Below are 71,472 nucleotides of genomic sequence, written 5' to 3'. Positions count from 1 at the left end.
TGATCTATTTGTGATCCTTTTGCTTGTATAATTTAAAAGTGCCGTAATGTTCTAGTTGATCTATCTTGTATAATTTCTTGTCTTCAAATAAAGGATTTCATGAGTTCAAATCTCGTCTACACTAATCAATTGATATTTGGACTTCATGATAAAGAAAAATAATCGTACAAAAAACACCATAGATGCCATGGATCTAATTCTATCATTGCAAGGTGAAAGAACACTAGGTTTCTTTGAAAAATGAATAAATTACTTGAAGGGGTGACTTAATTTATGGCATTTGCTTACTTCGCCTGCATCTCAAGTTATTAGACTAGGACAAGATTCAAACTTAGTGTGCGTTTGGATACCGCTTATTTTGCTGAAAACTGAAAACAATATAAAAATAATTTCCGGTTATTGTTCACATGAATAGTGCACCAGGCACTAGTAAAAAAAAAAAGAAGTCAAAAACACAGACTCTCAGAACGCAGACGCCAATTCAAACGCACCCTTACACTTGATGAGTCTATAAAATTTGGAAGGGAAAAGTATTGCAATGTTCACACCTTTTTATTTTTTATTTTTTAAATACGACAGTATTTTAAATCTGTGGCATTTTTTTATTATAATTTTATTTTATTATCAAATCAAAATATCAATTAATTTTTAGTCTAGATAGAAATAAAATCCTATATCTCTTATTTAGTAAATATTTCATGGACCTGAGATAATGAACAAACGAAGGAAACCTTTCTTATGGAATATGGGCCGTAAAGTGGAGGAAAATTAGCTAATGAGCTGGGCTGAGCCCTTGCCTCCAATTCTTTTTTCAAAGGTTGGTCCAGGATAGGCACATTGTTCAGGCTTGGGCTAAAACTAGCCAATGTCGATTCATGGTACTATTGCAAGTTACAAACCCAGTCTAGCCTAGCTGTTGTAGGCTTTGGTACTGTTTCCTCGTCAAGTTTATTGACAATTGACAAATAATTGTCCAAATAACATAATATTATTGGGTTGTTCAAACTAGTTTTTACTATGACTTTTGTCCTCCAAAGTTGACAAATTTTACTTTCATTCATATGTATTTAATTATGCTAATTTAATTGTGCATGTTAAAATACTTAATATTTTTTTTTAAAATTATGCCAATTTAACTGTTATAATTTTTACTGTATTGTTGATATGCAGTTGTTAGGTTTGTGACACGTATAGAAAATGTGCAACAGTTGTTAGGCTTTTAAAAAAGAAAAAGAAAAAAAATCAAGTAGACAGATTTTATTAACCAAAAAAAAAAAAAAATAGAGTGAACAATTAGAAAGAGAATTGGAGAGTACTCTTCAAATCAAGGAAGAAGAGAGGATCCTCCATCTCTATTGAGGGTCCTCTAATATTTCAATGATCTGGAGTAGATTAAGACTGTGTTAAGTTTAAGGGGACTATATTCAGTTGTTGCCGTCTCAAAATTTCAATAAATTCCAATGCGTAATTAGAGGCTTGATGCAGGGCATTTCAAGTAGTTGCATTGTAATCCTCTTGTAACTAATAACTAATTTGTTAGTTAGTTAGATGATTGCTTAAGCTTTAGCCAATAAGATTTAGACATTTGTTATGATCCTAATATCCCACATGGATTAAGTGTAAGCTTAACCATATGTTTATAAGCTCTTAGGCACCCTTCTCTTGCAAGCTGGTTTTCAAAGGTGAGTTCTATCTATAGGTTTATAACAACATTTGTCAAACATCAAAGGCTATCAATGTCAAACAACTAGTATAAGTACCATATTGTTGTTACTTTGTGATCAGTTTTTAAAAACATTTACACAGATTAGCACTCCTTAATCAATTCTTAGCCTAAACAATAGCCCCTTAACATCCTTGCATCAAGGCCTATTGAGCTAGAATGAAGTTATTAGTTTGAGTATAAAAAAAAATGTAAATTGTAAAGTACATCCTTAAATTTTAGGGTTGCTTGGATTTTATATCCTGAAATTTATCTTAGTTAGCAAAAGCAATCCTTTCGTTAGTGGACTCACGTACATGACCCTTAAGTAATGTTAGGACATATGTGATTCATGTTAGGAACATATGTCAACATTTTATGTAATTGGCTAATCCTTTGACAAAATGCACTTTACTTGTATTTGGGTAGATCTAGGATATGTTTAATACTTCAAGAAACAAGATTTCAAGTTCAAGTGTTAAAGACATGTAAGTCTGTCCAAGATTCAAGTATTGAAGTGTAATATTTTAAATCTCAACAGCTAGTATCTATCGAGGTTTAAAAGTTATCTAAGCACGAAACTTGATAGTTGCTCGACAGATAGGGTATCTGTTGAGATTTATGAAAAACAGATTTTCAGTTCTGATTTTCATCCAATCCATGAATGTATGTTTGCGATTTCTTTTCTTACAACCCTAAACATATATAACGATTATTTTAAGGGCCGTCAAAGGCTGTGCGAGTATTAAACAAAGTTTTGTTCATGCAAATTGTGACCAGAGACAGCATTTGCCCTAATTCTTCTATCTCTTAAAGAAGCTGCTGTGTTTCTACACCGTAGGATTTTGTGATTAAACAACTTCATGATCTTTATCGTGTGATGAACAGAAGAACTTTGCAGCCAACATCCTTCTAAAGTTGGTGATTAAGTCGCGTATTGGGATCCGCGCATCTTTTGATTAGTCACGTACTGGGAGCCATGCAATACAATGCAAGATTGTCACTGCAGAACAAGTTCAATCGGGTATTGGGGTAAGGGTTCAACTGTAAGTTGGTATAAGGTACTAGGATTCCTTTACTTGTAACTGCTTGTTATGATAATTGTGAATTCTTGGGAGTGGTGACCTTAAAATCACCCAGTAGGGTTTTTGCCTCGGAGGTTTTCCCCATTCGTAAACAAATCACCGTGCCAACTTTTATTTTTTGCTGCATTATATTTTAGTTGGTGATTTGTTTGTATTGTCACGTACATTGTATGTTAATTTGATGAGTTAAGAAACTTGGATAATTAATCAATTAATTCATCACAAGGGGGTCAATACATTCTTGGCTATCAAGTAACACACTAGCGTCCAATGCATAATTTTTTTGCCATGTAGATGGGACTACTTTTGCTAACAAAGGTAAACTTTAGGGTGTAAAATCCAATTAACTCATACTTTGGGAGTGGACTTTGTAACTTTCCTTTTAAAATACCAAAAACTTGAAATTTAAAATTTTAAACATGAGACGATTACTGATATTTTTTGATAGTATTGAAATTTTGCATGTATGAAGAGTATAAGGAAAGTTAATTCTATGATGAATTTGTCAAAATAAAAAATTATTGAGTTGTGTAATTTTGCAACAAATTACGCCCAGTCTAACTTAAATCTCACTTCATAATTGCATATTATTTATTATATAATTCAACACTCATGTTTTGCATATAATTTTAAAATTGAAAAATACTTGAAATTAATTTTTTTAAAATGATGAAATAGTTATTGTTCTTCAATCATATTGATATTTGTAAGTACGAAGAGTGTAACAAAATAATGTAATTTAAAGTTTGATTTGTCGAAATATTCCTTAAAAAGAAGAAGAAAGAATAATTTAACATTAACATCATAAAAAAGAAGAAGAAGAGAAAGATCACACGTAACTTAAATTGATCATTTTTCCCATAAAGTGAGCCATTGAAAAGAAGAAGGAAAAATATCTTTATAATATGTAGGGCTTTCCGGTAAATTAGAGTACATACACAGAGGCAAAGCCTTAAATCAAAATAAGTTTATATTGCAAAATATATCCCTAAAATTTGGAGTTACTTAGATTTTACACCTTACAATTTACCCCCATTAGCAAAAGCAAACCCTCTGTTACACGTTAGATGCCAACGTGTCATTTGAAAGTTACATAGGCGAATCTACTAATGGAAGATCTGGTTTTGCTAATAGAGGCAAACTTTAAGATGTAAAATCTAATTTTTTTAAATTTCAAGATATAAAATCTAAATAACCCCAAAATTTAAGATTGTAATTTGCAATTTACTCTAAAAAAATCCCACATACTTTTTTTTTTTTAAATCTCAAACAAAAAGAATTAATTTTTTTTTCAGAAAAGTCTTTAAGCATGCCCAACACCCGTGAAAAAAGGCTTGTGTGTGTGTGTGTGTATAATGTAAAACTTGAATTTTAATTGGTGTGAAAGACCAAAAATATGGTCAGTTTGAAGTTTAAGCTATTAAAATTTATGAAATATCCATAACATTTTTACAACCAATTAATGGTAAATATTGTTATTTGTGGACAAAAAACTTTTTTTTTTTTTTTTCTGGACAAAAAGTTGAAGCTTCCACCTGTAATATCATGACAGAGCTTGTGAGATCTATACTATTAGTCTACGCTACAAAAACATGTCAACTTTGCAATCAAGCAGGAGGATAGGCCACTTTTGAAATATTTGGATTTTCAGGCAAGATCAACAAGTCACAAGACACTTCACAGGAAATTGACACTTCCAGCTCTAATATAACAGTCCTAGGACTAATTCGGTGAAACAAAGCATGTAAAGATAGGGTTGTCCGGTTGTCTAAACTAATTGTTAGAGAATGACAATAACTTAACTGTTGTTCTATCTGATAAGGTAGTTCAGGAAGAAAATTTTTAGGCTCTCAATGCATTACTTTTAAAATAGAAGTTTTGGCAATTTATTTACATTTGGTTCATGGTTTGCTTTTTGTTCATATTTGACGGGCCTGCACTCAAACTTGTTACTAGATCTTGCTGCTTTTAGCTCAGCAACTACTCTCTCAAGCCTGCTTATTCGAGCCTCAAGCTCCAATCCTGGCATCTCAGTTTTGCAACTACTACTGCTTTCCTTATCATTGTCTTTGACATGCACTGCAATGTTGGTTGGAATTGGATGTCCCACTTCTCTCACAGTTACATCTACCAGATTTTTCTCTGCTTCACCCATTGAACCTTCACTCTTGATGTCCTTTGCCTCTGGTTTCATCAGCAAGTCATTTTTAGGAGCTCCATCATCTGCTGTTGAGTGTTGACATTTTTTGAGATAAAGAGACTGGCAAAGGCTTATCATCAATAACCAGTCTTTTCTCCCTCAAAGTTCCCAGAGTTTAGTTTCCTTGACAGTGTCCACTTTAAAACGTTCTACTGAAAAACTAGGTGGAAAGAAGACATTGTAATTTTCCATATTTCCAAAATAAACTCGAAGAATTCTTTTTGAATCTCTAGGCCGGGTAACAAAATTCTTAATTTCATCTTTCGGGGAAGACATTGATTGCTTCCACCACTCAAAGTATCCCATGGTAACATCTGCCTCAAAAAGGTGTGGTGGTATGTACAATTTTGCATCTCCAATTGACCTACTGTAATGGCTCCAAGCAATACCCGGGCTCATATTGTATCGAGCAACATGACCCGGAAGATCTTGATCAATTCCAAATTGCAATGCAACTCGGTGTGGGAGGTACTGTTGAATGCAGTGCAGTCCAGGAAGCTCATTGACTCTTAAGCATCGAGCAAACGACGCCAACTCTTTGTCCAAAGCAGCATCAATTGTCACTCACTGTTCTTTTTCTCCATAAAACTTAGGAAACAACCAGTTATGATTGACTGCTATAGCATAAGGGCGCCATTGAAAACTTTCTCCTGCAGAGTCTATAGCCAACCTCACATTCTCAGTACTCACTTTTTTCAGTTTAGACCAACGGGCAAGCCTTGGATCACATTGTGTGATGGATAATAGGACTTGGCCGTAGTGCTGGGAATCTCTCCCAAGCCCAAAGCTGGACAAATTGAAAAGGTACAGAAAGATTAACCTCTTCAGTATCCAATTTTGTTGAGGCAACTAATTTCTCTTTCAGCAAACCCAAATCTGTATAAATACTGGAAAGGATTGTTGGAGCAAGCGCAATTCGAGTTCCTCTAGCCAAGAGTATTGCAATTGGAAAATTTAGCTTTTCAATGCGACACAGAGGCATAGGGAAGACAAACCTAGACAACCAATATGAAAGGAATGCTTCATGCTCAACTTTACTCCCACTCCCCATAATATGTTCCAATTAGGCATGCTGACCAGGGTTGAAGCAACTGTACGAAACTGTTTTGTGTGCTTCAAGCAAGATTTCATAGATTTCTTCCATCTCTTTGGTAAGAAGAGGGCTTAAAACAGAGTAGCCCCCTAAAGCCATCATATCTTCCAAAGTCACAGTGGCTTCTCCCCAAGAGAAGATGAATGTGTTGGTCTTAGGACACCATTTTTCAGCAAGACTAAAGAGCCAAATCTTGGTGTTTAGAGATAAAATATTTGGAGCCCATTATTGATTCATATATTCCAACTTCCTTCCATTTGGATTGGTACTTAGAATGCAAGCTTGCAACCCACATTTTCCACTTCTCATCTGTACAATGCCAACCTTTGAAATGAAGCTTAAGAGGCAAATTTTCAATGTCAGAAATGGTGGGTTCAGTAGAGTGAAAAGGTGAAGGAAGTTCATCAATGGAAGACACGGAGGGTTTAAGAAAATGGGCTATTCTCAGAGTTGGGTTGCCACCAGTTGGTGACACCATGAGGTCCTCTCTCTCCTCAAAGATGGCATCTATTGGTTCAACCTACAACCATTCTTGGGGTATCAAGGTTTTTCACAAAGGACTAAATTCAAGATAACATATTCAACATATCACTTAAAAACTAGGCCCATGTTTGATTCTTAGGAAAATAACAGAAAGGAAAGGGCTTTATTACTGTTAGTGTATAGCTTAGACTAGATTAGCCTATTGGGCTTGGCCCAGTATACTATACTTGTAGTTTACTCATATTACTTGTACTACACACATACCTAGCCTATATAAGGCTTTCTATTGTACATTATTGTTTACATAGAATATACAGACTATTTAGTCTTTCTCTCTCAGTTTACATTCTTAATATGGTATCAGAGCCATTCCTCTGACTTTCTGGTTCCTGTGGACATCTCCGGCGTTCTTCCGCTGCCCTCGCCTTCATCTAGTAGCCACTATTAGAAGCGAGTCACCGTCGTCACGCCCACAGTTCCTGCAACTCTCGGATCTCACCGTTCTGTTCATCCAACTGTCAAAGCAAAGACATATAGTGACAGAACAGCCAATCCCGAGCAAAACCCAACCAAGAACAGCTAGAAAAGACCTCACACGCGCCCACACACGCCGCCTGAAGATTCTGACTGTCGAATACGCGCTACATGCGCCTCCACACGCCACCAGAGGTTCATCACCCGCTGCACGCGCCAGAACGAGATCCTCTACGCGCCTTCACTTGTGACACGTGCCTGAGACCATCCGCATCTGTCCACATTAGCCCTAGGCTGATGTCATCTTGCTTACGTCAGCGTCTGAGTCATCCGCCTATGTCAGCACACGCCAGCCGTTGACTTTGACCGTTGACCTTCACTGTTGACCGTTGACTTTTTTGGCCAAAGTCAAAATTTTTCAACATGACCTGTTTTGCTCAATTTTTAGCGTAGATTCCGATTTTGAGCTCCGTTTCTGCATTTGAGGTATCTAAATCTCAGTTTTTTGGTCATTTTCTTCATTATCGCTCCACAGAACGAACAAGATATCATACGTTCTATCACCATTATGTTGGATGGTCTTGCTAGCTATCATGCATGGTCTTAGAATATGACTGTCTTTCTCAAGGGTCGTAAACTGTGGAGATATGTGACTGGTTCAATTCCTAAGCTAGTACCAAAACCTAAATCCAAAGCCACAGCTGCTGAAGATGCCTCAAAGACCGCTGCTACAGTGGATGATTATGAAGAACGCCTAGAGGAATGGGAGAGTATTCAGAGTAAGATTTTGTCTTGGTTTATCAATACCTCTATTCCCTCCATTCATAATCTTCTTCCTCGTCTCGAGACTGCTGAGGCAGATTGGAAATTTCTGGCCGATCACTATAATTGCACTAATGATTCAAGCTTGGAGTTCCACATTGAATCAAAGCTTTATCAAATGCACCAAGAGACAAGTCAGTCAATTTCTGATTATTATTCTCAGACTTCTACTATGTGGGAACAACTCTCTGCTGCAGATCCTTCCTTGGTGTGTTCTAAGGACATTGAGCTCTTTGTCAAATATCGGGATCGCTGTAAATTTATGCACTTCATGATGGGTTTACGTGAGGATTTTGAGCCTGCTAGGGCTTCTCTGCTGAGCCGGTCTCCTACTCCTTCTCTTGATGCTATAGTCAAGGAGCTCATTTTTGAGGAGAATCGTCGACCTACTTATCACATGCCATCATCATCTGATCATGTCTTGGCTACACCATCTCCACAGCCTCCTGTTGTTGCGTTCACTACTCCTCCACGAATAAACTTTGGGCGTCCCACCTCTCAGTCTTCCAAAGGTACTCGCTGCGAATTTTGTCATGCCAAAGGCCATGACATCTCAATTTGTCGCAAACTACAGAAATTTGTGCAAGAACAGAATAAAGCTTCTCTTCCTCGAGCAGCTGTTGTATGTCCTTCAGTTCCATCGGTTCCTACAGGTCCATCTTTGCCTTCCTCACTTACTACGGCTGATATTGAGGCAGTAGTTCAACAGGTTTTATCCCAAACTTCCACTGCCCTTTCTGTCACCTCAGGTAAACAACCTTGGTTTTTTGATACTGCATGTTGTAACCATATGACTCCTGATGAATCCCAATTTTCAGATAAGGCACCCTTAGAACACCCTATCACTATTTACACTGCTGATGGAACTCCTATGCCTGTTAGCCATAAAGGAACAATCTCTTCTCCTAGTTTATCCCTTAGTGACACATTTCATATTCCAAAGTTATCCCTCAATTTGCTTTCTGTTGGTCAACTTTGTGAATTAGGCGTAGACCTTCTATTTACTAATCATGGTGTGGATGTGCAGGATCCTCGGACGGGTCAAGTGCTTGGGACAGGGCATAAGGTTGGTCGCATGTTTGAGGTTCATGATTTGAAGATTCCTTCACAAATTGTTTTTGTAGCTGCTACCACTGCTACCCCCTCACCTGATTTATGGCATGCTCGTCTTGGTCATCCATCCTTATCTCGTCTTCAGTTGTTAGCTTCTCAAGGTCATTTAGGTTCAGTTTAGTTTCAAAAATTTGATTGTACTTCCTGTCATTTTGGCAAACAAGCAAAATTGCCCTTTAATAATAGTAACTCTTTTTCTTCTACACCTTTTGATCTTATACATTCTGATATTTGGAGTCCTGCACCTGTTCCCACTGAGGGGGGATCTAGATATTTTGTTGTATTTGTGAATGATTTTTTTCGATATACTTGGATTTATCTTCTTCACCATAGGTCTAAACTTGTGTCTATTTACCAAACATTTCATAAAATGATTGAAACACAGTTTAATCGCACCGTCAAAGTCTTTCGATCAGATAATGCCCAAGAATATAATGATAAATCTTTCCTATCCTTTTTAGACAGTCATGGTACACTTCCTCAGTGGTCTTGTTCTTACACCTCTCAACAAAATGGTCGTGCATAACGAAAACATCGTCAGATTCTTGATGTCGTCCGCACCCTTCTCATTTCTGCCTTTCTTCCTGAGCACTTTTGGGGTGAGGCAACACTCACTGTTGTGTACACCATTAATTGTATTCCTTTACCAACTACACGTAACAAATCACCATTCAAGCTTCTCTACAATCAAACCCCTGACTACTCCTCTCTTCGGGTTTTTGGTTGTGCTTGCTTTGTCTCTCTTCCTCCTCATGAACGAACAAAGCTCCAGCCTTGTGCTCGTCTCTATTGTTTCCTTGGTTATGGTGTCTCTCAAAAGGGGTTTCACTGCTATGATCCCATTTCTCATCGGCTTCGTGTCTCCCGTCATGTTGAGTTTTGAGAACATCGTCCTTTCACGAGTCTTCAGCAGTTTCCTGCATCCTCTTCCTCAGAGTCTCCCATTTTTACTGATCTTTTCCTCCCTCTCTATCCTGAACTTATGGAGGATTCTTCGACATTGGCTGCCTTTCCAGATGACTCATCTCCGGTTCTGTCCCCGGCACATGACCCGCCTGTCTTGGATCCTGTGGCACCACCCTTTCCTGAGTTACCTGTTGATCCTGAACTTCGTCGTTCCACCCAGGTAAGCATTCCTCCCCCTTATCTCACTGATTATCACTGCTCTTTTGCTCTTGCCACCCTCTATGAACCTCACACCAATCATGAGACCCATACTGACCCTCTTTGGCAGCAAGCTATGAACGAAGAACTAGACGCTCTTCATAAAAATCACACTTGGGATATGGTTGATTTGCCTCCTGGTTAGTCTGTAATAGGTTGTAGGTGGGTTTACAAGATCAAGACCAAGGTTGATGGATCTGTTGAACGATACAAGGCTCGCCTCGTTGCCAAGGGCTTTACTCAGGAGTATGGCATTGACTATGGGGAAACATTGACTATGAGAAAACATTTGCTCATGTTGCTCGCCTTACATCTGTCAGATGTCTCATTGCTGTGGCTGCTGTTCACCATTGACCTCTTTATCAAATGGATGTGAAGAATGCTTTCCTCAATGGAGACCTTCAAGAAGAAGTGTACATGCAACCGCCCCTTGGCTATCCACACTCAGGAAGTCAAGTTTGTCACTTTTGTCGTGCTCTTTATGGCCTTAAGCAGGCTCCTTGAGCTTGGTTTGAGAAGTTTAGCTCAGTTGTTACTCAGCAGGGTTTCACTTTGAGTCCTCATGACACTGCTCTTTTTGTCTGAAGATTCTCTGCTGGTATCACTCTTATTCTTCTTTATGTTGATGATATGATTATTACTGGAGATGATTCTGTAGGTATCCGCTCTCTTCAGCATTTCCTTAGTCAGCATTTTGAGATAAAAGATCTGGGCACTCTCAGCTATTTTCTTGGGCTTGAGGTTACCTCATCCTCTAATGGATACTATCTTTCCCAAGCTAAATATGCTTCTAATCTTCTCTCCAAAGCCGGCATCACCGACAACAAGACTGTTTCCACTCCCTTGGAATACAATGCAAAGCTCACACCTTTAGATGGTGAACCTATATCTGATACTACTTGTTATCGTCAATTGGTTGGTAGTCTGATCTATCTCACTGTTACTCATCCGGATATCTCACATACCGTGGGTATGGTTAGTAAGTTCATGGATGCCCCTCGTTCTATCCACACTATGCTGCAGTTCTTCAGATTCTCCGATATGTCAAAGGCACACTTTATCATAGTCACCATTACTCCTTTCGGTCTTCTCTCGAGCTTCATGCTTATTCAGATGCAGACTGGGTAGGTGATCTGACTGATTGATGCTTTATTACAGGTTTCTGTTTCCTGTTGGGTACTTCCCTTGTCTCATGGCGTAGCAAGAAGCAGGATGTGGTTTTCCGTTCCAGTAATGAGGCTGAGTATCATGCCCTTGCCGACACCACCTGCGAGCTTGTTTAGCTTCGTTGACTCTTGGCTGACATGGATGCTCCACAACCCACTGTCACTCCTCTTTATTGTGACAATCGTAGTGCCATCTACGTTGCTCATAATGATGTCTTCCATAAGTGCACCAAGCACATTGAGATTGATTGCCACATCACTTGCTAGCATCTCAAGAAAGGCAATCTCCAGTTGTTCTCCATCTCCTCTGCTGATATCTTCACCAAGACTCACCCGCTTAGTCGTCTTCGAGATCTTATATCCAAACTCCAGTTGGCTTCCTCCTTGCCACCTCGAGTTTGAGGGGGGATGTTAGTGTATAGCTTAGACTAGATTAGCCTATTGGGCTTGGCCCAGTATACTGTACTTGTAGTTTACTCATATTACTTGTATTACACACATACCTAGCCTATATAAGACTCTCTATTGTACATTATTGTTTACACAGAATATACAGACTATTTAGTCTTTTTCTCTCACTTCACATTCTTAACAATTATCACTTTGATGATCAAGAACTTTGAGGGATTCTTACGGAAGATGATGGATGGCTACCTGGCACCAGCTTATATTATCATTTTTCTTGACTCTTCAACCCTATCCTCTGCTTGGTTCCTGAGAAAATAAATGATGGACAATCCTTTCAATCTCCTTCCTGGAAAATGTGAGAAAGGAAAGAGCTTTACCTTCATTAATGAAGAAAAAAAACTTTTAGAATGGATTCTATGAAAGGTAAAAGCTGGTGGGTACTTCTTTACGATTCATATATGAGTTTCTTTTCTCATAAAAGTGCATTCTCTGTTTGGTTCCCTGAAAAGAAAGAACAGAAGTAAGGGAAAATCCCTAAACCTTGGGAGGGTTTTTCAATGTTTTCGGTGTATAGCATTGTGCTATAGCATGAGCATGAACCTGGCATGGTCGGTCAAATGGGAAATGGCACTGGGAAATATGTTTTTCTATAGTGCAATAGTATATGCAGTGGAATGAAGATTAGAAAGACTAATGTCACAGAGAGAATAATTTTCGCCATGTTTTTTATAACAATTAATTTAATCGGTTTTTAATTTATCATTTACCATTCACACGCTATTGAATATTTTGTGAAAAGTGTTGTCACTCTAAAATTGTTACTTTCTTGTTATGAAATAAAAGGGTTTGTTTAGCTGCTCCGAATTTTATGTTTTTTTTTTCTTTCTTTTTTAAGAATGGAAATTTTCATGTTTTTATGCAAAGTGACAGGTTGTTTTTGGATGTGAGTAAAAACGTAATTTCAATTATAGGTTCAAATTAGAACCAATAACAACTTATCAATTCTAATTTGTTGTGAAAATATTATGGACGTAACACTTTTTTTATACAAAATTATCATCCTATGCGTTAAGAGATTATGGATCCCAAGATGTTCAAACTCAATGTTGGCCCATCAGTCCCTAACCCACATGTATAGCAAATAATACAAATCCTACCCATAGTCATAGTGCAAGCTACATTAATATAGATTAATATCTTTAACACTATGAAATTCCAGACCACAAAAAAATGAAAAAGAAAAAAAAATTCATAATTTTTTTTGGTTGGTAATTAGGGCATATGATAAAAGGAAAAGGATGCTTAGGGCCACACAAAACAATAGTAGCAGACCAGACAAGTTCAAAGTAACAACATGAGATACATGATGAAGGGAAATTAGGCTTTTTCCCTTATTTTGCAAAAAAAATCTAGCAATATGTCTCTGTTCATTTTCTCCATGATGAGAAGAATTAAAGGTACCAAAAGAAACAAGTTCATTTTTGCCTCTTCGAGTGAGACAAATGGGCTTCTTTTAACAGTGTCAATTGTCAAGTGTTTAAAATTGTCAAGTTCATTTTTGTTGTGCTATTGTATTTGTATTTTTAGGGTCCGTTTCGATATCGCTGAAAATTGAAAACACTCTATCAAAATAATTTTTAAATATGTGAATAATACTGTGGGACCTATTTTAATGAAAATGTTGCTAAAAAAAGAGGTTTGTGAGTCCTGTGAATAGTGCACAAATCCACTGAATAGCACTGAAACGCACTTCTCAATAAAAAAAAACTGAAACGCAGACATACTGCATTTTAGCAGTATCCAAATGGATACTTAGTTGTCAAGTGTTTGCACACCTTTGCTGTACTACTAGATTTGGTGAATAAAATTGTCATTCATTAAATTAAAAGGAAAAATTAAAAACTAAAAACTAAAAATTAAAAATTAAAAATTGTGAATTGTTATGTTAGTGTACCTTTAGTTGTCAAGTGTTTGCACACGTTTGTTGTACTACTAGATTTGTTGAATAAAAATGTCATTCATTAAATTAAAATTAAAAATTCTTCACCAATCTATTGACCTTACGGTTTATACTGCACTCTTCTCAGGTGATGGTCATTGGGCTTGTCCTTTTTTGCTTGCAAGGGTTTAAGAGACGCTCTACCGTGCAGAACAAATAAGGATGCTCCTCATTTTAAATGAAATATTATTTTTAATTAATATATTATTGAAATTTCAAATAAAATACACTAATTTTGCATTTAAAATTTGGAATACTTTATGATGTCATAAATTTAATTATATTATTGCAAGGTGAAAGACCACTCGGCTTTTTTTCAAAAAAAGTACTTAAAGGAATGAGTTAACTTATTGCAAATTTGCCTACTTCCCCCATTATCTCAAGTGATTAGGCCTCATCATGCCGAGACAATAATTAGTAATTAGTTTTTAGTTGAAGCAGGAATCGGACCCAGATTTCTTGTTTGAGCAGAAAATACTTTACTAATCAAATCCTGGACCTTGGATTCTGTAAATATTTCATGGACCGTGAGATAGTGAAAGAATTAGAAACCTTTCTACTTAGGGACCGTGGAGTAAAAGTAGCTAATGAGCTGGGCTGAGCCCATGCCTCCAATTCTATTTTCAAAAGTTGGTCCGGTATAGGCACATTGTTCAGGCTTGGGCTGAAACTAGTGAGTGTTGATTCATGGTACTAGCTTTAAGCTTAGTACACGTTACAAACCCAATCTTGCCTAGCTGTTGGAGACTTGGTATTGTTTCCTTGTCACGTCTATAGCTCATGTTTCGTTTTTGTGCTGCCTCAAGGGTCACGATTATAGTCTTCGTGATTGACCATTGACAATTTTGGAGAGTAGTCACATGCAAATGACAAATTTTTATCCAAATAACTTAATCTATATGCATGTTGGGTTTTTCAAATTAGTTTGTACTATGATTTTGTTCTCCAACAATTAACAAATTTTTATCCAAATAACTTAATCTATATGCATGTTGGGTTGTTCAAACTAGTTTGTACTATGATTTTGTTCTCCAACAATTAACAAATTTCAATTTATTAACAAAAAATTAACCAAATAAAAACCAATGGTGTTTTGTGTCTTTTATTTTTGTTGGTAAATAAATGCATTCTAATGTATTAAAAAACAATAATTTTATGTATTTGTTTTCGTTAATAGTTTGTTAATACTATATATATATATATTTATTTGAAGTTTTTTTTTTTGTTTTTTGTTTTTTTTTTTGGTTTATATTTTGGCCCTCCTAACTTAAAATCCTAAGCCTGTCAAGAACAATGAGAAAAAGAATTGGAGAGTACTCTTCAAACCAAGGGAGAGGACCCTCCATCTCTTATGAGAGCCCAGCAAAAGCATGGACTACCCTGAAAACCTTATGACATTAACAGAAACTTTCCTAAAGCACATCGTGAGTTTGCTCATTTTCTAAAGCAATAGTTTGGGATCAGTACTACCAAATTCACCAGCATTCATCCTCTCACATTTTGATGATTCGGATTAGGTCAAGACTATGTTGAAGTTTAGGGGACTATATTTAGTTGTCGTTGTCTCAACATTTCCATGAACTTCAATGCGTAACTGGAGGCTTGATATAGAGAATTTTAAGTAATTGCATCCTAATCCTCTGGTAACTAATTAGTTAGATGATTGTTTAAGCATTAACTAATAGAACTTAGACACTTGTAAGCATCTAGAACTAGAAGACTACCAATGCCAAACAACTAGTATAAGTACCATATTGTAGTTACTTTGTGATCAATTTCTTAATACATCTACACAGATTAGCCTAGTGCTATTTTCAAGAAATGGATTTTTCTTAAGAAGGTTTTGTGACTTTTGTCACACGTTTTTTTCTTATTCTAAGCAACTCTCATTTCCCTTTATCAATTCTAATTAAGCCTAAATAGCAGCCCCTTAACATCCTTGCATTAAGGCCTATTGTGCTAGAATGAAGTTATTAATTGATTTTTTTTTCTTTTTTGAAAAGCTAAGAATTTTATTACCCAAACAAGAAAAACTAAACCCAGAGGCCATTTCAAATCATTGATCAACTTGTTTTTCTCGGAGGAAAGAGTTGCTACCACATGTGCTCGCACTTTATTTGAAATCCATGACACAGCTACTGTTTTAGACCCTGTGAATTCCACCATGTTCCAAAAAGTTGTAATCAGATTGCTAAATGTCTCTAGCAAATTATGCTTGTAACTCTAAATCATTTCTGAGACTTAGTTGGATAGTTCTCCACCATGGCTCAATGAGTGGCGGAGCCAGGATTTGAGTTGAGGGAGGGCAAAATTTATATATTGTACACGCACTTACACACATTATGTGAATATATAATATTTGAGACCAATTTGAAAAATTAAAAGCTATTCATTTAAATACTAAGTGATATTTAATTTAATTATACAAAAAAAATTCTACAAAAAAGGCTTATTCATAATATCGTATTTATCTATTGAATTATTTCTCTCATGAATGATCTATTTTGAATTTTTTTTAGAGTTAAAACTCAAGTTCTGAATGAAACTATTAGTAGTTAGATAAATACTGAGTGTAATATATGTGAATTTTTATCATTTTGGTTAATGTGGACCCATAAAAGGTTCAAATTATAATATAGTAGGGACAAATTAAAAAATTCAGTGCAAAACATGCTAGTGGAGGACTTATGGTTCCTCAATGATTTGTTTAGAACTTGTGCTCTGTTTCAAGATCAATGAAACAAAGTGTCATTTAATAAACCCAAAAATAAAAAGTAGGCAGGGTTATTTAATAAGTATTAGCTATAATAACTAAGGGTATTTTTTGGGCAGGGCCTCGACCCCTCCCCCCCACCCCCCCTAGCTCCGCCCCTCACCCATTGTATATCCTCTGATTTTCTTTAATTAAAATATCTGCCGCTTTACATATTAAAAAAAAAAAAAAAAACAGAACAGAAAAACAAAAACAAAACAGCAAGAACCAAAATAAGGGACAGAGGAGAACCCAACTCTGAAGGGGTCCTGGTGCTCATTCCTAATAATTTTAAACAAAATAAGGAGGGCCACGTTCAAAATCAAAAGAGTAAATCAGGAAATTTACAAGAGACCAACAAGTTAGAGAATGTGCATAGACAAGTATTGATTTTGATGCCAAACTTATCGTTAATTTTGTTATTGTTTAAGTTCTTTATTTGGAGGAAACTACACTCATAGCATGTTCTCAGACAATCTCAAAAGTAAGCTAGGCATGCACTGTAATCTTTCTTGATTCCTCAAAGTAAATGTTAAATCCAAAGATGTAGAGCCTCTCAGACTCAAATAAGCATATATCCAATCTTTATTTAAGAATATTTAGTGGTAAGCACCTCCAAACCAATTTTAATGAAAGGAAACAATTAGAATATATTCAAATTAATAAAACAATATGGACCTCTTGTTTTTGCTTACGATCAAAGTGATAGTTAAACCTTCTATAATAATAATAATAAAAAAGGTGTTAGTTAAACCTTCCATTAAAAAAAAAAATAGTGATAGTTAAAGCCAGTAAGATCCAAGAAGTCAAGGAGAAGACTCTAAAAAAATAAAGTAGTCATGGAGAAGCCATGTTCTCTGCTACTAGAGTCAAATATGTAAATCTTGATGGTTGAATTTAAGTAGTAACGTTGAATAGTAGGTTTTTGTCACTATCTAATAAATAAACTCTTCCCTGTCAAATAGGTAAAAACCTGTTGAATCCCATGCATTTGCATCCAATCACTCTAACCACCTAACACCATCTCTTTTGATCATTCAAAGGGCTTCATTTTTTTTTTTTTTTGGGGGTTGTATAATTTTTTAATTAATCCTTCCTTTAAAAATAATATTGAAATTTGAAAACTTTACACTTGGCTTAGGACAAACTCTGATTACATTAGAAAACCCAAAATTAAGAACAAAGAATAAAGTATGCTTAGGTGGTAGGGGCCAATTATTGTCACACTAGTGGCAATAACATGTTATCCCATCTGCGTCAATGTACACTTGGCATATGCTGGTTCCACCACCAGTTGTTTGCTAATTATACTCTCACTATTCTAAGTTCTAATTAATCAATCAAAGTGGTGACAAACAGAGACTACATCTAGCATTGCTGTATTCCAACGTCCATGTGTCATCTCTCTCTCTCTCTCTTTCAAGCTCTTAATGGGACAAAGTTTCTCTCCAAATTAATTTGAAAGAAATCATTCAAATTTCTCTCATTTTTTTTTTTATTGAAAGTGAATTTTAAAAATCTAATTGTTAGATTACATATTCTTTATGTTTTTAATATGTGTGTTAAATTTCGTTTAAATCGAATATTATTTACTATTCGATCAAAACACTTATTTTTTATACTTAATTTTAGACGACAAAAATTTGAAATTTATACATTTAATTAATGACATAATTATTAATCTTTAATAATCTTGAATTTTTGCAAGAATAGAAGATATAATACGAGCATGCAATTTAACAATTAAATTTTTAAAATTCACATCCAATAAAAATATATATATGGAGTTTGAAGGGTTTTGCTCATATATGACAATTAAAGTATGATTAAAAATATTTTCACATGATTTCAAGACTATGGTTCCACCATTCATGTCCATATCTTAATCTGATGCTGATTATAAAAAAGAAAAATTATCATAATCTGATGCTTGTCATTGTGTACATCCGGCACATGGGTCCAGAGATCATGTTATTCAGGTCTTCCTCGGCCAATCTATGAGAGTTTTGTAGTTTATACGGATTCTTTAGGAAAATATTAAAGTTTTTGCCGATGGCAGAAAACCCTAAAAGCCTGAGAGAACGGTGGAGACAAGGAGACATTCTATTTTTTCATGAATTACTGGCCTGTTTGGATGTTTAAAAAAGGAGGGGGAGTAGAGTAGAGGGAAGGGGAGTAATTCAATTACCTTGTTTGGGAGTTTTTTAAGGAAGGAGGGAGAGGGGTTTGGAGGGGTTTGAAGGGGTTTCAACTACCTCCAACCCCCTCATTTTTAATTCCCCCAAATTGGAGAGATTTGGAGGGAGAGTAGAGCACATAAAATTATTGATAAAGTAAATTACCTAATTTACCCTTATTATATTTATAAAATTACAGTGTTAAAAACAAGGGGAATGGCTAATTACTCCCTTCCCCCTTACTAATTATAAAAACATCCAAACAAGGTGGAGGGTAATCATTTTCCTCTACTCTCCTCCCCACTACTCCCCTCTACTCTCCTCCCTCTCTAAACTCCCAAACAGGCCATACATAAATGAGATTTCCATCTCATTTTGTAATTCACTCCAATGTGACCTATATTATATGAGAGTTAATTACATTAAATGGGGCCAACTTGCTGGCTAGGTTATACCCGCTAATGGGATTGCCCAAATTCTAACATGAATTACATTTTATTTCGTATTTGAAAATTAAAATTTAATTTATAAAACTTTTATAGTAACATTTCTAGTAAGTAGTGACACTAGTTCAGTTAGGTTTGATTCTACCTTATATTCCATTCAAAAAACAAACCAAATCACACCACTGTCACCTTATGATTCTACAATGCTCTCTGCTACTTCAAGCATTTTTGGATTGTAAATTTGTAGTTTAGTTGAGCCAAATTGAAAATTAAAAAGTGAAGATCAATTTGTTTTAAGCATGAACGAGCGAGCTGGAGTTTGAACTCATCATTAAGCGAAACTACATGTTTTTTTTTTTAATATCTTGGATTCATTATTTTTTGAAAAAAAAAAAAAAAACTAGATGTTGTATATTAATTATTAGCTATTTAATTAATTTGTATTAGTTTATATTGTAAATTCATAATACTAATTAGTTACTTAATTTTATGAATAAAATATTTTAATAACAAAAAAAAATTAGGTACTTAGCTTCCCATTAGTATTATTTTATGTCTAAATCATTAATTGTGTTCCACTTAATTTTCTTAGAATTTTTAAGTGTAACACAAAATTCCTATGTGGTATTATTTTATGTGAAAATGCAGCTAAAAAATATATAAATGTCATATAAATAATTTATCATTTTTTTTTTTACAAATGTTTTAACATTTTACAAGTAAAATAATGCCACATAGAATTAAGTGTTACACTAAAATTTCAGTGGGTACGTAAAAACATGAAGTATAGTGTAGTTTTCCCAATGAATTATTTATGTTACCAATAAATCAAAACAATATTTACATATATATTTTAGCCTCATGTTAGACCATATGACAAACCAATAGGGCCAACTATTGAACTCATAATTATGAGCATATTCATGTCTTGTTATAATATTTAAGCATGACTTAAACTTTCAATAAATCAGGAGGGTCAACAAAATTCACAACAAGTTTTACAATTAGAAATTAAAGCTGTTAATTAGAGATAATAAAGTAACTTTAGTGGTAGACTCATGTAAAAATCACTAATAATATGTAGGGTCTGTTTGACATCAATTTATAAGCTTAACTTTTTGCATTTATATACTATTTTTCAAAACCTTATTTTTTTTTTTCCACTTCTTCAAAGTTTAAGTATACTTTTAACAACTTTCAAAAAAAGTATACTTTCAACCAAAAAAAAAAAAAAAAACTAGATAAACTGTTTAGACACATAATCTCAACAACTACATAAATTGTAATGAAAGTTGTTGTGTCAGTGGTAAAGATGCTTAACTTTTTTTGTTTGGAAAATAATACTAAACTTAATTTAGTCATTTACTAAATATAAAAGAATGGATTAATAAACAAACCTTTTAAGCAAACCCAACCTCACTTCTTCACATGTCCCTCTATTTATATACCTTAACCTCCCCAAATACACCTTCGAACTCCAAACCAGTAACCCATAAATCTCTCTCTCTATCAAAATGGGAGACAATAGTGAGCCCTTGATAAACCGAAACAACAACAACAACAGCAACAACAAAAACAAATTTGCACGAAGCATTTCACATGCACAGGACGAGTTACACAGCTTCAGATCCTATCTCCGATGGATGTGCGTGGACCAATCGAACGCGTGGACAGCTTGTCTGTCTTGGTCCATGTTCATCCTCTTCGCCATCGTCGTCCCCACCATCTCTCATTTCGTCCTCGCTTGCTCCACCTGCGATAGCAAGCACTCCAGGCCTTACGACACTGTCGTTCAGCTCTCGCTCAGCAGCGTCGCCACCTTGTCGTTCGTGTGCCTCTCAACTTTCGTCAGGAAGTTCGGGCTTCGGAGGTTCTTGTTTTTCGATAAACTCGTTGATGAGAGCGAGACGGTTCGAAATTGTTACACCGAACAGCTCAATGTGAGTTTCCCATGTTTTTCTCAAGTCTTAGTTTGCGATTTTTTGTTTTACTATTTTTAGACTAACCAATCTTATCTTCATTCCTAGGATTTACATGAGTACTTTTATTACTCTCTCTCTTTTTTTTTTCTTGCTAATTTAGCTACATGGGTGATGGTTCTTCTTGTTTTTTCTTACTTATTACTAAATTGTAGGACTCTTGGTTTGTTGCCTCTGGAATAATAGGTTTGCTTGATTTTTAATATAGCTCTAGTATTGATATGGGTAATCTTTTATTTTTTGAAAATTTGAATACTATTATATATATATTATTTGTTAACACAGTAGTGGTATTCTTTGTTTCTCTCTTTATCTTCGGATTGAAACAATTTTATCTTCCCTATATTGCTATATCTCTAGAGTCAATAATTTAATTAATTTCCCCAATGGTCCAAGAATTCAAAGGATTGGAATATAGATGAGTTCAAAAAATGATTTTTTTTTTGGAGATAACCATAGGGTAGTAGTTGCACTTCCATTCTCCAACTTGAAAGATAAAGAAAAAAAATACCAAGGCATTGACGACTAAAGAGGAAAAGAGGGATTTGAAAACAGATAAGATAATACTAATAGATAATCTAAAAGAGTTAAATTTTCATAGAAATCAAGCTATTGACTATTTCAAAACAATCTTGAAATTGTGAGTTTAATCATAAGACTCTTAGCTTGAATAATAAGATTGTAAGAGAGCTTTTTTAAATTTTAGTTGGTGCCTTTTTGAATATTTCTCATGAACCATGTGTAATTATGAAGATCCAAAGATTTTCCGAGATTACAGCGTCAATCAAGCTGTGAGTTTGATTACAGAAGTGAAAGAATAAGTCCTGGATAGGCTGGAAACGGTGGAAAGTTCCTTACTTCCCAACCACAAAAGTTTGTTTTATATGCAAAGAGAAATGAAGGGACCTTTTTGGTGGGTCTCATAAATAAAAAAGATTCATGAGAACAAAGTGAAGCAGTGTACAATTGCATAGTTGAACAGTGAACAGAATATAATAGGTCTAGTAATTGCTCAAGTGGAGAACCAAATAGCTTAGGAAGAAGTTTTTGGATTTAGATTTGCAGGGAAATTGTAGTTATCTTTTTTCTTTTGGGCTACTCATTAAGATAAATGAGTGAAGCCAACCTAGGCGAATTATTTTATTTCATGATTGCTTGGCTTTGTTTATAGCTTTGTTTTATGTTAAGTAATGAAATTGTGCCATAAAGCTCGACTTTTTGCAATCTTATTTGCTATTATAATTGTTTTAAGCTCATATGCATGCATAATGCTCTATCTTTTTAAAGTCAGAACTAGCATTTTTTATATATATTTTACTTCCAGAAAAGAGGAAGGTTTTAGGCCTAAATTAGGACCAGTTGACACGCTCTTAAGTTAAGACTATAGAAGTCTTAAACTCAAAGCTAATTTACACAATTAGAATACCACGTTGACTGATGATGTACCACCAAAAAACTCCTAAGACTAATTAAAAGCCACATTCAATATTTACTATAAACAAAGAAAGCTTCACATGTCATTTCCTTAGTTAGTCAGTCCTCAAAATATTGGTAATTCTAAACTGCAAAAAATAAAATAGAAGAAAGTAGCCTGTCATTGTGGAAAAATAAAAATAAGTCTATTAAAACTAAGTGCTCTTTGTTTACCCACACTATTTGATATAACATGAATTAATCTTGTCAACAATTTTTAATTTAAATAACATCTTCTATGCGTTTATGTAACCAAATCATTAATATTATTTTTAAAGGTTAAAAGTCTTGTAAATTAGCGATATTGAATGTTTGAATTATTCTTCCCTTAGGCTAATTTCTAGCAAACTTTTCTAAATTAGTGATATTGAATTATTCCTCCCTTAAGCTATTTTACAAAATCATCTCTAATTTAGAAATTGTTAAATATCTCAATGAAGTTTGCACACCCTATTTTACATAGATTGCAACTCATCTCATTTGGGCCCATCATAAATTTTCAATATCCATTAGTCCTATCAATGTACAAAGTACATGTTATTATCTTAATGAGTTCAGTGCATTGAAGTATTAAACTTAAGCCAAGTCTCTTGCCAATAATATGTAAACGACATTTCCCATGTGTCCAATTTTCCAATGTATCACATTCAACATCATCTTCTTATGACTTAATAGCTACTAACTGATTTTTTTCATTAAAACAAACTACTAATCCCAATTTTTGTTCTCTTTTTTAATACAGAGATCATTGAAAATCCTATCAGTCTTTGTGATCCCTTGCTTTGTGGCTGAGAGTGCATACAAGATATGGTGGTACGCATCTGGGGCCTCACAAATTCCCTTCTTGGGAAATGTTTACGTGAGCGACGCAGTAGCATGCATAATGGAGATCTGCTCATGGCTCTATCGCACTACCGTAATTTTCCTGGTGTGCATCCTCTTCCGTCTGATCTGCTACCTCCAGATCCTACGGCTACAAGACTTCGCATCAATATTCCATCAGGATAATGACGTGGGGCCCGTGCTGACCGAACACCTAAGGATCAGAAGACATCTACGGATCATAAGCCATAGGTACCGTGCGTTCATATTGTTGCTCCTGGTCCTTGTCACAGGCAGTCAACTTGCTTCGTTGCTTATCACAACCAAGAAGAGTGGTGCTGACGTTAATGTATATACAGCTGGAGAACTTGCGGTACGCCTTCTAAATTCAGTAAATTCTAATTCTTTTTTTTTTTTTTTTAAGTTGAATAAAAAAGGGAGGTTTTGTTGTGAACTTATCGACCCTGTGTCACATGACGTAACAATAATATCACCTATACCATGGCGGCGTTGTGGATACAAAGAATACAAATCTTCTGTACTACTTTTATGTACCATTCTATGTTTCACTAATCACTACTTATCATGTGTATGATTGCTTTTCATTTTAGACCCCAGTTATTTTTTAAGGAAAGTAAAATGAAAACATAGCAAGTAGTGATTGGTAGAACATAGAGTAGTACATAAAAAATAGTACAGAAGATTTGGACCTGGATACAACACATTTATTGAAGTATAATTCTTTGTTATACCACGTATGAGATTTTGTAGTTCATAAGTGTGACTATTACTACTATATAAGAAATAAGAAATGCTTGTGAATTTTACAAGATTTTACCACAATCTTGGTGGAGTACTGAATTTTCAAGCAATTACCAATTCACAAATTTTTCCATGGCTTAAGAAGTGTCATTTTTTGGGGAGAATGATACCTGAGGATTTTTAAAAGAAATAAAATACATCTGAACTCTTTTTGCTAATGCTAGTATGATATTAGTTTCTTTGATATGTGTTGTATTTTTGTCACAAAATATTTGTTAATCTTTAGTGGTTAAGAGTTAAGACAAATATTTTCGAACATTTATTTCTCACGCCGCATAGGATAGGACCATTATTCTCATAGTATAAAGTTTTGTTTTGTTTTTATAACATCATAGTACAAAGTTAAAATCATGGAGTAATGTCAGCAAATTAATTTTAAATAAGTAGATGGTATTAACGTATTCACAATTTCAAAGTATAATAGGAACTCAAATTGAAAATTGTATCAAATTAGCTAGGAGAGCTATGACATATAATATTAAGTAGTAATGCTAAAGGTAGTATGAATATCACTTAATTTGTATCTCTCCTAGGTAACTATCCAATTATAAAAAAAATAATTATTTATTTATTTATTCTATTGTTGATATGGTAACAATTACAGTAATTTGTAATACAATTGATAGTAATTTTAGTATTTTTAAAAATATTATAAGCTTATATATGCTGGGATGCACAGACGCAGCAAAATGGCCACCGCACCTGCGTCTAACGCGGTGACGCACGAGGGACACCGCTGCCTGCGTGTCCGTGAAACATCTAGTTTTTTTTTTTTTTTTGTTTCCCAACTCGCGCCGAATCGGTCAATATCAGCCGAAACCGCTGATTCTAGTCGAAACTGTTGATACATGTCGAAATTAAAAAAAAAAAAAAAAAAAGGGGTGCAAAACGCACTGTTTTGGCTGAAATAACAAAACCCTAACTAATCTAACCTGATTCATTCTTCTCATCTTCAGCTCTCTCTCACTCGTCTCTGTGCTCTCTGTCTTTGCTCTCCGTCTCCCCTCTCTCACACTCAGCCACTCAGTCACACACACAATCTCACTCTCAACTCACTCTCACACTCACACAATCTCACTCTCAACTCACTCACAACCTCACCGACCCACTCTCAATCTCAAGTTCTCAATTCAATTCAAGTCTCAACTCTCAAGCTCGACCCACTCTCAAGAGTCTCAACTCAAGTATCAAACTAAAGCTTTCTTAGTTTTTCAATTTTTTTAAGCTCAAGCTGCTCTGATTTTTTTTAGTTTAAAGCTCAGCTCACCAATCTGATTTTTTAATTTTTTATATAAGTTGTAATGTAATAATGTTGTGACTTGGGTTTGATTTTTTATTTAGTTAATAGTTATTATTCATTGTGATTTGTAAATCTGTGAATTGTGATATGATTTTTTTTTAAAATTTTTTATATAAGCTGTAATGTTGTGACTTGGGTTTAATTTTTTTTATTTAATTTATGAACATCATGTTTTAGTTATTATCTAAGATTGCTCTTAAATTTGGCATATGTTTATATAACGTGAAAAAGTATGCTTAGCAATATATTAAAAATAAAAATAAAAATATTTTTAATAATTTTGTAATCGCTGCACCCTACCACACCCGCACCCTACTTTTTCAAAAATTGCCGAGTCTCACACCCGCACTTGCACCCGAATCCGAAAACGCACCCGTGCTTCATAGTATATATGTGCTCTAAGATGATGAGTTTGTTTTACTGTAGCTATGCTCCATGACTCTCCTAGCTGGGCTCTTGATATTATTGAGGAGTGCAACAAAGATCACACACAAGGCACAATCAGTCACAAGCCTTGCTGCCAAGTGGCACGTTTGTGCCACCGTAGACTCTTTTGATGTTGCTGATGGTGAGAGTACTCCTTCAGCTCAAATTGCCTATGCTCGGCAGTTTACTATGGGTGCCCGGGAAGAATTGGACGGTGACGAAGCCGGTGATGAGGAAGATGACCTAGATAACAATAAGTTGATACCATCTTATGCCTATAGTACCATATCATTTCAGAAAAGACAAGCTCTAGGTAAGTCACGAAGAATCATAAACCTTTCTTTTTATTTGCATGTATAGTTTCTTAGGTGTTGCACGTTAAATATCCAATTAAATTGTTTCATTATCCAATAAATTGTATAGTTAAATTAATTGTCCTTTACAAAAATAATAGTGTTTGCAGATTTGAGAAATAATAGATAGATAAAGATTTCCTCCAAATTCAAAAGGATAAATTTCCTTCAATCCATTACAAGGCGATTTATAATGTCATTCGCATGAATTAAATCACATGGCTCATTATATCATTTAAACAAGTCACATAATTATTAAATAGGACATGCTACAATACTGGTGAATGCTCATGTGAGCTACCACGTAATGAGTTGGAGTAAATCTACTTCAAACTCAACTCTGTCCATAGGTAATATGCTTACATTGATTTTTTTTTTTTTTTTTTTTAATTTATAGAAAGAAGCATTGATTTTGCTTAAATTAACAATGTGATTTATGTGTACCATTCAACATACTTTTCAATTTATTTTCCTGGTCTGATTGTCTTTTTAATTTTTTTTTACAGTGACGTATTTTGAGAATAATAGAGCAGGAATCACGGTGTATGGGTTCACATTGGACAGGACTACACTCCACACCATATTTGGTATTGAATTATCTTTGGTTCTCTGGTTGCTTGGAAAGACCATTGGTATTTCTTGAAAAATATCTACAACAACAAAACATATACTTTGGAATACATTGTTCTTGATTCTCCCCTTTGAGGGTGAGGACCATATAGATGTCATGGTCTCATGAGACCATCCTCTTATGGTATGCAGGATTTATACACGCTCATAAGATACTTTTTCTAGGTAGGGTTGGGGTTTGTTAAAGTTTGTTTGTTTGTTTTTTTTTTTTTTACAAGATAGAATTCAACTCTAACCTAATCTAAGTGTAAATGTGTATGAAGTTCCCTCTTGAAGACTTGAACCCCAACCCTTACTCCCCCACACCCTACAAGTTTTCATTGTATTTTTCCTTTCTCTTACCGGAATTGTTCTTTAAAGGTTTGTTTGGATACCGCTTATTGCTGAAAACTAAAAACTGAAAACTGAAAACACTATAGCAAAATAATTTTTAAATGTGTGAATAGTACCATGGGACACATTTCAAAGTTGTTTTTGGTTAAAAAAGTATTTGTGGGTCCTTTGAATAGTGCACGGGACCCACAAAAAAACGCAACCGTACTGAGAAACACTCTAGACGCACTATCCAAACTCTACCTAAATCTAATATATTCTTGTAATTATGGTTTATTATATTTCTTTTTTTCTTTATTCCTTTATTTTTCTATTGCAAAACACGAAAATTACGCTAAACTTTCTTGAGGTTTACATAATTTATATTGACATTCTTCTTTATTTTGAATTGGTCATAGACCTCATTACTTTTTAAAATAAAATAAATTTAACTCCTTTATAGATCAACACCAAGAGCATTCACATCCGTTTATGCAAAAATTATTGTTTGTTTAATAATAAAAACCTACTCTATTTATTTTAGCTAACCATTTTTTAAAAAACCACATTTGATTATCTATTCTATCATATATATCATTAAAATATTAATTTTTCTTGATTTTTAATCAATTATCGTTTTTTTGCATACAATAATCACCATCCACACTCTTTATTCACCCTTGAGAAACACAAAGAAATAACAAAAAATTCTTTTACACGAGCTAAAGTGACTTATATATTTGCACACACATTATAGCAAAATCTCATTTTGCATAACCGGTTCATAATCTGATGTGGGTAATTCTTAGGGTTCATGTTTATTTTATGTTATCTTGGGCGTAATCGATTCATAATTTTGGGTTTTATGTTATCTTAGATGAACTTTTGCGAATGCTCTATTACTCTTACATTCACCACTGAAGACTGAAAAAGTGGTTAACGTTTTTTATATTCCAATTTCTACTCTCGCTTTCCCAGCGAAATGACTATTGTAAGAGCATTCTCATCAAAGATTGTAAAAAATTTAGCATTTAGCATCTAAAAAGCCAACTTTATAACATTTAAAACATCACTTTACAATACAACCTCCATCAAAACTTCAATTTATTTTACCACTTCATTTAAATATTCTTTCTTTATTATTTTTTATTCTTCCTCTCTCTCCCTTTGTCTCTCTCTCTTTCTCAACCCAATAGATCTAGAACCTTCTCCCTATCTCTGATCTTCAGCTCTCAAACCTGTGCTCCATGACTGACCACCAAGCTACGTGTCTGAACATCAACGCCACCAATCCATGGTGGTTTGACCCTAAGTCTCACCCTTTCCATATTCTCAGCCTAAAAACCTTTTCAACCCTTCGAGCCCTCCCTTTTAAACTGAGGGCCAAAATAGCAAATTAACAATAAATTTTAAACAATATAATTAGTAGGTACGATTACAAAAATATATTTTTTATTAACATCTCGAGTCTAAAAGAGTCGATTTTGGGCCTATAAATCGAGTCTTTGATGGTCGATTTTCATGGTCTAACCACGTTTGATGTGGCATTTTTTCCACGTGGTGACCACCTGGAAATCGAGTTTTTAAGACTCGATTTAAAACCCTTAACAACACTTTATATAATGTTTTAAGCCCATTTTCATCTTCTCATCAGAGAAGAAAGGGAGAGAAAAAAAAAACCCCCAAAAACAAATCGGCATGGGTGGACTAGATCGGCGACCTTCTTCGTTGTCTCCGTCGTCTCCTTCGACGTGGTTTTAAGCCCATTTACATCTTCACATCAGAGAAGAAAGAGAGAGCAAAAAAAAAACCCCCAAAAACAGATCGGCGTGGGTGGACTCGATCGGCGACCTTCTTCGTTGTCTCCTTTGGCGTGGTCCAAAGAGGCATGGACCAGAGCCTCGCATCCGTCGTCTCCTTCTGTGCGATTCTCCATCGACCACCACCGCTCGACGGACAGCAAAACGGCACCATGATCGGTGACAGCGAGAATTCTGGGTTCATGGGTTTTGGATTGCTGATTTTGTGGGTTCATGGGTTTTTTTTTTTTGCTGGTGTTTTTGGTTCTTCGCATAGGTTTTTCGGTGTTTGATTTTTTTTTTTTGTGGGTTTGGTTGTGACTGGCGGTTTAGTGGCTATGTTGGTGGTGGCTCGGTAGCTGTGGTTGTGGTTGTCGTGGGCTGTGTTGGTGGTTGTGGCTGTATTGGTGGTTGTTTTTGTTTTGTTTTTTTGCTGTGGACTGGAGTTGCCGTATGGAGTTTCTTGCTAGTGGAGTGGTGGTGGAGGTGGATGTGGCTAGTTGAAAGTTTGTTGTAAGTGATTTTTTTTTTTTGGGTGTTGCTGCCTTTCTAAGAATGGCTAGTACGAGAGTCTTAGACTAAAAATTTTTTGGGTTATAAATCGAGTATTAGATACTCGATTTCTATGTAAGCAACACGTGGAAAAAATGCCACATCTGATATGATCAGATCATGAAAATCGACCCTCAAAGACTCGATTTTTAGGCTAAAATCGACTCTTTTAAACTCGAGATGTTAGTAAAAAATATAGTTTTGTAACAGTACCTACTAATTATATTGTTTAAAAATTATTGTTAATTTGCTATTTTGGCCTAAATTGAGCTCTCCTTCTAAACCTCCATGGCCGGAGCTTTTCAAGCTCATCACCTCCAACCACACACCACTGCCGAAACGTAGCCAAAATCAAATCCAAACAACCACCACGACGGCCGAAACCCAACCAAAATCAAATCACAACAAAGACCCACGAGTCCACCAAATCACAAAATCAAATCACACCCACCGAAATCAAAGCACAAAACCCACAATACTCAGAGCAACAATGTGATCAAACCCATTTTGAGCATACACCACCAAAGATTTGGTAGTAGTGTAAAAAAGTCCGTTAATATTAATGTGATCAAGCTCTCAGAAATCATAGATGAATATTATGAAGCAAAGAGGAAGAAAGAAAAAGTTGAAAACAGATTACCAAAATGTGATTCCACTAGAAACACTCACACGCATAGTGACGAACCACCAATCAGTGAGAGAGCAAAGAAAATTAGAGACCCATGAATCATGAACCACCAATCGAACCACAAATCATGACCCATATAACAGAGACCCACCAAACCCACGGTGAGAGAAAGGAGACCCATTAGCCACCATGGTGAGAGATGTGATGTTGGGAAAGAGAGACAAAGACCACCCATGGCCATAGCAAAATTGAGAGAGTGAGAGAACAGAGAAAATCAGAGAGAGGGTGAAGTTCAGTTTGGGAAGAGAGAAAGAGCTTGGGAAGAGAGACATTGGGGAAAAAAAACAAAATTTTAATTAGAGATCTGAATAAACAAATGATTTTTTTTACACCATGCTACAGCGAGCTGCTATATGGAATGAGCTGCTAAAAAATAGTATTTATAGCATATAACATGTTTGATGAGAATGCTCTAAGGAGGCTTTATGTAAAATGTTATTATTCTTTTTGGCTTTTTACCCATATGCAAAATAATTTAGGAGATGGCCAATAATGAAACAAAATTTGTTTGAAAATGACAATGGTATTACCAATTCCTTGAAAAAAATGAATTTTTTTTAGAATAAAATAATTGAAATTGATAAGGTTTGTTTCTAATAGCTAATTCCGACTCAACCTTAGAAAGCACTAACAACAACATAAATGAAGGGGTCCATGTAGTTGTTGTGCTCACCCCTTCTTAGTCAATGAGGCAGCAAGTCAGGCCGAGTACTTTGAATACCCTTGTATAAAGCAAATGTCACAATTTTTATTTTTTTATTTTTTTTATGGAAAAGAAACCAACTTTATTATTTATTCAGAATGAAAGGCAAGTACATTATGGAGATATGCTTATTATAAAAAACAACTACTCTCTTCAATCCAAACAAAGAAATCAACAATGTTAAAAGCATGTTTAGCTAACAAATGAGCAAGACAATTGCGTTGTCTACATACATGGGAGATCTCTATCCATCATGCATAGAGGATAACATACCATAAACAATTGGTGCAACTGAAGAAGGAGATAAAGATTGTTCGCACTATTAAAAATCAATCTTGTCTCTCTGTAGAAATTTCTAGAACTTCTCACACAATCTCTCTCTCTCTTTCTAGAAATTTCTCTCTAATTCTAGACATTTCTCTCTTGCTCTCTTTCTGGAATTATCCCCAAGATAGTTTTCATATTTTCTATAGAAGCTTCCCTGCACTAGTGAATTTCAGCCACAATTTTATAAGGTGTCTAGAAGGTTGGAGAAAGGCATTAATTTAATGCCAATAAAAAGAAAGAAGCAAGAAGCTTCAAGTTGGTTTCCTAACGGACATACATCTAGTATAAATAGATGGAATGGTGTGAAGTGAGTATGTGTCATAAAGCACCAAGTGAGAGATGTGTGAAGTTGTATGAGGTGGTGAAGTGTGTGTCATAGGTAGCAGTGTGTAGAGTGAAATAGAGTCAAGAGCTAGTGTGTGTAGGTGTCTAGAAGTGAGGTGTGTGCAAGTGTATTTGGTGAGTAAGTGCCGTGTTTGCAGTGCACTAGTGTCAGTGTATGTAAGTCAAGCATTGGTGTTTGTAAATTTTTGTAATTTAAAGAGTCAAGTTTTAAATAAAAGCTCTTTGTTCAGTTTTTTGTTCAACAATCTAGTGTCAGAACTTCCGCTAACTCAACATGCACAAAGCCTTGAAATAATGAGAGTCACCTTCCAAGATAAAATCATGAATACCCATATCCTTAGCAAATTGAAGACCGACTTCAAAAGCTTTTGCTTCTGCATCAAGAGCCCTAAGTGGAGCCCTAGCTAATTTTGTTTTTTTTTTTTGCTTAGAGCAGCTATCACTCTTTCTTCCTTACCTCGGATAATAACACCCACCCCGGCTTCCTTATGGTTTGAAAAAGTAGCCTCATCCACATTAATTTTATAGAAAGGAGTTAATAGAGGTGACCAATTGGCTTCAAGCTTCTGAGATGGCTTCGTGGGAACCACCTGTGCTGTATGATATTCATCTAGATAATGACCACACCAATTGATTAGTATAATACCTAGTTAAAAGCAAATTAGAAATGGACACGGACACGGACACGACACGGACCTCTGCCTTCCTCAATCCATTGATTAGTATAATACCTAGTTAAAAGCAAATTAGAAATGCCTAAAGAATATTAAAAAAAAAAGAAAAAGATTGAAGAGATAGAAAAATTACTTCGGATTCAAGGAATGGGCTAAGCAATGAAGTGGTGTGCAATTTTTAGTCCACCGTTCAATAAGTATAGCATGTACCACATCATAGAATGGAGACTCCTCATATTCTTCCTTGCCTTCTTGCTTGTATATTTCTTTCTTCACATTTTCTATCATGGAATCCCACATTTCATACACCTTATGGAGAATGGGTGCATCCGTGTCAGCCACTCGAAGCATCTCATAAATAGGTCCTGTGAATCTCAGAATATATGCAACCTTGTCCCACCACAAATCATTCAAAACATAATCCCTCACAGTTTGAGCTTTTCCTACATCATCTTCTCTATATGACATCCATTCCTCACTAATGACCATACTTCGAAGATGCTGCTTTACTTGAAACAATCTTTTAAGCATGATGATTATTGAAGCAAATCGTGTTTCAACAACAGCAAGTAACTTCAAAGGGGAAAATGAATTAAAAATTGCTAATCTCATAGAATGATTTGTGATAAAAATACGAATGAAAGTTGCCTCATCTGAAACTTGTGCAATCCAGTTACATTCATTATATGCAACCTCATTCTGCAAAGAATTCTTAGGTGCACATATATTCTTCAAGGCCAAATTGAGGGTATGCACAACACAAGGTGACCAAAATATATGAGGATATTTATCTTCAACAATAGATCATGCAGCTTTCATTACAGATGCATTATCAGTAATAATTTGAACAACATTAGTATGCCCAACCTCACCAATGACCTTCAGAAACAAATCAGAAATGAAGTGCTTGTCTTTGTACTCTTTGGTACCATCAATGGATTTGATAAAAAGTGGCCCTTTTTCTGATGTAGCCATAAAATTGATAAGTGGCCTTTTTTGTGGATCTGTCCACCCATCACTTACTATGCTTAAACCCCTTTCTTTCCAAGTGTCTTTAATTGACTTCAACAACTTCTCAATATGTACCTTCTCTTTATGCAACAAAGTTGTTCTCAATTTATTGTAACCCGGAGGAATATAGCCCGCCAAATTATTATTACATGCAAATTTGATCATCTCAATCCAATAAGGGTTCTTAGCAAAGTGAAAGGGTAAATCAGCAGAATAAAATGTCCTAGCAATAAGAGAATCTAATTGCTCTCGACATTGATTGTTAAAACACATCTCCAAAGTAGGATTCACAACCCCTTTCCTTTTCTGAAAAAAAGGATGACTTGTAGCTGTACTACTAAGAGTAGGACCCAAATGAGGACTACTAGGAGAATCAGACGGTAAAGACACTAGCTTAGGCTTCTTCAATCTACGCGTAGATTCCTCATACGCATCTTCTAATTTTTGCATTTCATTTAGATACTCATCTCCAACCTTTCCACATGGTTGTATTCCACAATTAGACAATTTTAACAAATGTGCCTTCACCCTTGAATAAGACCCCTTAAAAGTTTTTTCACAATAGTTACATTTGAAAGTAACATTCCCACCACCGTGACGCTTTTTCTAACTTAGTAACATATTTCCATAAAGGAGCAACTGCCTCAGTTGATTTTTCACTTTCAATATTCATTTTAGTAAATCACCTACAATATTTAAGTAATTCAACTTTAATAAATAAATTAAACTTATGGCAGTAACGTAACATAATCACAATATGGCAAATAAATATTACAGTCACAATATTACAGTCACAATATTACAGTAACGTAACTAATATCCCACTCTCACAGTCACACACGGTCACTGTGTGACCGTGAGAGTGGGTTTTAAAAAAAAACAAAAAAAACAAAACAAAAACGTGATAAGTTAAGTTAAATAGACTACCCATCTCATATTCTCATTCACCCAACCAGCCAAACAACTCAAATATCTGAAAGAGCACAACAACAAAAAAAAAAGAAAAAAAAAAGAGAGAAGCGTCGGACCTGGAGCTCACCGAGAGAGAGAGAGAGATCGGAAGGGACAGGCGGACAGGGACGGCGTCGACGTATGGAGCTCGCCGATCGGCCCGATTTAGCTCCGGCGAGAGACAGGTCAGCGGCGGAGATCAGAGGAAGGGTCGGTGGTTCTTAACTGAGAAGTGAGAGGCTGAGAGCTTGTGGGTTTCGGGGCAAATGACTGAATGAAGATGTGGGTTTCATCATTTTGTTTTAGGTATATCATGAGATCAACGGTGGGGGTAAGTCCATATGTCAAAAATCTGTGATTTTCCTCATTTTTTTTTTCACTGCTGGCGTGTCAGACTGTCGGAGCCGCGTCGGTGCCGTGTCGGAAAAACGAAAAAAAAAAAAAGGGGACACTTCTCGGACACCGGAGTCCGGCGAATCGCGGCGGTTCCGGTGTCCGACACGTCGCCAAAAACGGCGTGTCAGTGCAACCCAGTGTATTAATTCCAGCCTACTTACCACCATGCCGAATTTCGTTTCTATTAGTCCAAATTGCCCACGCTGCCATGACAATGAAAGCAACACTATCTTCTTCAAAGTGTGCCACCATAACCACGTACCATAGCAAGTCCACCATGAAATATTGAAAATGCAGGCAACCAGCAGTGGGAAAAACACCAGAGTAAGCCCAGATTTCACGGGCTCGTGGGCAATCCCAAAACACATTACCACATAAATTATCTTGCAATGTCATGATTTGTTGTGTGTATTTCTTTTGTTTTTGCAATGTGATTGCCGATTTCCTTAAAGCTAGAGGAACCTTCTTCTTCTTCTTCTTTTTTAATGGCAATGCAATTGTTGATTTTTTGTAGGCGAAAACCACATTTTTGTCCCTACATTTTCAAACGATTCTCATTTTGGTCCTTAAATTTTATTTTCACTGCTTTTAGTCCATAAAATAAAAAAAACGATCTCGATTTTGTCCCTACCGTCATTTTACGAACGGAAATAGTCTACGTGGCAAACGGAGTGCATTGTTGGCACACTAAATGCTGACGTCAACATTAAAATAATAATATAATATGATATTTAGCATTAAAATAATAAATAAAAATGCCACCTCAGAAAATTAAAAATCAAATAATGAAATGAATTTTTTTTAAAAAAACTTTAATAAAAGAAAAGAATTAATTTTTTTTAAGAACATGAAGAACGAGAACATGTGTTCATCGCGGTCAATCATCCTACCTTGCCCAGAAAATTAAAGAATCAAAAATTTTCTTTTTTCTCTTTTCTTACATTTCCTTAGCAACCAAACCCATAAAATCACTCAAATTTACAAAACACAAAGACCTTCAACAATTACTCAGGCGATTCTTTCACATTCTCATTACAAACACAAAGACCTTCAAAGATTCAAATCACAAAGACCTTCAACAAACACAAAGACCTTACACATCTTCATCCAAATTTACATACCCAACAAAGCAAACCCAAATGAAAACCAATTAGCAAAAACCCATTCCAATCATGTAGATCAAAGAGAGGGAGAGACCGAGATGTCATTGGTTTTGTCGCGGTGGCTGTCTTGGCAGCAGTGCTCATGAGGGAGAGACCGAATATCTTCATTTAGATCAAAGAGATAGAATCGATCTCAACATCTCTTTAGTCTTGCATTGCGCTGCCGCTAGCCATGGCCATCATTGGTCTTGCGTTGCGCCACCGCCAACAATTGATCTCAGCATCTCTCTCTAAATTAAACCGATCTCAGCCTCTCTCTATCTCTAACCTAGATCAAACCAAGATCCAAAAACCTTAGAGAGAAAAAATTTCAGTCAATACAGAGATACCAAAACCGATCTCAGCTTTGAGGGAGTTAGTTTTGGTTAGGGCTAATTTGACCACAATTTGAGGTTTTGAATTTGTTTTTGTGTGTTTAGACGGAGTGGTTTGTGAGGTTTAGAGCTGGTAGTGTTTTTTTTTTTTTTAATTTTATTTTGTGAGGTTTTTATTTCTTTTATTTCCTCTTTTTTTCATTTAGTTAAAATTCATAAATTAATTTTTTGTTTTTAAAAGATGACGTGGAATTTTAAAAATGCTAAATAAAATATTATATTATTATTTTAATGCTGACGTCAGCATTTAGTGTGCCAGCGATGCACTCCGTTTGCCACGTAGATTATTTTCGTTCGTGAGACGACGGTAGGGACAAAAACGAGATCGTTTTTTTGATTTTAGGGACTAAAAGCAGTTAAAATAAAATTTAGGGACTAAAGTGGGAATCGTCTGAAAATATAAGGACGAAAATGTAGTTTTCGTCTTTTTTTTTTTTATTTTTTTTTTATTTTAGAGAATTCCAACCTATAACACCATTTTTTTCAATATAAAATTGTACTTTTTGATTAAATTTTGAAATTGTGATATGTTCAAAATTTCAAATACCCATAAACCCAGACTCTCCATATAGAGCCTATCATTGTCATGATGGCCATTTAAATCCCATCATTTGTAAAATTTTGTTATAAATTGTTATTGATGGGTAAAAAAGTAATTTTGGTGATAGGTTCAATTGTGAACTAATAACGAATAACTACCTATGGTTTGTTGTGTTTCAAAAATTTATATATATAAAAAAAAAACCTTATGATTTGCTGTGAAAATGTTGTGCACCTAACACTTCTCATTAAAAAAATTATTCATCCAAACACATGGTAAAAAGGTTTTTCCAAATCCAAACCCTCTAAACATTTTACATACCATATTTTCACAAACCTATTAAGATTTTAAAAATTCTATTCCAAATTTATCCCATATGTATTTATTTCTTTATCTGAGACTTGAACCTTAACTTTCCCACCCACCCACCCGAGTGACCCTGCAAAAATTTGTATTTGTAGATTGACCATCATGCCAAGAGTGTGCAGTGATATACTATACCATATGTATTTGAAAGACCCACAACAGTTCAAAATTCATTCATTTATTTTATCATGAGTTGGATTAAAATTTAGCATTTAGATGAGTTGAATTAAAATTTAGCATTTAGATCATATTGGATTTAACCTAAAGTTAAAAATCTAAACAGCTATTTAACAAAATTTAATTATTAGAGCATTTCCAGCAGCTCACTTAAATTTTTGTACTATTTGGACGGTAAGTAGTGATTTTTAACTTTTACATACTTACTTTTTCAAATACATTTTTCAACAGATTCTCTATCATTTTCTTCATCCTATTTAAATATTATTTCTTCATTCATTCTTTATTTTTTTTAACAACTACACATCTTCTAACATTTTTTTATTCAATACTTGATTATTATAATAGAAAAAAACATTTGAAGTATGAATAGTAATAGCTACAGTGTTCTCTACTTGTAGAGAAGCATTGTAGCAATTTTAATCTAAAAAATGGAGATAGAGAATCTGTTGGAGTGTGAACAGTGGTGTTTTTGCTCCAAAAAATAGATATAGAGCATCTATTAGAGATGCTCTTAGTAAGCCCTAAATTCTTGTACACTAAATTAAACAATATTTTAAGAGAGAAATAGAAGGATATTTAAGATATATGTAAAGTGTAAACAGAATCAATGCATAATGAGGTCGTATTCGAGTACTTATGATATAAAAATTCCAAACACAAACCTATCCCAATTCCTAAATGCTAGTGGATTCTAAAATGTGAATCCAAATCCACTCTAAATCCATTTGAAAATTTTCAAACCCTTACTATTTATTAGAGTTGAATTGAGTCCAAAAATCAAATCCAACACATTGACATCCTTATTTTTAAAGGTCCAATTTTTTCTTCAACCAACCTATTTTTAAAAATTTGAGAGAGAAGACGAACGTTGGCCTCGTTGATTATACTTTCTCTTTGGCGCGTGCCGGGGAAGCTATACAGTTCAAAAGTTTAAACTCTTTAACCGTAAACTTTACTCTCTCAGTAAACGCTGTCGTATGCGAAGTGAAAACGACAACGTTTTCGTTTAACACACCTCGTCTCGAGTCACGATCACGCATTCACATTTTGCTGTATTCTTTGGCAAATAGGGTCTCTCTCTAATTCTCTGTTCCCCACAAAATCCCGAAACAAAAGCTAAGAAATCAGAGAAAGTGTTTTTTCTTTTTTCTTTTTTAATTTTTGAAAAAAAAAAAAAATTCATGTTTAAATTTCCATATATAGTAGACGAAGTATATCTCCCATTTTCAAAATTTGGAAAAATCCAGAAAGTAAAAAATCTACTTTACCATGGAGATCGCTTCGATTCCAATCACTACGTGTTCCAAAGAGCACCAGCAGATCTATCAGGAATGGTTCAATTACGCTGATGCAGGTACGTACTACCGTACAAGAATTTTCATATCCACTCCTCTGTTTGGTTCCCGAGAAAAAAAATAAAAAAAACAAATCGAAGAAACGAAAATAAATTTTTTTTTTAATTTTTAAATTTAACTTTTTGTTAATGTTTAAACTGTGCGTTCCAATTTTTTTGTTCAGATACCGATGGCCGCATTACTGGTAATGATGCTACCAAGTTCTTCGCCATGTCCAATCTGTCCAGGCAAGATCTCAAGCAGGTTTGATTTCCTTTTTTTTTTCTTTGCTAATTTTGATTATATTTTTAAGAATTGGTTTTGCAAGTGCTTTCATTTTTCTTAATTTCTTGTTTTTGCTTTGTTTTATATTAGTACCAGTAGTAAGTACTATTTGATAATTTCTTATAGGAATAGCTTTATAAACGCTATTAGTGGTTTAGTTACTGTGGTTTTGTAAAACCCTAAGCAAATGTTTGTCATATGCTGTAGCAGAGCGAGCTTTATTGGAATCTCATAAACTATAGATTCGTTGATGTACTAACTTTTCTTGACTTATATGTTTAGATGTCAAGGTTTGGAGAAATTATTTTGTTCACCCAGTGTATATGTGCGGGACCCACGGCTCACATTTATGTGAGAGGATGGTGTAGTACACTGGGTGCAATGAATAATTTCAACATGGTTTGAACGTATCATTTACCACCTTATGGCGAGAAAATGTAGTAGCACAACTAATCTCAAAACTTCTTTGCTACAAATGTGATAGGCAAAGAAGTGGTTTAGGAAAAAAAGCGGGTCTATGTGTAAGTGATAGGCAACTACTCACAGTCTGCCATGTTAGAGTTGTGGTAAAAAGTTGTAAAATAGTATGTGGTCTTAAAACTACTCCCTTATGGCCAATTTGGATGGAGGGGAGAGGGAAGGGAGCAGAGTTGGCCGGAAATTAGCCTACTCTACTCTAATTTCCGGCCAACTCTACTCTAATTTCTAGCCAACTCTACTCCTCTCCCTCCCCCTCCGTCCAAACTGGTCATTAGTGTTGGATTGCCTGTGTTTGTTCTTTGAACTCTTTCCATAATTTTTTTGATTGGTAAGTTACACACACTCCCACGATGGGTCATGAACCCACAATCCCACCCTCCACCTTGCACTTATAGGGGAGGAGGTGCTGGTTGAATTCGAGCTCATTAGCTACCATACTAACTGTTTTTTTTCTTTTTGGCTGAATCCATTTTAACTGGTTCAAGACTATGTGGATTATTTTTCTTTACTTCTTTTTTTAATTTAACAACACAACAATAACAAGGCCCAAATTTTGGTGTTGGCTATGGATCCTCAGCAAATTAGTCAAGGTTGGCCACATGTATTTTTTTTTTTCCTATATTCTATTCTATCCAAATTCATACTCTCTGCTACTTTCTTAATTGACATGCCCTTTTTTATTACTTCTACTAATGTTATTTTTGGTCTTCATTAGTTTATCTACCATTTTTGTTTTCTTAACTTGAATAAACTCACTCTTTTACTTAACTATTTGTTTTTTATTTTACAGGTGTGGGCAATTGCAGATTCGAAGCGACAGGGATACCTTGGTTTCAAGGAGTTTATTGCTGCTATGCAGGTTGTAATTAGCATGCCTAGATGACATAAACCCTAGTCAAGTCCTTTTTTTTTTTTTTTTTTTCATTCCAGGACCTGACCAGTTCTTTCTTCTTAACATGTAGCTAGTGTCTCTGGCACAAGCTGGTCATGCAGTAACACAAGATCTCCTGAATAGTGATGGTAAACTGTTTATGTTTAGGTTTGTCTCTATAGTGCATGATTAGATTGGTTGAGCCCTTGAGCCTCATGTTTAAATTAGCAACTGTCAATAAGTGTGACATGTAGTTATTTTGCATAGAATTATCTGTCTAATGTCGCCATTTAGCTTAAAAGTTGAAGTGATATTATTTATTGCAGTTGACCTGAGCAGTTTGAAACCTCCTGTAATGGAGGGTTTGGATGCATTAATAGCAGTAAGTATGCTATTTTGCCTCAATTTTTGTCTCCCATCAATTTCCTTTTAGGCAAGTTCTTATGTTTCTTAATATCATTCATTCAGAAGAAAAAGCGCAAGGAAAAGACAAGTGAACACGAATCAAATGGTAAACCGTTTCTTGTTACAGATAAGAAAGCAGTTTGGCATCTTTGGATTTTTTGAAATGCACTGATTGGCAGTGATGCAGGTAGTTCACATGGGCCATCACCTTCAGCTAATTGGTTTTCATCAAAATCAGCAAAAAATGTATGTTTTCTTGTCTACAAGTTTGTATCTGATGCATTTGTTGAATTAGTCTTGTGCTCTTATTTCAAATACACATATACTTGAATCCTAATGGAGTTGTTCTGAACACAACTTGGTGCATCACTTTTTGGTCATATATATATATATATATATAAACTTAAGTGACTTTTTCGTTAGTTGCATTTTTTCATTTTGACAGTTTTGCTCACTTTATTTCATTTCACTGTTGTTATGTAGGCCATTTTGGGTTATTTTACTTAAGATTTGTTGTGCCTATGAAGCTAGTATTGACTATTGTGTAATACTGTTACTACTTACTAATGATCAATTACTTTTATGTTTATAACAATAGCCTTCTTTCTCTCTGTGATGCATTGTTTGTCTGCTCTTAGTATCTCATTCTTCTCGTTTGGTGGAGGAGGAGGGGATCTTAGTGAGAAAAAATAAAGGACAAATGATCTCCTCTCTCTATAAAGAGAATAGGAAACTCGGTGAATTGAATATATAATAGAAACGAGAGTATTTATACATCATTTTGCTTTATCAAATTTGTGATTTTTTTTTTCAGCGATATTCTAAAGAAAAAAAATTCTAATTTCTATGTGGTCCTTCTTTCTGGCTCTTTTTTAACCTCTTTTTTTCACATGTTCTTTGGTACATTAATCCTTATGTCAGAATCTAGTCATTTATCTTTTGCTTTGCTGATTTTCTTGGGTATGTTCCTAGGTACCACTTTCCTCGGTTACATCAATTGTTGATGGATTGAAGAGATTGTACCTTCAGAAGTTGAAACCACTAGAAGTTACTTATCGTTTTAATGACTTTGTATCCCCGTTGCTGGTGAGTGAACAATGTACTTTATCTGTCTTGCTTCAACCCACATAGAGTGCTAAACTAGTATTTAATTCAGTTTTTCATTTTGTTGGATATGTGTGAAATTTATCCATAGTACTGTTGATTCCATACTGTAGAACCGAGATGGTGGTGGAGTAAGAGCTTATTATTTGCTGTTGAACTGTTGTGTAGGCTAATAGTGATTTTGACGCAAAACCAATGGTTATGCTTTTGGGTCAATATTCCACTGGGAAAACAACATTCATTAAGCATCTGCTCAAGAGTGGTTATCCAGGCAAGTTTCTTCTGTGTGTATGTGTGTGCACATGCAAGCAAGCAAATTTTAGTTTAAAAGATTCTATATATGTGTAACTGATTTTTCATATTGCTCATCACAGGAGCCCACATTGGACCGGAGCCTACAACTGACAGATTTGTTGTTGTCATGGTACCTTCAAAACCAACTCCTGTGGTGTTATCACCCATGTAGTAGTCTTAAGTTGTTTACCTTTAACTAAGACAATGTTTTGTGGTTCATTTTATTTTAAAAGCAACATTTTAATATTCAGAATCAACATCAATTATATGGAGTGATTTTTATTCCTGTTCCTTTCTATTATTTATACTCTTTTTCTTTGATGATGTGATGATTTTTGGTGAGTGTTGAACCTTATTTGTTTTCTTTTGTCATTTTTATCTTCTTCAATTTTTTTTTTTTTTTTTTTGTTTCTGTTTTTTTAGCTTGCCTTTCTTCATCTCCATCATTATGGAATTATTTGATTCTGGTGGTGCACTAGTTTATGTATATTCCAATCAGGGGAAATAAACTATTATTATGCATGCAAAGATAAGTTGTAGAAATGGCAATCAATAAACTAGTGGTTTACTTTTATGTACTTTATCCTCTATTATTTAGGGCCTCTTTCATTTGCACGAGGTTTGTTTTCTGTGAGGAAGGTTTTAAATTCCCCGAATCCTCGAGGAAAAAAATTCTTGACCAAATTGATATTTCTTTTTTGGAAATGCAAAAAGTAATATTACTGAGACGACTGGTATATGAACATTTGCTTGTAATTCATATATTGACATGTTGATACATTTACCTGATAGGTATACGACTTCGGCTACTTATCCTTGCATCATCTCTTTTTTGCTTTTCTTTTCTTATTTTTTGATAGGTAAACATAATTCATACACACATGTGATTAAACTCATGATCTGACTCTCCACTCTTTGTTTAATTGTTTCTGGGGTCACGATCTGCATTTGGTTTAGAGTCCGTTGACATCCTTTTAGTCATTATCCTTGTGCTTACAATGATTAATATTAATGAGAAATTAGTCAATGTGCCTGCTAACCTAACTTTCACTAGAATATGAGCCTCATTGTTTTATGAGCTTCATCCTTATCATGTCCATGGTAAAAGTAGATTATTATTCATTTGTGTTCGCACTTGGTGTTTGTTCTTACCATGCAGAGTAGTGCTTTCTTGTTTTGATGGAATTTTGCTATCTTGCTTTATTCTTTCTGCCAAATAGTAAATTTCTTTTCTCCGGAAAATTTTGATATTCGAAAAAAAAAAAAAATTTTCTTATAGCTCCCGTTGTAAATGTTTGCAAGAAAAAAAGAACGTAAACAAAATAACGAATATAACTATACTGATCATCTTACTGGAAAAAAAAATGGGGAAGAGTTTGTACCCTTTTTTTTTATTCTTTTTTTTTAATAGTATTGAATGCATATCTTGCTTTTGAAGTACCTTTCTTTTATGAGGTCTAGAACTTGGAGATATTTATTACAGTTTGACCTTCCATTTGGCTTTCTCTTTTATACTCGTCATAACTGTTAGAAATATGCAGTTAAATGATTAAATTTACCATATCCTAATAGTTTAAGTTTTTGGAAAAATCGGTAATATAACATGGTATTAGAGCATGACATCCTAAGTTCAATCCTTGTCTCCTCCACTCTATATCCCATTTAAATTCCTACGTGTTGGGCCTCACCTATTAAAAGGTAGTTTCGGCCCACACGTTAGATAGAGTGTTACAAATATGTGGTTAAATGATTAAATTTACCATATCCCAATAATTTAAACTTTTGGGACAATCGGTAATTTAACAATAACTAAAGAAGCTGCTATTATAAAGAGAAGGGGAAAAAGGGGCACTGTATGAACATTTCTTATTAGTTCCAAATCCTTGTAGTTTATCTTAGTATTGAAATGGCTGTCTTATTACTATGTGACTGGGTAGCCTTTCATACATTTTTTGCTTTTAGTATTCTATGTGCATGATATATTTCTACTACTTGCAAAATCTTGTTTGTAATGGTGTTGACTAGCTAAGTTTGCTCCTATAGTCTGGTCCTGATGAAAGAAGTATTCCTGGGAACACCATAGCGGTTCAAGCTGACATGCCGTTCAGTGGTCTGACAACATTTGGAACGGCTTTTTTGTCAAAATTTGAGTGTTCTCAAATGCCACATCCTGTGAGTTATTTTTTCTTGAATCACCATTAAGATTCTCTGTATTGTCATTTTGTGGCAACTGAAAAATACTCTCTATTTTCTTTTTCTTTTTTTAATTTATGTTGGAAGCTGCTGGAGCACATCACTTTTGTGGATACTCCTGGTGTTCTGTCTGGGGAGAAGCAACGAACGCAAAGAGCGTATGATTTTACGGGCGTAACATCATGGTTTGCTGCAAAGTGTGACCTCATTCTACTTTTGTTTGATCCTCACAAGCTTGATGTCAGCGATGAATTCAAGAGAGTGATATCATCTTTACGTGGTCATGATGACAAGATTAGAGTGGTTTTAAACAAGGCAGATCAAATTGATACCCAACAAGTAAGAGTTTTCACTGCTAAGTGAATCCTTAAACTTGCATATTGGATGGTAGTTATCTGCTTACCCATGTCCCTACATTGCAGCTGATGCGTGTTTATGGAGCATTAATGTGGTCTCTTGGGAAAGTTATAAACACTCCTGAGGTTATGCGTGTTTATATTGGGTAGGCTCTCTATTATTTGGTATCTAACGTACCTTTTACAGTCTCCTGGTGTTCCACACCAGATATATGTATATCACTTCAAGTTTATTTCCAATGCTTGTTCTCATTTTGGGTATTATCTTCCATAACTTCATGTCTAATATACTACTAATGAACCCATTAAATGTTGTTTATCCTTTTTTTTTTCCCACTTTCCTTGTGAACTGAGTTCCATCATGAGTTGTGTGTAGTTGACATCTCTCCTTACTTTGGCAGATCGTTCAATGACAAACCCGTAAATGAATCTGCTACTGGTCCAATTGGTAAAGAACTTTTTGAAAAAGAACAGGAGGACCTTCTTTCTGACCTAAAAGATATTCCAAAGAAAGCCTGTGATCGTAGGGTGAGTCACTGCATCATTTCTTTTGGAATTTCCTACTTTGCTGAATGATTTCAGATGTAGTTATGTCGTTTGTGGGTAAGAAAATTGCATGTACTAAAAGTAGGCCAAAGTTTTAAGTTCCTTTGCACTGAAATGTCTCCTAGGTGGAATCTCATTATTTGATTTAGAATGGTCAATTTCTTGTTTTTCCTTGAAGTTGCATGTGAAGTGATTCTCTATGGTGTTTCTATCTGGCAGATTAATGAATTTGTGAAACGTGCCCGAGCTGCAAAGATACATGCTTACATTATTAGTCATCTTAAAAAGGAGATGCCAGCTATGATTGGAAAAGCTAAAACTCAGCAGAGACTCATTGATAATTTGTTAGATGAATTTGGAAAGGTAACTCTCTGCCCTGTCTGCTTAAACTTTGTTGTCTTGTTTTTCTTTTTATTTTATGATTCTGTATATAATTCAATTCTGCCAATCCAGGTTCAAAGGGAGTTCCATTTACCTCCGGGAGATTTCCCAAATGTTGATCACTTCAAGGAGATCTTGAGTGGATACAATATTGATAAGTTTGAGAAGTTAAAGCCGAAAATGATACAAGCTGTGGATGACATGCTAGGTTATGATATCCCAGACCTATTGAAGAATTTTAGAAATCCGTACGATTAAAGAATGCCAGTATTTTCCAAGATCACTGGACAGGTTAAATATTGAGTGGAGTTCATGCCATAAATCAATGGTGCGGAAGCCTTGTCAAGTATGGGCACTTTGATCTTCGCTGTTTAGATCAAATTTTGATTTTCCAGGTCCCAAACAATGTCCGTTGTTATAGATAAATTTATTAGCTACCCCTTCAATAGCTCTGTTTTCGTATTAAGACCCTGAAATGGAAGTTAGTATAATAAATTTCTATAGAGATCGCATGTCTTATATATATATATATATTTGTTATGTATATAATTAAAAATTTTCTATAAAGTGTATGGCGTTTTGGGCTATTCATGAAATTTGGATTGAACTGCATCAGTATCAGAGCATCTGCTAATGGTTATGTTTAGTGGATGGTACTAGGTGGAAAATTATGAGTTGATAAGTATAATTAAGAGTTGCAAACAAGATTCCACTAATTGTAAGCCCATACCCAGCCAATTTTAGGCCCATGCTCTAGCCCATTTATGTGCCCAACAGAAATAAAGTATGCAAGAGATTCAAGACCCATTGCAATCTGACCATGAACTCTCTTGGATGACTAAAAAAAGAATTCAAAATATATAAAATTTCTTTTACCTTCTACTTTAATTGTCATTTACATCTTTGTAATAGGAAACTGAAGATTTTTTGAAAAATCCTTTTTTATTTTTCTGGATTTTTTTTTTTATAACTTTTTTGTTTTTTGGTTATTAAGGGACAGTGTAAATACTCAACACCTTAAAGGCGGTGAGTGTCTTATTATAAATTAGAAGGGAAGTATGTGTAATATTATTATAAATTAGAAGAGAAGTATGTGTAATAACAAAAAAACCTAAGGAAGTTTAGTGCAATTACCTCATACTTGAGTTTGTTTGGCATCGACTTTTTAGTTTTTATGTATAACTTTTTAAAACCTCACTTTTTCCCTCTTTTTCTATCTTTTTCAATTTTTTTTAAGGGACAAGTATACTTTAATACATTTTCAACAAAAGTTTTCAGCAAAAAGTTTAATAAATTATTCCCAAACGGACACTTAAGCCAAAAGTTTTTTTATTGTCGCTATCACGAACCAATGTCCACTACACAAGGGGGTAAATACCGTTTTGGTTTGGTTAATGAAATTCAATACTAAATTACTAATCAATACTATTTCGGAATTATCACTAATATATATATCTTCATCAGTCAAATGTCTTATAATTTATTAACAATATTTAATATTATAAATCCATACATTATCTAAAATCTTAATTTTTAGTTAGAATGTTATTCATTAACAATAATAATAATAATAATAATAACAACAACATAATTTTACAATATGTTCAAGTGGGGTCAACCAACTAGCCGGGTACAAAATGATAAGACAAAATCGTTGTTCCTTAGATCTTTTAACCTCGGATCTTTCTTTTAGCATCTTGTTCCTTAAATTTAGATTGTTGTCTCTTTATCAATCTTTGGTCTTTTAGTTTATTTCTTTAGTTCTCCCATTGTAAACTCATAATTATCCCGATCTCAACAAATTAATAGTGCAAGTGAGAGTTCACTTTAGAAGTTCTCCCCAACCCCAACCCCAAAATATTGTTTCGATACTCATTTTAATTTTTCTATAGAAACGAAATATTTTAATACTTGTCTATTTTAGCTCGGTGGTCATCGTATCATCATTGATCATTCACGTGCAGGCTCAAGACTTGAATGCAATAAACTTAAAACGCAACACAAATAAAGGCAATTGAAATTAAAGGAGCAAGGAAGAAATCAGAAACGACTCTGAAGAAGTAGAAAAAAGAAGAAGAAGGTGGTAAGATTTTTGAGAATTTTGCTATGAAAAACTATCCAAAAATAAAAGCCCCCAAAGAAAAGAAAAATACAGTGCTTTTAATGTCATTTCCAGAAAGTTTTCCTTAAATATCTGCATGGTATATTTTTGTGGTACTAGTCGTAGAGATTTTCATACATATATATATATATATTCTTTTTCGAATCTTGTTTGTCCTATATATGGGGATTCCACGATTTTTTCCATGTATATAGTATTGAATTACTTGTGTCATGGCCTAGTTTGCTATAAGAAAAAGGGCACCGCACGAAAGATGAAAAAACCTATTGTGTGTCTCACTCTTCAGAACAAACAAGAAAACAAAGCAAAGCAATTCGATGGCTTGGTTAACCCCTGTAGAAGAAGTTCCATACCCTAAAAAGGTATGGAAGGTCATCACTTCTACGTTCAAATCTAAACTACGTTGTTTAAGGAGACCCAAATGCTTGATCAAAACCACAAAAAGCAATATTCTCGCCCGCATTTCGGCCTCTAAACCTAGCTGCCACCACCACCACCACCATGTTCACTTGTACTATCACGGCTATCAACATCAAGATGATTATAGTCACCAAGAGCTACCGACTCAAAGGAGTTTTCCTAGTGTGCACGTTCCTAAGAGTTTGCTAGGGAATGTCACGGAGAATCAAAAAGACACAGCACCTGTTGAGAAAAACAGTGTTGAAAGTGTGGAGACCATGGAAAACTATGATGAGGATGATTGGCAAGATACGACTGATCATTTTGATGATGATTATGATGATTATGATGATCATGATCATGAGGACGAAGAACAATATGTTTTTGTTGAAACCTCCTTCAATTCTAAGAGGCTGGTATTGTGTGGAGTGAATGCGAAATCAGAAAGCTTTATCAGGAACTTTTATGAAGGTTTAAAGCTTGAAGGACAAATCAATTGAGGAGGTCTACCAAGTTTTGGCTTGTGGTGCATAGATATACAGATTTTTATTAGTACCCCGTTTATGAATCTATGAACGGTTGGATGATGCATAGAGAGTTTAGGTTGTTTGAGGATGATTTCTCAATTGTGTAGTGATTTCTGAAACATTATGTTTATGGATTAAAATGCAAATTTCTTACTTAAAGCTATCTGACTATATTAAGTAGTGTGTGCCTTTTGTGCCTTTGTTTGAACATAATTTTTAGCATTATTAATTTCTTTTTCATGATGATTTTATTAAGAGAACACATAGCACATATTGCTTTTAACTCTTTAATCATATATGTGGATTTACTTCCAATTGTTTGTGAAGAAATTTAGAATTAATTGTTGATATTGTGGCTAGGCTTTCCTCCAGCATCACCTAGAGTCATGGTCCAATAATTAGGGATTTAGTATGTGGGATGTAGTTCCTTACAAGACGGAGCCATATTTTCATTTTTGAGAAGACAAAATATGAACTTAAAACTTGAATGGTGAGTGCAAGTGAGTTATTAAGTGCAGTTCAAATTTATGAACAGTAAAAAAAGAAAAACAAGTGCATTGCCTCATGTACCCAGATTTCCTCACCTTCTCCATGTTTGTGCTAAACTGAAACAAAGGAAATTATGTCCAAGCTTCTTCGTAACTCTCTGTGTCTTTGCTCAGAATTTGATAATGTGTAGCAGGTAAGGTATCACTAATCTTGTAAATTATTTACTCTTCAGATCCAAGTTGATTAGCTGTTTCTTGCAGGATTCATCCTTCTAAAGATTGGATTCAGTCCTAAATTCCTGAAATTGTCCAAAATGGTGTTAAAAGCCTCAAGGATGATTATGATGATATGGAAGCAGAAACATTTGTCCAAGCTTATGTTAATATAGGTGGTGTAAGCTGTCATGTCTCTTTGTCTTTGTCACCATGTTGGTTTAGCTTACATGATTTGACTTTTTATGAGGTTCTCATTCTTTTGCATTGTTTTTCTAATAAAAAGGTAGGAGTATTCAATACTATCCATAATTTAAACTCAAATAAAGCGAATAAAAAAGGGTAAATGACTTTTCAAATAAATTAAAAGGGTAAGTTTGGGAAGCTTTTTAAAATTGTGTTGATTGAATTTTTAAATGAAAAATATTTTACAGGATCTCAAATGGAATAAAGGGCTAACAATATAGAGGGAGTACATTTTTTGGCAATCTAAGGATGGATTTCCTCGGAAATTAACTTCTGGTTTGAATTGTTTGATCATTATGATTGTTGGTAAATAGTGTTAATTAATTTATTTATACTGTTGTCTTTAGCAAAATTGTTACACTTTATTGCTGCCTTGTGTATATAATTGCAGCAAATCAGTAGAAGTTAAAGTCGATGATTGTCAATTTTTATCATTAATTGTGGGAAGGGTTGAGGTCTGCTGGTACAAAGATTGGAAATTCACTGGAATTACTGTATGAATATGCTGTCTACTTCCTTAATGAGGTCTGACATTTGGCATGGTGCTTCTCTATTTCAACATAAACTTAACTGTCTATATAAAAGTAAATACAAATTTTTATGTTACATCATCGTAATATGCATCACATTAAGAGCACATCATAGTGAACCAAATGCCCCCAAAAAGTATTGTCTCACTACATTGATCAGGGCACATTGGAGATATGCCTTCAACTAATTGTTCTTTCCCTCTCTGTGGTAAATTGGATTACTGTATTTGGTTTTAAATTTTTATCATTGCTATCATCATCGTAGTTGTTATTATTATTATTTGCTTTTCTCTGTCTTGGAAATAATTATCGTGGCTAAATCCTGTTATGAATGTTTAGAGGGAGCAGATTATGGTTGCTTCTGGACATCTACAAACTGTTTAATTGTTGAATTTCTCCGCAGCAGAAATTCTGCTGATGAGCATGCCAGTTGTGGTATTCGGCAATAAGTGTTTTTGTTTTTGTTATTTAAATTTTTTATTACATTATATCTCATATTACCTCTAGCTCATATCATTTTTTTAAATCATATTTTGAGACCTGAAACCCAGTACTGGATTTATCATAGGCTTTTTATGGTTTTCCTGGAACATGTAGAAAAACTTGCAAACCATTATGGGTACAAAAATTTCTGTTCAATCAGTTGCATGAACCATAAAGTCATATACCAAATTACCAATAAATGTCTATTACAAGAAAATAGTAAGGATGAATTGCATGGATTGTTTGAACTAGGATAATAGGTTTTGGCAGTTCACCAATCATGAAGGAATAAGATGCTTCCTTTTGTTTCAACCACTTTTTCCAGGATATTGATCAAATTTGAGCTGCCTTGTGAAATGCCTTCATTGATTACTATTCCTTCATTTCCATTAAGTCCTAAATATTGCTGCAACCTTGACCAAGCAACTATCTGCTCTCTCCTTCATAAAAAATTTCTGCCTAAGTTACCTCTAATCAATAATTTTTTTTACTAAAATCAAATATTTAAGGAATTGTAATATTAGTGGCACAATTTTTTTTTTCACAATTTGATAACCTGGCAAGTTACAATTAGTAATTAGCATATGGACTTACTATTATCCTTATTTTTTACTCACCAATTATTATTTAACATCTTAATAAGTTGAAAAAAAAAAGCATAAAATATATTATGGTATATGGACAAAACTTAGGTACAATAACTTAGCTACTATTTCTTAAATTCTCATTTTAAGATTCAGCTATATGACTATTTTATTAAAAAATACTCTTCTATTTCATGTGAAAAAATGCACATGACAGAATTTAAAGAGGAGAATCTAAGGAACAACACATAAATATTGTTCCTAAGTCTTACCCTATGTATATATTTTATTTAGACAGAAAGGGAATTGACCTTGAAAAATTATAACATGGATTGATGGATAGAAAAGGGAAATACCTTGGTCTGATATTGGTTTTGTGATTTGCATTGCGAGAATTCTATTGTGATTTCATGAATATATATAAGTAGTGGGCAATAAACTTGTTCGAATTATTTTTGGCTAAGAATATATTCAATGAAATGCCTTGATTTGAATTTGGGCAGAGTGATGTAACTCGGTCCTAGGCTGATTCGTGGCTCATGTTCAGCATTAATAGAAAAAAAATTCAATTTCTATCCTAACTCAGTGTATGATTTTCCTCAACAGTGCATTACATGGTTTGTGTAAGATCTATAGGAAACGTGATAGATATTTTACAAAAGAAATTTATTGTGAGATTGTTGTTCCTTAATTTGACAATGCTATTTCCTAATTTCCATGCAATTGATAGTCACCAAAGAAATTTTAATTAAAAATAGACAGTTGGGATATTTGAAATATAATTGCTAAATAAATCCAAGATTAATTTTGTTTTTTGTTATAGATGATGGATTTTGTCATTTCGCCAATTCGGACTAAATAACGAGCTAATGAATTCCCATCTTTTTGCCATTGTACTTCTCAATTTTACGAAGATCCCATTGTATTCTAAACGCTTGCAACATTGGTCCTGATAAACCCCAATTTAATACTTCATCTCTACCAATAATGCCTACGCCCTCAACTCATTCTAAAAAAATAGGATTTCGTTTTTTCTTGTAATAAGTTTTTTACATTCACTAATTCCTGTTAAATACAACATATTTTTAAATCCTAACGTAACTTTCATTTTCATAGTTATTTCTAAAACGTTTAACATTCTGCTTAGAATTATTGTTTACATTATTTATTTGTCACTCAATATTGATAATTCTAGCGGGAAGATTTATTGAACAATGAAATTTTCACAAGCCAAGACAAACACGTGAGAATTGTAGGATTATTGATAATTCTAGGACCACCAAATATTATACAACTTTGTGCTACAATCACATGACGAGTTGTGGTGCAAAGTTGTGTCATTTTCTGTGATTCTAGCATTTTCTTTTTATGATATGAGAAAGGGGCTGTCATTTGGAAGGAGTAATTAATTTATCTTCGTTGGAATGTACACCAACAGTTCTTCAACATTTTTTTTCAATTACCTAGGGACTTTTTATTAGTGCATTTCCACTATAATCTTTAGTGATATAATGCAATATTTGCACTAGGTCTATGGGTGACAAAATTGATAATATTGTAAATAATGGAAAGGGGCCTTCTGTTTTTTAGCTAAATGATCAAAACCATCATCAGATTGATTCTTCATTACCGCTGAAGGGTTGTATCCAAGATTTGCTCCACTTTATATATTTGATACAGAGAATGTAGTTAAGAGCATGATAAATTATTTTTTATGTGATTAAGAAAATGATGGCATTGATCTTTGATCGTGAAATTGTTAACTGTCCAATACAAATGATTAACAAAAACAATGTTTTGCTTTATGTATTTAGAATGATCAAGGATAGTTGTGAGTTCCAATTAGCTCAGCTAGCAAAATCTCTGATGGTTGTAAAAGAGATCTGGGGTTTAATCTCCACCTACACCAAAAACTGATTAATGTCTTGGTCTGATAATAAAGAACTATTATCAAGAGCGTACGTCATAGGTTGAAACTCTCTCAAAAAAAAAAAAAAAAAAAAGGACTGCTTTGCAAAATCTAATGCTGCAAATGTGAAATTACGTCTCATTAGTGATTATATTTGTCAATCTTCACAATACAATGTAGTCGCGTTTATTATAAAGATATTAACATTGATAGTAATAATCAACAATTTTTTTTTTCACTATTGTTTAATGCTTCCATGTGGTTATATTTGTCAATCTTCACAATACAATGTAGTCGCGTTTATTATAAAAATATTAACATTGATAATAATAATCAACAATTTTTTTTCACTATTGTTTAATGCTTCCATGCATAAGGACATGTTACATGCTAGTTGGTAATTAAGTGTATATTATGTGCTCACTGGTTTGCTTATTGTAAACCATAGTTGGTAATTAAGCGTATATTATGTACTCACGTTAAAATTCAAAATAACTTGTGTGTTATTCTTCATTTGATTACACAAATACAAAATGTATTTGTTAGCATGAACCTTGTTAATAAACTAAAATTATAACCTACTTTATCTTTGGAACATGCAGTCCTTAACTTGTTAGAATGTGTTTTTTGAAACATATTTTTCTTGGAACTTGAAAGAGGCCATGTTATATCCATCTGTATGGTTGGTGCATTACACGCACACCATATTTAATATTTACTTAAAAAATTACTAGTTAAAGGTCCATGCACTCCACGGTTTTGGTAATTTTAGCAGGTTTTGTCTAATTTTACGATTTGTTTATAATTACGAGATTTTAAGCTATTTTTAAGTAATTTTATAATCAAAACATTTTCTTAAGGATTTTAAATTTATAGTATTCAATTTTACCTCTTTCTTCAAGGAAGAAAAAAATGTGATATATCTTGTAGAATTTTCTAATTATTATTAATTACATCATATCTTAAAATCAAACTAATGAGATTTTGACATGTAATTATTTCATATAGCTTTCAAAAAAAAAATTATTTCATATAAACCCAATTAAGGACTAATAAGAGTTAATGTCATAATCACATTGTGTATGCCATATTTTTGGAAAAATGCATATTAACCTTTGAAATTTAATGTGGCTTGATCTTTTGATGAGATTGTTTGTTGATTGTACTTGACATGTTGTTTTAGTGTCCGTTTGACATGATTAATTTTGCCAGCTTATTCTACTATTTTAGTTTATTTTTTCCACTATTTATGAGTCCCACTGTATTATACTATTTCAACTAACTTTTACCTTTACCTACAATACTTTCAGCAAAAAATTTTCAGTTTCAGCAAAATAAGCGAATCCCAAACTGACCATTTATTATTGTAAACTCAATTATATTTTGGAGAGGAACTCATGTTCATCCAACGGCTCAAATGATTTTTTTACTCTTGGATTAGAAAATTACAAATTTACCCTTGATTAATTACCTAGTTGCAAAATTGGGTGTCAATGCCTCCCTCCATGTCCAAAAAGATACCGACGAAACAATTAAGCTTTTCAATAAAGTTCCTACGTTCAAACCTTATGGCATCAAACAGTTCCAACATAATTGCTTGTATGATTATAAATATGATTATTTTATGAACATAATAAATAAATAAAAATAGTAAGAAAAAATAAATCTTGTCATATATTCCCCAAGTTATTAAACCTGTCATCGGCAAGTTATGGGCTCGGTCTTTAGCACAGCCCAGCCTAGGGAGTGGTCCAACAACTTGGGCTTACGAAATGTCGAAGATATGGGCTCAAAGGCACAGGACCAGAAAGGCCCAAAATTCCTAGATTTTTTTTTTTTTTTAAAGTATAAAATAAAATTGAATCCCACGTGTACCCATTGCCTCTGAAGTCTGAAGTCAGTCAAGTTTGCTTTGTTTTGATTAATCAAAAATTATTCAAACTCCTAAAACATCGCCAACTATAACTATTAACCTCAGTTGCCGCTAAAGTTTCTCCATTTTAGGTGAGCTTTTCACTTTCACTAGCTTTGTACTATGGTCCTTATGATCAAAACCCAGTTGCCCTTTTATGGTTTTTTAAGCTTTCTAGGTGGTAAATGAAGTAGGGGTTGGATTATTTTTTTTTTTGGTATACCAGGTGTTTGATTAAAGTTCCCAGAGAATCAGTTTGGTTCCCCAGAAAGGAAAAAGATGTATGAATCTAAGTCACATAACTGAACAAGGATTAGTGAAGTTGGTTTTCCTTATTTTACTTCCTTTGTGCTGGTTTCTTGGTGATCAAACTGAAAATTATGTCTTGCTAGCCTTTTTAGTGCTAAAATTAAGACACTTGCTGCACTGGGTCATAGGAAAGGCTTAGGGAATATGCGTATCTTAGAATTGGAAGCTTAAGGCTAGTGAATAAGTTGACCCCCCCCCCCCCCCCCCTCGATTAAATGTTGAACCCAACTTGCAGGGTTGCATGTATGCGACACAATCTAGTAGGTGAAGGTATTTCGCATTTGATATGCCATGTGTATTGGCTTAAAATGATATAGAGACGGGTTTGCGTGTTAATCTTAGTGTTAGAGATTTTTTTTTTCTTGGATGGGATATATAGCTGATTCATATTATGATGCAAAGGGTGCAACAGTATTTATAAGTGAATTGCACCCTGGAAGCAAAATCACAGCTTTGAGAAACTTGGGATTGTATCTTGTTGTGTATTTTGTTTTGCTTATTAACCTAGCTCACAGTGCATGGCATTACCCCTGATAAAATACTAAGATGAAATTTTTAATGACAATATCAGATATAATTTGAGAAAACTTATAAAAGTGGCGCATTTGTGTTTAACCAAGTGACTTGTGTTAATTCATAAATTTGGTTGCTTGGGCATATGCACATCAAATGCCTTTCCTGCATAAGTGTAGTAATTTCAAATGGGAAAAGGAAATTTATGTTTCATCTCGAAATTTTTTACCAAAGTTTTATTTAACTTAAGATTGATTAGAGAATGAATTAGTTGTCCTCAAATATTCAGGTAACAATTTGTTATTTTATGAGTTGTAGGTCACAAGCAGAGTGAAGACTGATAACCATGCTGCCACAGCACATGAAGAAGGCCATTACTGATAATCCAAAGAAGCTTGCCAACTTGATTGACCTTGTAAATCTTCCTTCAACACTCAGAGAGTTTGTGGGTCAGTCTCAGATTTCTCGTCTGGGCTGTTTTATGAGGGTTTGGTCCTACATCAAGACCAACAATCTCCAGGTTCTTTAACTCTCCTTTAAAAAAGAATGAAAAAATCTGATCAATTTTTTCCCCTTAAAGCTTCAATCTGAAGTAAGGGATATTCACATATCAACTCATTTTTGGCGTTGGGGTTTTAGTTATTTTGATTTGAGGGGATTCGATGATCTCTCTTGTGCATATCATCTGCATATAATTCTTTATATTGTTTATGATTAGAAATTAATTTAATGTTTTACAATTGGTGATATTAATCTAAGAAGAACCAAAAGACTTTGTTGAAAAGATGAAAGATTTTTTTGAACAAGTGACAGATTTGTACGATCCTGGACCAACTCCTTTATCAAAATATTGGCAGTTCATGCGTCTCTCTCTCTCTCTCTATATATATATATATATGTGTGTGTGTGTGTGTGTGTGTGTGTGTGTGTGTGTGCCCGTGCGTGCATGCGTGCGTGCGTGCGTGCATGCGTGTGTGTGCACATGTGCGTGCGCGTACATTTCAAACTCATCTCAGTTATAATAGGTGATGATTGCCATTGCAAACAGGGGGTTGTTTCTATATATTATAATGACCTCAATCCCAAGTACTTAAATTGGTTATATCAGGGGTGACTGAAGAAGCAATATGAAAGAGTACATATTAAAGTTTTCTTGGCCTTTATATTATTGCACTGATTCTGGTTTGCTAGATTTATGTTTATTTTAATGGATATATATGTACTTCCTTATCCTGACATGAAATTTGGGGTGTGCCTTTAATTGTTAAGGATCCAAAAAACAAAAATGTGGTCAACTGTGATGAAAAGCTGAGGAGTATTCTCTTAGGCAAGCATCAGGTTGAGCTAGCTGAACTCCCTTCATTGATCAAATTGCATTTTCCCAAAGAGCCGAAGTAAGCTGTGCAATCAATGCTAAGGTGCCTATTTTTGTTAATCCTACAGAATATTCTCTTCCTGAAGTTTTATTTTTTTAATATAGTTTTTGGCTGCTTCATGTTGTACCAAGTTAAATGGTGAGTATTTGTACTTTTGAGTTTGTGACTGGCTTTGGGGTTAGCTTCTATTATAGTAACTCCGTGGCATTAAAATTATAATCTAAGTAGTTATTGTTGTATTTTTCCAAATCATATGTCCATATCAATGATGGAAAAATTAATGGGAAAAAGAAAATGCTTGTGTAACATAATAATGTCTGCTTTTCTTAAGGGTCTTTTCTCATCAGGGATGTGAAATGCCTCATGTTTTGTACATAGGCCAGACTTTTCCCCACTGAATTTATTTTGATTGAGAGGTTTGCAAGTGGTTACAAAGTACTATCTCCTGAAAGTGGAACCTTTCCATAACATATCTCAAGGGATTCAATCCATTTGCTTGTTACACCTTATCTCAGCTTTTACATACTCCTAGTGAAGTTTGGGGAGAATCTCAGTTGGTAAAGAAAATCTCAGTATTAAGTCTGTTTGATGTGTGTATATATATATATATATATATATATATATATATATATTATATTTTTTCCATTTCTTATGGAGTTGTTATCAATATAAATTACAATTGAGACAGAGCAACATTTCTCTATCTTTCGTTCAACAAAAAAAAAAAGAGAAAGAGCAACATCGTGAATGAATAAGATTAATTCTGTTGTAATTGCACATGGTGCATTATATAACTCTAGTCACCATAGAAACTCAGCTAGACTATTTTTCACCACATGATAAGCAATGATACCATTTGTTTTCTCCGTGGGGTGGAAGGAATCCCAAAATACGTATTTATTTGCATCTGAACATGTGAATGGATTTATCTTATCACACAAGTAACTCATCTCGAACATTCCAGTTCCACAACATGCCTTTGCTGCCTCTTCAAATCCTGCAATGAGGAATTTACTTATAATTTTGGTCTTGCAACACAAATCACAAGTGATGTGATTAGGAATTTGACATAGACAAGGGCGCCTGCCCCCTCACTCCACTATGAGAGAGAGAAGTTGACAATGCAAAACCATATAAAGTCTATACCAGCAAATGAAGCTCTTGAAGCAGATACATTGAAAACATGACACCAAGTAAAAATCAACATTTAAACAACAATATGGAAAGTTTTGCTGCCTTTGCTAGATTTGAATGCATGGTTTGATAGTCCCTGTTCATATATACTTTGTTATCTAGTTTGGCAGAAAGTCACTGATCAAAAAAAGAAGAATCTAGTTTGGTAGAAAGCTCAGAAACTACAATTGAAAAACTGAATGTAAGAGTATCTAATTAGAGAGCTGGCTGTGATGGATGGGAAAATTAAAACAAAATATTTGCCACCCCAAACCCAAATAAATAAAGCAAAAGAAAGAACGCATCCATGTGCTTTGATATCTACAATTGTATATTATATCCAGTTAAACCAAGTGACATGTAGATCGACCAATTGGCTTGTAACTACAAGGAGCAATTTCATCCATTTAGACTACCTACACCTCCTGAAAAATTACACGTGTTCCCCTTTCTGTAAAAATTAAATGTTTAATTATCAAAAAATAGTTACATTTGTTCCCTTACTTGGTAAGGATTTAATAACACCACTGGCCATGTGATTGCTTGATGCCAGATATTTGTTCTACCATATTGGATCATCAAAACCCATTACATTACTAGACTAGTCATTTGTAACCTTTATGGTAATTGATGAGATGAGATTATATCACTGGATCTATATGTCATTCATATCATGCAATGTCAAAACAGTTGTGATTGTAGGAATAACAAAAGGCTTACCAAACAATTCTGGATTCTGAATCATTTCTAAGAGAATATCGTAAGGGTTTGAAAGCACCAGTCGGATTCCGGCAAGCTGCTTGTTCAGATTTGCAATCATTCCCTTCAACTTTTCATTAAAATCTTTGGCCACATCATTGTATTCCTCTATACAGTCACTCCCAAGCAAGATATTTGTGGTTCTTTCCAATGGTAAACACCCCATTGGAGGAAGCCCAGTTACGGATAGCTTCCGAGCTCCAAGATTGTAAAGCTCTGTGATGAAATTTCCACAAATACCTACTAGAAAATTCTGGTACCCCTTGATGGAGAACTCCAACGATCTTTTTGGAAGTATATAGTAGTTCTCTAGGAAATCATTGGTTCCTATGCTTAACAGGTAGAGTGCTTCACCCAGAACCTCGTTAGCAATCTCATTGCCAAGATATCCTCTCAGGTCCTGCTGGTATTCCTTGTAGTACTCCAATTCCTTCCATAGAGGCATTACAGACTGCAAGTAATAAAGAGAATAAGCCTATCGCTAACCACAAATTTCTCTCTATGAAACTTGATCTAGTAATTTTAACCATGTAACTGAACACACTATATTATATTTTAGCAGTCTATATTTCAGAAACTGGTAGAAAACCATTAAGAAACTTAATCATAATGATGAGAACTTCAAATGGTGACTGAATTTATTTTGAAAATAAAACTGCAACTAAAGTTTTAGTCATGTCTATATTTTTCTTAGGGAAAAACTAATTACACACTAGTGTGTATGCACACAAGTGTTAAATAACACTAAAATTATGAGTTAAACTCATATTTTCAATTTCGAAATCATGATTTAGACTCATGATTTTAGTGTTATTACACACTTGTGTGGATACACACAAGTGAGTAATAAACACTGCTCATTCCTTTTTTCAAGGTCGATGTGTGACTTACTAGCACATCAGAAGTAGCATTATCATAACCAGTTCCAGCAGATGCAAAGCAAACTCCAGTAGCAAATTCTCTGATATCATATGAAGGATCCAAATATGCAGGTATTATTGGCTTGATCCCAAAAGCTTCAGAAATGAAGTCTGTTGGAAGTCGACCATTGGAAAACCTTCCTGTGGGCTGACCACCAAAGAAATCTCTACCATAAGGCTGAAAATTGCTCTTTAGGATTGTAGAAATTTGGTTGTTGTTCCCTGAATCCACAGTAGAGTCTCCAAACACTATAATCGCTGGAACTCTTGCATATGTGTGTGCTATTTGCAGTAGGAAATGAGTTAAGAGGAAGCAATGAATGGCCTCGTTTGCCATCTTTTGTTTCCTTCAGCTTTGGTCTTGATTAATTGGTTTATAGTATGACAAGCTTGGAGGTGGTTGTAAAATTGGTATGAATGGGTGTGAGTGGGGAATGAGAAGAGAGGTTAAATGGTAAGTTAAAGTGGGCGAAGTTTGTTGAGACTTTTACTTGATTTTGTCACTCTTTGTGCTTAAATTGTGCATTAGCATTTAATCGTAGAAAGAGTGGGTTAGAAACATTTTGAGTTTTACCAGTCTAAGCAATTGGTAGCCTTGTCTCATAGCACTTCATCACGATATTCATGATAATAATTATAAGAAAGATGGAAGGAGTAGGACAATGTTTCTTGAAATATAAGTATTTCTCATTTTGGTTTGAAATTAATGGTGCAAGAAATTCTTGTTAATATAAAACCCCTCCCCCCATCTTTCTCTCTTCTCACTACCAACCAGCGAAATTGTTCTTTTATAATAATAATAATAATTTAGGTTCTATTCAACAGCTTTTTTGAAAGGAAAAAAGAAAAAGAAAAAGAAGTTAGATCCCACCCAACACTAGCAATGCTTTGGTCTATAAGTTTAACTAATGAACTTGTGGAAATCATTAGAGTTTTTTACATTCTAAAAAATGGGAGGGTATAGGTTCGATTTTCAGGCTTAAACCCCCCCTACTTTCTGGGTGGCTTATATCTCTTCACTTACTTATCGGCTTCTAGCACAAGGGTAAATAAAAATTATAGAGCATCTAAAAAAGACCACTTTCTTACATCAATTTTGAATCAAAGTCAATTATTTCTACAGTTTCTGTTGGGTAGTTTTTAGATAATAAAACAAGTTTTCTACTCTACTAACAGTCACAAGACTCGCAACTCACAACTCAATAACTAGTTAAGACTTAAGACCGTCGTGAGTTTTGTGTGGTGTCAGTTACATTTCAAGAAAGGTTACGTTTTTCTACATTAACAATTGAGAATGCAAAAGAAAGCAGTGAAATTGCTTTTAAAAAATGTTGATTCTCACGAGGAAAATGCTTGTATATAAACTGACTTATAAACAATGAAACTTGGAGAGGTTAAAAAGAATCAAACGTGAAAGGGATTGTTTTGTTAAAAGAAAATGGGTCCGGACAAATCCGTTTTTGAAGAAATTTTATTAGGAATCTTTTTTAATTCCCAATAGAAATTTTTCCAAAAATTGTATATTATTGTCGTTAATAAAATCCAAAGAAAATACGTGCCCTAGCCTAACACCTTTAAGCATAGGTGGGTCAAATCACTTTCCCAAAAAATACAGCATTACTTTCGGTGCTCTTAAAACGGTTGGGAAGACACTGGCTTGTTTCTTTTTTGCGTTGGTAGCACTGGCTGGAGGTAGTGTCTCATTGAGTCACAAGACTCAACTCACGATTTTAATGTGAAGCACCAGTCCATCTACAAGTGGACTGTGTGGCTGTTTGTGCTCTCTCCAACCAATGATGGGCTATAAGTATAATTTAAATCGGTCCCCTTTTAATGGAAAATTATTTGGTGCTACTATAAGACGATGATGTAGTGCTCATCTCTCTCACATTCATGATAGATTCTATCATGAATTTAATTAGTGGGATCCATAATAAATATAAAAGAATAGATACTACATCACCATTCTCTAAAAGCATGTAATAATTCCTCCATTTTTATTTTTTTAGAAAAATATGTTTTTGAAAGAATTATAGAATTCTCCAAGATTGCAATAAACGTATACTCCCTTATTTCACAAGAATGGTAGTTCCTACCATAAATTTAACAAGTATAACTCATCATTATCTGAAAGGAGAGAATATGCATTCATTATACTCCCAAAATATTTTATAAATACCTGATTTTGAGTCACATATGCCATCAAAGAATTGGGGTTGAAGTTTCACTGTTTGTGCTATTGAATGCCTATCACAAGTTTGATTACATAGTGGACAAATAACTCCAAATCGGTTTATAGCTATCTGCTGCAACGCACTGCATGGTGATTTATAAGATTATCTATGTTTATTATTTAAACAAGTCACACTACTCATTAAAAAAAGAGAAATATTACGTTCACAATATTTTCACAACATTTTTATAATAAATTATAAGTTGTAAGTTGTTACTTGTTCTAATTTAAATCAACAACTTAAATTACTTTTTTGCTCGCTCGTAACAACTAATAACACCTCACTTGAGATTTGTTGTGAAAATATTGTAAATATAGCATTTTTCTTATAAAAAAAAATTACGTCTACAATATTTTTACAAAAAATTCTATGCGACAAATTGTTACTAGGTAGAAAAACATGTCAATAGTGAGCCCAAGTCACTACTCATTAAAAAAAAAAAAAGTGTTATGTTCACAATATTTTCACAATAAATCATACGTGGTAAGTTGTTATTGGTTCTAATTTGAATCTACAACTTAAATTACTTTTTTGTCCACCATTAACAACTAATGACAACTTACCACTTAGGATTTATTATGAAAATGGTGTAGCCATAGCCTTTTTCTTGTTAAAAAAAAATGATATATTTACAATATTTTCACAACAAATTCTATGTAACAAATTGTTACTGGTAGAAAAACATGTCAATAATGGGCTCAGGTTAGGACCAGTAAAACCTTACCATTTAGAATTTATTATGAAAATATTGTGGATATAGTATTTCTCTTAAAAAAAAAAAACATTATGCTACTAAAACTATGATCTTCAATTGTTACACACTAAGTTAGAACAAGAATAGATTGAAAGCTAAACTTTTTTGTTTGTAGGCACCTATATGGGTAAATTTGCTTAAAATTTGTAAAAGATAGATCCAATTTTAATGATCTATATTAAACCTATTGGCACATATCCTATCTCTTTACAATCTAGTCATACGCCTTTGCTAGCAAAAAAAAAAAAAACAAGTAGCTTCCCCTTTCCTCCCTGAGGTTATAGATTCAATCCTTAAAATTGAGAACCGGCTTGTGTCCAATAGTCCAGTTCATTAAGTTTTGGATAATTGGACCCAAGTTTTGCAAAACATTTGAGTCAACATTTTCTGCATTGGGCCTTAGCAAAAGCCCTTGGTTCGTCACCTATCTTCCCAACTTTATCACACATTAAACAAGCTTTTAATTTAACCGGATGCTAGAAATGTTCTTAAGGCATTACAGAGCTCTTCATTGGATTATTCGTGGCTGGGGAACTTGGTTTTGGAAGCTCAATCTTTGTTCTTTTAATTTACTATGTGTGAAATTTTTATTGCTAGAAGTGAAGCTACAAATATATTATTCTGGTTTTGTAGTTTGGACTTTGGATGGAGGAGGCACCTAGCTCCTTTCGTTCAAAACCAGTTACCCTCTGATGTACCTAACTGAGTTAATGATAGACGCTCTCTGACTCATCCAGTTCAGCAGATTTTCATCACCATTTCGTGAAGGAGCACTATTGATTGTGCAGGACCATGAAGAAAATGACAAAAAAGTAGCTAGGTTCTTCAATTTTAAGAATACGATTTAGGTAGCCAATAAATGAATGTGATCAATCCATGCAAATGGGTTCCATGCAATCCTGCAACCCCAATTAAGGAGTGCCATACTGCTGTTAAAAAATTTGGTTTTATATCTCATATAAAATACACAGCAGAAGCAATAAATATGGATCTATTTCATTTATGACTGATAACATGTACTATGTAAATTTCAGAATTTAAGAACAAGATAGCGTACCTTGGTATAATGAAATTCAAAACAAAAGATTAGAAGTACTCGGAAACACTTTTAATCTTCACTCCAATTTCACTTTATGTCCAAGATGTATGGTCTCTTCATCAGTTTTCAAGGGAGAATGATAGAGTGTCTCACTTTCACATACACACCATTTCACAATGATGTCTCTCCTTTTTTTTTCTCTAATTATGTTTCTCCCTTTATAACTAACTGATTATTTAATTGAGCTGGTCTATTGAGCCTTTCTAATTTGGTTTTAGTGTGTGGCTTGGAGTGAGACCAATAAGACATTAGCTCCAATGAGCCTTGGGCTTTTCTGTCAACTCTTGGCAAGTCAAAAGTTACCATTAATTATATTTAATACCACTATATAAATATAATTGCACTCTAGGCTTTATTAATAAATTATATCCCAAAACTTCATTATACATGCAATCCCTTCATAAAATATTCGTAATAATACAAAGTCATAAAATATAGATTGCCACTTTGAAAATTACATCTTAATCCTTAAGTACCCAGTTTAATCCTATAAAGTTATTCACCATATATTTATGAAATCTAATTTCATAAATATATACTTTAGTAACTTTTTACCAAAGTGGTTAGGCCTAACTCTCTGAATAATTAAACACATTAAACTTATCTAAATTGAATATTTTATATCTCCATCAAGAGACTATAAATTTCATCTTGAGAATATATGTTTCACCAACACTAAATGTGGCTATCCAACATACTGAGGTTTTGACTGTTATTTTAGATCTCACTCTTGATATATCAAAGCAACATACACTTCATGATCAGATCCATTATCCTCTCAGGATTAAGAGTTCATGTAAATGGAAGTTGTGAGATTTATTATTCATTTGACAGTCATTAGGAAAATAATAAATCTCACAGCGGTCCAGTTCAATATGTCTTAACTCTTAAAACATATCAACATATCAACTAGAAGTCTACACTTCTATGATCAAGACAAATCATCTTAGTTGATATGTTATAGTCTTCGCAGATGAAATGCCCAATTTCATTACTGACTACGAACTACAATTCTGAGTTTACAAAGAACTTGTGATTTATATCTTCTGTGACTTTTCACGTAAATCACAATGCATTTCATGGACTATATGATAATGTCTCAATATTCATGTTACTATTATTTTAGATAATAGTAAAATAACTTTATTAAACACAACATTAAGTTATGCATAATGTCATACATAAAATCATACAATAGGATTTAAGGACACACATCCCAACAATCTCCCACTTGCCCTAAAGATTATTATGCACTGATCTAACTCTCATTCTCTCCAAATGTGACTCAAAAGTCCTTTGAGACAAGGTTTTGGTAAAAGGATCCGCTAGATTACTTACACTATCAATCTTTGCTACTACTATATCTCCTCGAGCAACAAAGTCTCGAATAATGTGGTACTTTCTCTCAATGTGTTTTCCTTTCTTGTGATTCCTTGGATCTTTGGATTGTGTCACCACTCCACTATTGTCGCAAAACAATGTGATGGGAACTTGCTCCATTCTCACAACACCAAGATCATAAAGGAATTTCTTGAGTCAAACAGCTTCCTTTGCCGCCTCACAAGTAGCAACATATTCAGCTTCCATGATGGAGTCCGCAATACAAGATTGCTTAACACTCCTCCAACTTATGACTCCACCTCCCAAGGTGAAAACACATCTTGAAGTGGATTTTCTGAAATGATCCGGTTGAAAATCTGAATCTGTATAGCCAATGGGAATCAAATCCTCACACCGGTAGACAAGCATATAATCTCTCGTTCTCCTAAAATACTTGAGAATATGCTTTACAACTTGCCAATGTTTTGGTCCTGGATTTGATTGATATCGGCTGACCATGCCAACTGAATAACAGATATCTAGTTTAGTACAAAGCATGGCATACATGAGACTTCCCACTGCAGAAGCATAAGGAACTTGTCTCATCATATTTTCTTCCTCTTGAGTCTTAGGCCTTTGGTCATCAAACAGAGGAACTCCATGTCTGAAAGGAAGTAATCATTTTTTTGGAGTTTTGCTTGCTAAACCCTTCAAGAACCTTATCTATATATCTAGCTTGTGATAAGCCTAACATCTTACTCTTGCGATCTCACCAAAGTTTGATCTCTAAAATAAAGTTAGCCTCACCCAAGTCCTTCATATCAAATTGGCTAGATAACCAAACATTTACTAATGACATTACTCCTACATCATTTTCAATAAATAAAATATCATTAACATAAAGCACTAGGAACATTACTACTTGATCTCTATGTCTTTTGTACACACATGGTTCATCAAGATTTTGTTCAAAACCAAATGACTTAATTGCTTGATCAAATCTGATGTTCCATAACCTAGATGCTTGTTTAAGTTCAAAAATGGACCTTTTCAACTTGCATACTATATGCTCTTGGTTCTTTGCTATAAAACCTTTCGGTTGCAACATGTATATTTCTTCAAGATTGCCATTAAGAAATGCAGTCTTGATATCCATTTGTCAAATCTCCTAATCATAATGAGCAGCAATGGATAAGAGAATTCTGATAGACTTAAGCATGGCTACTGGCGACAAAGTTTCATCATAATCAATACCTTCTTTTGAGTATACCCTTTCGTCACTAGTCTTACTTTAAGGTTTCTACATTTCCATCTATCCCTCTCTTCCTCTTGTAAACCCATTTGCAATCAACAAGTTTAATGCCGTTAGGCGCCTTTACAAGATCCCATACATGATTGAAATACATAGAATCCAATTCAGATTTCATAGCCTGGACCCAATGATGTGCATCTATATCATTCATTGCTTCATCATAAGTGTAAGAATCCAATTCAGCCTCTTTTGAGATAACTTCATAAGTTTCTCCCAAACCTATAAATCTTATAGGAGGCCGAACAATTCTCCCACTACGACGAGGCACCTGAGTACTAGATATCTCATGAGTAGTATCTTGTAATGTATCTAATACAGTCACATCATCCCTAGTTTCATTCATTGGTTGTTCAACTACAGGTTCATTCATTTCAGCCAAGACAACTCTATTTCTAGGAGTATAATCATTCATATAGTCATTTTCCAAGAATTTGGCATTTGTGCTAACAAACACTTTATTATTCTTATGACTATAGAATAAACCTCCAACAGTTCCTTTTGAATACCTTACAAAAAATACCACTTCTGTTTTAGACTGTAACTTGTCAGACTTTCCTTTCAACACATGTGCTAGACAACTCCAAATATGGAGATGTCTTATACTAGGCTTACGCATATTCCACAACTCTACAGGTGTTTTAAGAACAAACTTCGTAGGTACTAAATTCAAAAGATATATTGCAGTAATTAAGGCATATCCCCAAAAGAAAATTGGTAGAGTCGAATAACTCAACATGGACCTAACCATATCTAAAAGAGTCCTATTCCTTCTTTCTGCTACACCATTTTGTTCTGGAGTTTCAGGTGCAGTCAACTGGGATATAATCTCATTTTTAGTCAAGTAATCCTTGAAGTCACCAAGAAGGTATTCGCCACCTCAATCAGATCGAATGGCCTTTATACGTTTACCCAATTGATTATCAACTTCAGCCCTAAACTCTTTGAACTTTTCAAAGGTTTTGGACTTCCGTTTCATTAGGTACACATAACCAAATCTAGAGTAATCATTAGTGAAAGTAATGAAATACTCATAGCCAACTCTTGCTTGGATTGACATAGGATCATATACTTCTCAATGTACTAGTTCTAGCAAATCTTGGGCTCTTCTACATTTTGCATTAAAAGGTCGTTTGGTCATTTTACCTTCCAAACAAGATTCACAAACTAGATAACCATCAAAGTCCATGGGCTCTAAAGATAAGTCTTTGAATTATGTTTGAATTAATATGACCCAAATACAAGTGCCAAAGATATGCATCACTAGTAAAATGAAACTTTCTCTTTAATGATTTCACGTGTGAATTATTATCTAATTCAGAAATATATAATTCAGAATTATATAATTCATGCTTATCAAGAGTTAAAATATAAAGATCATCCACAATATTGCCAGAACAGATAAACACTTTACCATTTTTTATTACAACATTGTCTTTAAGGATAACACAATATCCATGTTTACCTAAATAAGTTGCAGAAATTAAATTCCTACGAACATTAGGTACATAAAGACAGTCTTCCAATATTAAAATCCTAGACCCAAAGCATAAATCAACAACTCCAACAGCTATAACCGGAATCCTGCTCCCATCAGCCAAAGTAAGAAACAATTCCCCTTCATTCAGCTTTCTGGTCTCCTGAAACCCTACAAAGAATTGCAGATATGATTAGTACAACCTGAATCCACACACCAGGACTCCATAGGATTCTGTACCAAACATATTTCAAGAAGAAATGAACTTTTATTACCCTTATTCTTGGCAGCTTTGAACTTTGGACAATTCCTCTTTCAATGTCCTTTCTCACCACAATGGAAAAACTTTCCTTTGATCTTCTTTCCTTTGTCGACAACCCCTAAGGCAATTTATTTACCATTTTTCTTAGTGAAGTTCTTCTTCTTCTTCTTCTTCTTCTTCTTCTTCTTCTTCTTTTTCTTCTTATCCTTGCCTTTCGACTTAGGTTGAGAAGTAGAAGTTTCACCCACATTGGCTTCAACACTAGAAATTCCAAGGATGCCTTCAACCGCCACCAACTCATTCATAAATTCAGACAAAGAATAAATCTTTTTGTTCATATTATAATTGAGTCTGAATTCCTTGAATGATTCCCGTAGTGATTAGAGTATCATATCCACTTGGGATTCTCCATCAATGTCGGCACCTAAAACTTCTAATATATTCAGATTAGCAATTATCCTAAGACAATACTCCCTCACTGAACTTCCTTCAGCCATTTTGGTATTATAAATTTGACTCATAGTTTCTTGCCTTGCAGATTGGCCTTGCTCACCAAATATCTCCTTCAGACTTAGTATTATATTCGAAACTAGTTCTACATCCTGCATTTGATGCTGTAGAATATTTGAAATAGATACTAGAATATAGCACTTGGCCATCTCATTAGATTTCTGCCAACGATCATATCGAGGTTTTTCCTCAAGATGAGCATCTAATGAAGAAAAGTTAGGACATGGTTGAGTAAGCACATATTTGTGCTCTTCAGCTGTAAGAACTAAAGGAAATGTGCATGTTTGTATCAGATACTAAACATACGCAGCAAAAAAAATAACAGATCTACTTCATTCATAAATATTAACATGCACTATGTAAGTTTCAAAATTTGAGAATAAGAGAGTGTACCTTGGAGTGGTGAATTTCAAAAAAATTTCAGATCAAAAGCACTTGGGAACACTTTCAATCTTCACTCTAATTCCATTAACGCCCAAGATGTGTGGTCTCTCAATCAGTTCCAAAGGGAGAATGTCAAAGTGTCTAACACTTCTTACACCACTTCACAATAGTGTTTTAATCAATCTCTACAGAAAATTCTGTATGTTTCTCCCTTTGTATCTAACTGATTATCTAATTGAACTGGTCTTTTAGACCTTTCCAATTGAGCTTAAGTGTGTGGCTTGGAGTTGGACCAAAAGGGACCAATAAGACATTAGTTCCAATGGGTCTTGGGCTTTTCTATCAACTCTTGACAAGTCCAAAGTTACCATTAATTATATTTAATGCCACTATATAAATATAGTTGTACTCTAGGTCTTATTTATAAATTATATCCCAAGACTTTATTGTACATACAACTCCTTTATAAAATATTTGTAGTAACACAAAATCATGAATGTAGACTGCCACTTTGTAAATTACTATATCTTATCCTTGAGTACCCGGTTTAATCCTTTAAGTTATTCATCATATATTTATGAAATCCAATTTCATAAATATATACTCTAGTAACTATTTACTAAAGTAGTTAGGCCTAACATTCTGAATAACAAACCCATTAAACTTATCTCAATGGAATATTTTGTATCTCTGTTAAGAGACTATGAATTCCATCTTGAAAATATATGTTCCATCAACATCAAATGTGGTTGCTCAACATACTGAGGTTTTGACCATAACTCTAGATCTCACTCCTGATATATCAAAGTAATCTACATCTCATGACCAAGTCTATTATTCTTTCAGGATTAAGAGTTTATGTAAATACAAGTCGTGAGTTTATTATTCATTGATAGTCGTTAGGAGAATAATAAATCTCGCACCGGTCCAGTTCAATATGTTTTAACTCTTAAAACATATCAACATATCAACTAGAAATCTTCATTTTCATGATCAAAACAAATCATCTTAGTTGATATATTATAGTCTTCGCAGATGAAATGCCCAATTTCATCATTGGCTACGAACTAAAATTTTGAGTTTACGAAGAACTTGTGATTTATATCTTCTGTGACTTTTCACATAAATCACATACTATGCATCTCATGGACTATATGATAATGTCTCAATATTCATGTTAGTATTATTTTTAGATAATAACAAAACAACTTTATTAAACACAACATAATGTCATATATAATAACATACATAGTATCATACAATAGGATTTAAGGACACACATCTTAACAATCTCCCACTTGCCTTAAAGACTATTGTGCACTAATCTAACTCCCAACTCCTCCAAATGTGATTCGAAAGTCCTTTGGGGCAAGACTTTAGTAAAGGGATCTGCTAGATTCTTTGCACCATCAATCTTTGCTACTATCACATCTCCACGAGCAATAATGTCTCGAATGATGTGCTACTTTCTCTCAATGTGCTTTCCTTTCTTGTGATTCCTTAGATCCTTGGATTGTGCAACTGCTCCACTATTGTTACAGAATAATGTAATAGGAACTTGCTCAATTCTCATAACACCAAGATCAGAAAGGAATTTCTTGAGCCAAACAGCCTCCTTTGCTGCCTCACAAGCAGTAACATATTCGGCTTTCATGGTGGAGTCGGCAATACAAAATTGCTTAACACTCCTCCAACTTATGGCTCCACCTCCCAAGGTAAAAACACATCTCGATGTGGATTTTCTGAAATCTAGATCCGGCTGAAAATCTGAATCTGTATAGCCAATAGAAATCAAATCCTCATACCGGTAAACAAGCATATAATCCCTCGTTCTCCTTAGGTACTTGAGAATATGCTTTACAGCTTGTCAATATTTAGGTCCTGGATTTGATTGATATCGACTGACCATACTAATTGAATAACAAATATCAGGTCTAGTACAAAGCATGGCATACATGAGATTTCCTACCATAGAACATAAGGAATCTGTCTCATCATGTTTTTTTCCTCTTTAGTCTTAGGCCTTTGGTCATTAGATAGAGGAACTCCATGTCTAAAAGGAAGTAATTCTTTCTTGGAGTTTTGCATGCTAAACCGTTCTGGAACCTTATCTATATATCCAACTAATGACAAACCTAAT

The 71,472-nt window shown here is 34.3% G+C and overlaps 6 protein-coding genes across 7 annotated transcripts; 4 read left to right on the top strand and 2 right to left on the bottom strand.

Moving 5' to 3' along the window:
• Positions 1 to 5,086: 5,086 nt before the first annotated feature.
• On the bottom strand, positions 5,087 to 6,558 carry LOC142639378 (uncharacterized). The gene is made up of 4 exons (XM_075813571.1): positions 6,374 to 6,558; positions 6,085 to 6,258; positions 5,796 to 5,982; positions 5,087 to 5,458 (listed from the first exon to the last, which is right to left on the bottom strand). The coding sequence occupies exons 1-4, from the start codon at positions 6,556 to 6,558 to the stop codon at positions 5,087 to 5,089; spliced, it is 918 nt and encodes a 305-aa protein (XP_075669686.1).
• A 1,089-nt stretch (positions 6,559 to 7,647) lies between these two features.
• Positions 7,648 to 9,093, top strand: LOC142639377 (uncharacterized). The gene has a single exon (XM_075813570.1). The coding sequence runs from the start codon at positions 7,648 to 7,650 to the stop codon at positions 9,091 to 9,093; it is 1,446 nt and encodes a 481-aa protein (XP_075669685.1).
• Positions 9,094 to 20,486: 11,393 nt separating this feature from the next.
• Positions 20,487 to 27,243, top strand: LOC142641157 (uncharacterized). Its single transcript, XM_075815551.1, has 4 exons — positions 20,487 to 21,024; positions 23,279 to 23,731; positions 25,907 to 26,219; positions 26,766 to 27,243. Exons 1-4 carry the CDS (start codon positions 20,599 to 20,601, stop codon positions 26,900 to 26,902), a joined length of 1,329 nt encoding a protein of 442 aa, XP_075671666.1. The 5' UTR covers positions 20,487 to 20,598; the 3' UTR covers positions 26,903 to 27,243.
• An 11,082-nt stretch (positions 27,244 to 38,325) lies between these two features.
• Positions 38,326 to 46,023, top strand: LOC142641420 (EH domain-containing protein 1). 2 transcript variants are annotated; one of them, XM_075815857.1, is made up of 16 exons: positions 38,326 to 38,625; positions 38,790 to 38,869; positions 40,161 to 40,229; positions 40,333 to 40,390; positions 40,568 to 40,623; positions 40,710 to 40,752; positions 40,834 to 40,892; positions 41,619 to 41,732; positions 41,919 to 42,021; positions 42,125 to 42,174; positions 44,088 to 44,216; positions 44,325 to 44,576; positions 44,660 to 44,739; positions 44,995 to 45,121; positions 45,359 to 45,502; positions 45,593 to 46,023. In XM_075815857.1, the coding sequence occupies exons 1-16, from the start codon at positions 38,541 to 38,543 to the stop codon at positions 45,776 to 45,778; spliced, it is 1,635 nt and encodes a 544-aa protein (XP_075671972.1). In that variant the 5' UTR covers positions 38,326 to 38,540; the 3' UTR covers positions 45,779 to 46,023. The 2 variants fall into 2 exon arrangements, with proteins under 2 accessions (XP_075671972.1, XP_075671973.1); XM_075815858.1 differs by lacking the exons at positions 38,326 to 38,625; positions 38,790 to 38,869; positions 40,161 to 40,229 and having other exon boundaries at positions 40,344 to 40,409.
• Positions 46,024 to 54,898: 8,875 nt separating this feature from the next.
• Positions 54,899 to 57,380, top strand: LOC142638375 (upstream activation factor subunit UAF30). Its single transcript, XM_075812405.1, has 3 exons — positions 54,899 to 55,025; positions 56,074 to 56,275; positions 57,025 to 57,380. The coding sequence occupies exons 2-3, from the start codon at positions 56,102 to 56,104 to the stop codon at positions 57,151 to 57,153; spliced, it is 303 nt and encodes a 100-aa protein (XP_075668520.1). The 5' UTR covers positions 54,899 to 55,025; positions 56,074 to 56,101; the 3' UTR covers positions 57,154 to 57,380.
• Positions 57,381 to 57,561: 181 nt separating this feature from the next.
• Positions 57,562 to 60,355, bottom strand: LOC142638374 (GDSL esterase/lipase At4g26790-like). Its single transcript, XM_075812404.1, has 3 exons — positions 59,955 to 60,355; positions 59,025 to 59,514; positions 57,562 to 58,128 (listed from the first exon to the last, which is right to left on the bottom strand). Exons 1-3 carry the CDS (start codon positions 60,318 to 60,320, stop codon positions 57,932 to 57,934), a joined length of 1,053 nt encoding a protein of 350 aa, XP_075668519.1. The 5' UTR covers positions 60,321 to 60,355; the 3' UTR covers positions 57,562 to 57,931.
• Positions 60,356 to 71,472: the final 11,117 nt, after the last annotated feature.

Source organism: Castanea sativa, chromosome 6 (genome assembly GCF_040712315.1).
Source record: "Castanea sativa cultivar Marrone di Chiusa Pesio chromosome 6, ASM4071231v1".
NCBI classification, from domain to species: Eukaryota; Viridiplantae; Streptophyta; class Magnoliopsida; order Fagales; family Fagaceae; genus Castanea; species Castanea sativa.
The sequence above is the reverse complement of the archived record's forward strand: the minus strand, read 5'-3'. Positions and strand labels throughout refer to the sequence as shown.

What these genes read in the sequence shown, in the direction of transcription:
- LOC142639378 (XM_075813571.1), bottom strand. Translation starts at nt 6,558, where the DNA reads ATGGTGTCACCAACTGGTGGCAACCCAACTCTGAGAATAGCCCATTTT. An exon ending in ACAGATGAGAAGTGGAAAAT is followed by an intron (nt 6,259 to 6,373) that starts GTGGGTTGCAAG and finishes TTGGCTCTTTAG; the next exon opens with TCTTGCTGAAAAATGGTGTC. An exon ending in CTGAAGAGGTTAATCTTTCT is followed by an intron (nt 5,459 to 5,795) that starts GTACCTTTTCAA and finishes TGCATTCAACAG; the next exon opens with TACCTCCCACACCGAGTTGC.
- LOC142639377 (XM_075813570.1), top strand. Translation starts at nt 7,648, where the DNA reads ATGACTGTCTTTCTCAAGGGTCGTAAACTGTGGAGATATGTGACTGGT.
- LOC142641157 (XM_075815551.1), top strand. Translation starts at nt 20,599, where the DNA reads ATGGGAGACAATAGTGAGCCCTTGATAAACCGAAACAACAACAACAAC. An exon ending in GTTACACCGAACAGCTCAAT is followed by an intron (nt 21,025 to 23,278) that starts GTGAGTTTCCCA and finishes TTTTTAATACAG; the next exon opens with AGATCATTGAAAATCCTATC. An exon ending in TCAGAAAAGACAAGCTCTAG is followed by an intron (nt 26,220 to 26,765) that starts GTAAGTCACGAA and finishes TTTTTTTTACAG; the next exon opens with TGACGTATTTTGAGAATAAT.
- LOC142641420 (XM_075815857.1), top strand. Translation starts at nt 38,541, where the DNA reads ATGGAGATCGCTTCGATTCCAATCACTACGTGTTCCAAAGAGCACCAG. An exon ending in CATCAAAATCAGCAAAAAAT is followed by an intron (nt 40,893 to 41,618) that starts GTATGTTTTCTT and finishes GTATGTTCCTAG; the next exon opens with GTACCACTTTCCTCGGTTAC. An exon ending in ATCAAATTGATACCCAACAA is followed by an intron (nt 44,577 to 44,659) that starts GTAAGAGTTTTC and finishes CCTACATTGCAG; the next exon opens with CTGATGCGTGTTTATGGAGC.
- LOC142638375 (XM_075812405.1), top strand. Translation starts at nt 56,102, where the DNA reads ATGCTGCCACAGCACATGAAGAAGGCCATTACTGATAATCCAAAGAAG. An exon ending in TCAAGACCAACAATCTCCAG is followed by an intron (nt 56,276 to 57,024) that starts GTTCTTTAACTC and finishes TTAATTGTTAAG; the next exon opens with GATCCAAAAAACAAAAATGT.
- LOC142638374 (XM_075812404.1), bottom strand. Translation starts at nt 60,320, where the DNA reads ATGGCAAACGAGGCCATTCATTGCTTCCTCTTAACTCATTTCCTACTG. An exon ending in ATGCTACTTCTGATGTGCTA is followed by an intron (nt 59,515 to 59,954) that starts GTAAGTCACACA and finishes TATTACTTGCAG; the next exon opens with TCTGTAATGCCTCTATGGAA. An exon ending in TCAGAATCCAGAATTGTTTG is followed by an intron (nt 58,129 to 59,024) that starts GTAAGCCTTTTG and finishes TCCTCATTGCAG; the next exon opens with GATTTGAAGAGGCAGCAAAG.